Below are 72,089 nucleotides of genomic sequence, written 5' to 3'. Positions count from 1 at the left end.
ATATTCAGATAGCATGTTTTTTATTATAGTATCTCTATGTGGCCAAACTGAAAGCTGGCCAAGTTTTAAATACATAAGATCGAGCCATGTGTTAAACACAACACTAGCTGACTGTGCAGAGAGTCCAAACCGTGTGGCCAAATCTTTTAAACCAAAACCATGCCTAAGCCTACATATTGTTAAAAACAGTCCATCTTCCTGGATAAGGCTTTTTGTATCCCTTCGTCCTGGTCCATATTTGACTGGACACTCTATAGGGGCTAGAAAGGCCAATAGAGCTAAAAACCTTATGTATGTGATTCCTGTATAGTATTTAAACAAATTTTTCAATGTGTTTTCTTTATACTTCACAATTGCTACACTCAATGTTTGTTTCTTGGCAATTATTTTCTTCAGATGTTGAATTTCTTTATCTTTTGATGACACTTCAGGTTGAAGCTCTTGTATCTTTTTTGAACTATTTGACAATTTGAGCCTTAGATCCTGATTCTCAGCTGCAACTGCTAACATATTCATTGCTGATATCCCTGAAAAAAATAAGAAAAGTATTTATTTTCTTCATTTCAGACAAAGTACCTGAGGGAAACTACACAAATAACTCAGGACTGTGGTAATACATCTGTGACAAGGGCTTCTCCAGTCTGTTTACCAAATGAGTTCAAACCACTCAATGAGAACACAAAGTGCATAAATCCATGTGACACTGAGGTACAGACAAGAAATCAGGCCTTGTCGGATCACTGGTTTCATGAGAGAAAAGACAGACTTACATCATCTAATTTTGGAAAAGTAATATCAAGGAAATCTAAACCCAGTGAAAAGTTTATTAACAGTTTTTTTTCAAAAAATGACGTGAAAGCCAAAGCTCTTGAATACGGTAAAAGACATGAGAAAACTGCTAAAGAAAAGTATCTTGAATTGTATCCGTCTAGGCATTTCCATGAGTGTGGCTTTGTTGTTAATAATGACTTTTCATTTTTGGGTGCCTCGCCTGATGGGAAACTGTGTGACAATGGAGTATGTGGAATTGTGGAAATTAAATGCCCCTTCTCTGCTAGAATAATGACCATTGAAAAGGCATGCAGTGATATACCAGATTTCTATTTACAGAAGGATGAACATGTATCATTAAAGAAGACACACAGTTACTATGCACAGATTCAAGGCCAACTTATGGTTATAGGTTGTGAATTTTGTGAATTCATTGTTTACACACAGAAGGATATGTATGTGGAAAGAATTAAACCAGACATTCCATTTATGACTTCAATGTTACAAAAGTTATCTGAATTTTACAGAGATTATGCAATTCCACATCTGCAATCCTCAGAATAAAATGCTTACATGGGTTTTCAGTCTGTGTAGACACCCCTGACTCACAATTCATATATGGACTGTTCAATCTGTAAGAAATAAATAGTTATGCACAATGATGTTAGTCAACAAGTAGTTTTCATATATATATATATATATATATATATATATATATATATATATATATATATATATATATATATATATGTACCAAGGGTAAGTATGTATTTTTTAATTGATTGTGAAGTATAAGCAATATAATTGAAACACTTTTCAAAGAGTATCAGTTCATTAACTTGCTAGCTTTGCATATTTACGATTAATGTCTGAATTTATTCTGAAATTAAACTTGTTAAATTTCATATGTAAAAGATTAATAAAGCTAGACATATTCTGTGAGTTACTTGGCACTTACGTGGTCATGTTTTCTTCCAAATGCAGGCATTTGCGTTTATGTTGACTGGTTTCATTTTGTTGTGAAGAAGCTCTCTTCACTGGAAGTTTTCTTGCTGGCATAGTACGTGAACCATCAGCTTGAATGGGGTCTGGGTAATTCTCATTTGGTCCATTTCCTCCAACAAAGTGCTGAAAAATATGTATATTTACAAAACAATGCATTATACAACAATCAAAAAAGCAAATCAGATTTGACATTTTATATTAATATCAGCAAAGAAACATTTTATATCTTTATTTTAATTTAGATGTATGGACAATGTAGTCTGAAATAAAGAATTTTTATTCTTATTTATAACCTAGTCATAACATAAATATATGCTCCATTATACATGCTCTGACAATAACCCATGGTATTAATCTGTTGTTAATTCCTTCAATACAAGATAAAAATATCAAGAGGGCTGGTTTGGGATAAATGTATACTTATAATTAAAGCACTAGTATTACAGGGTGACATGGATGCCCGAGTGGTCAAAGACTATCACCTTTACTGGTTACTGCCATCTCACATACGTCCACATTGGTTCCGATTTTGGGCTTGGCCAATGTGGGTATGTAAAAAAGCTTTTTAGTAGCTTCCCGTGAGTATCCGGTTCTTCCCGGGGTTTTCTTCCACGTGATAAACCTGCCCGCCATGAATAGCATATGACGTACTGAAAAGATGTAGTTAACCCATGATAACAACAATTACATAAACCAGCTTTACGAAATGTGTATTAGATATTTTTTCTATTTAACATTACTTTCTAGAATACTACATATACTTATTTACTATAGTGAAATCTAAACTGAATTACCTTTGAGCAAACGGCCTTGTGTTGGTTTACTCTGGTGATATTAAGCTGTTCGTGCGGTCGACCACACGCTTTGATCCATCGTTTCACCTTTTCCAAATCACGTTTCGGAGTTGGAAAACGAATAAAACGGCCTCCTTCCAACCTTTCCGGATATCTCTCATCTGCATTGCATGTTCCCCATGCACATCGAAGCACCATTTTGCCAATATATCCCAAAAATCACGAAAGTCTGTAATGCAGCTGTATTCTCACCACACGGAATTACATCACAATTAATACTTCCAGTTCAGTACCCACGAATGTAGTTCTAGTCTATTTTTAGAACATTTTTTCCTCTCTCATTTTGGTGGTGATAGAAGAGTTTTATTTATGCATTTTTGGTAGGGATTTAAAGGTAACTGTTTATTCTTGATAATATGAGCTCAGGGTGTTGTTGTCTGTATGTATTTTGGCGACAGTGCACAGTGAGTAATAAGGCCTTGGTGATGATCCGGAAGTGAAATTCGTGTTCTGGTTACATGCTGTTATGTTGACAGTCAATAATCTAAAAAAAGAGCAGGTCAACCTTTGACAAGAACTTCACCGTGAAGTCATCTTTGAAGGTATTTTAGATTAACATATGATTTGCATTGATTGTCACACAGTGGAAAGGTCAGTACTGAGAAACAAATGTAGAGAACATATAGTAAAATTAATTGTGTACTATGTCCACACGTTTGTTTGTGGGTAAAACATGGCGGATGTTACCGTAGCACCGGACGCTCTTATCCGATTGGTCAATATCGGTGGATTTGATTGACAGGTCGGATCTATGCATTGGTATCGTGATACCTTTATGTTGAGCAGGAGTAAGTGCGATAGGGCCGGATTAGTCCATACAAAATGGGAGAGGGTGAGTTGGAAGAGTCGATCGATCGATCGAGAGTGAGACTTGAAGAGGCGTAAAGTAAAATCATTAATCAAAATAAAGGAATAAAATGAAACTCAAATTAGGATTCAGTGACAATATATTTGAACAGTTGCGTATCTTCTTAGTTGGTAAAGACAGAAATGAAGTTTAAATTAAATATATTGTATTTATCTGATTTGATTCGAGGACAACTATTAAGTATATGCGAGCATCTTCAACCTGGTTCATTGGTTTCCTCAACCATAAAAGACTATATCACACAAAATTCCCTAACTATCAAGATCACATTGGTTTAGAGGCTGTTGTGCTATACAGTTAAAATCTTTAAATTTTTTTTTCCAATTAAATTAAAAAGTGAACCAGACCTTCTCAGCCCTATGTATTACATTCGGTTGTCTTGATGGTGATTTCTCACTCATCTCAAGTCCGCACCATCCACCTTGTTCCATCCGTTCTGGGAGATGCTCACACCCGTAATATCGTCGTTCCGGTGCATACTATCTCCTCCAAACACCCTATCAAAGGTGATCACACTTTCAAGATTGTGATTATGTTACCAATTCATCTTTTCCTCTTCCAGATTCTGAAGCCGTCACTATAATCTGTTTATCTTGAGAAAAATAAGAAAATCATATAAAATATAAAAATTAAAACACAAAAAACAAAACCCGAACAAAAAACCGCAAAACAAAACGAAACAAAAATACCCCCTCCAAACCCCCTCCCCCCCCAAAAAAAACCCAACTAAACAGACATGAAAACATAATATGATATCATATGTATGCCCACCCTCACTCATTTGGTGTAGATGGGGTTCAGTTTATAAAGTAACGTAAATGATTAACAGTCGGACAACAACAAGGCGTACGGACTAATGGACACACGAATGGGTATGACAGACCACAATATATCCGCAAAGAGCACGTGCCTGTATAAGATTAGAGTTTCGCTTCTTTTTACTGTTCCGGTGATCACTATTTGGTCCCAGATCCATTTTGGTATATTTAGTTTAATTAAATCGTCCTTATAATCCCATTTTAAATGCAAGTTTCTAGAACAGTGTACGCAAACTTGCCGAGTCACTGCCTGTACTATAAAATGTCCCTGTGCAAATGGAGTACGCAATTACAGTACTAACACGAAAGTGCTGAATCAGTACATTCACTGTTATGTGGGTGGAACTAAATATAGTATGCGGTTCGGTCCAAAACTTAAGAACCAGGCAACCTAATTAAAACAGACCTTTGCTGCCTCACTTGATTTCAATCAGACTGCGAACAGAGTGCAAGTGTAACCAGTCCGTGTGCAAAATCTAGAACACGGTCAAAATCCGGAACTCCGCTACAGGTCTGTATGAGATTGATCAATGACGTCTATGTTAAGGAAACAGAAGCATCTAGTCGTATACTGTCTGTTAAGAGTTCACATGATAAGAGACAAAATAAACTGCGTCTAATTAGGAAACATCTATAATTTTACTGTTTTCTGTAGCTCATTGACATTCAGATCTAGCCTGACACATGATGCAAATATAATACAGCTTATCATTTTTGTGATTTTAAACATAAAAGTAATTGATACAAAATGGACTGTCAGGTAAAATATATATCGGGATACATGGTAACTTCAGATCATTCCATATTTATGCTGGAAAGTGTCTTTGAAAGCCTAATGTTAAGTATTTTGATGTTTTTAGAACAATTCATTTTTAAAATAAGTCAACACAGGCTATTATAACAAAACAAGAGGCAAAAATACATAATATTTATTTCCTTAAATATCGACAACGCATCGGTGTGATAGGTTTAGAGAACCAAACCATATATTCCCCAACCGCTCCGGTGGCCTAGTGGTTAGAGCGTCCGCCTCGAAGGCGAGAGGTCGTGGGTTCGATCCCCTACCGAGTCATACCAAAGACTTTTTAAAAAAAATGGTACTAAGAGCTGCCTCACTTGGCGCTCAGCATTAAGTGGTTTGTGTTAGGACTGGTTGGTCTGGTGTCAGGATAATGTGACTGGGTGGGACGTCATGCTACATGTCTGCGGCATGATGCCCTAGTGCCAGACATCACTATGAACAGTCACACTGCAGACATCGTAGTGATATGACTGAATTTTTTTTTAAAGCTACGTTAAAAATCCAAAACACACACACACACACACACACACACACACACACACACACTATATTCCCCAAGATTAGGGATATTTTAGATCGCAGAATTAAAGTCCGATATTGATGAGGTTACCCACTTTGGAGTACACGTTCGAACAGGTCTGTGTATATAAAAAAAGACTATCACAAATTCCGAGCGTTGATACGAAGTTTTCAAGGGCATATATCATTCAGAAACATGGCTAGTAAGAAGATAGTTGTTGTCTTTGAAGCAACCGGAGAACAGGGAGGGAACGTGTTACGAGCTCTCCAGTAGAACCCTTCATTTGCAGTTCGCGCTGTGACAAGGAATCTAGACGGAAAAGGGGCTCAAGAACTGCAAAATCTTAAAATAGACATAGTAACAGGAGATCTCGACGACATATAAAGCCTGAAGAAAGCTATGGCCGTGGCGTATGGCTGTTTTCTTGTAACTGACTATTGGGAACAGTTGGATGCACACCGTGAGCTGCAGGAAGGAAAAAACGTTGTTACTGCATGCAAAGCTGCTGGAATCAAACACCTTGTCTTCAGCGGTCTCGAAAATACAGAAGGATCGGGGGTAGAAGGTCCAGTGCCACATTTTAACGCGTAGAGTAAAATTGAAGATTATATTCAGAAAGCGGGAATTTTCGTACACTAGCACCAGACTTTTTTTCTACAGTGAAAATTTCTTGAGTTCCATCCCCAAGAAAATAGCGGAGAATAAGTATGCCGTATCAATACCAGTTGGAAATAACCCCCTGTTTGTAATAACCGTCAACGACTTGGGTCCATGTGTAGCTGAAATTTTGAAAGATCCGTCCAAGTACAATGGAAAGAGGATTGGCCTTGCCGGGGACAAAATGACCGTTGACCAAGTGTGTGCCACGTTTTCGAAGCCGAAACAGTGTGAGAGCAACAATATTTTTCTGATGAGGAGTTCGCCAAATTAGCCTTTCCGGGAGGAACGGAACTGGCTCATATGTTCCATTTCTATTAACTGAAAGAAAATTTGAGAGATGATAAACTGACCAAGAAGCTGAACCCGAAGGTCCTGTCTTTCGATGCCTGGGTTCAAGCGAACAAGGACAAGTTGAATCAAGTTATGAAATAAACTATCTTAAGAAGTAGATAAATGGAAAACTCGTAGCCATGGGAATCAAACATTTTGGCATTGCATGTATATGAGTTATAGTATGTACAACACTTTTTGATTTAACATTAAGAATTTTGCATGCTAAAGGATTCACATTTTATATAGGAAATTATAATGTCTGCAATCTAATACCCATCTGTATATTGAACTAAAGGATACAATGTTTTGTCATTTTCACCTTAACCTGCATGAAGCTTTCATTAACTCTGTACTTGAGAATTAAACGTATTGTTCTTGCTTTCATTGTACAGTATTGTATGATGGCATGGTGTGTTGTAAGCCCAAACTGATACATGAGTACCACCAAGACCATCAAGTATATCTCCGCTTATTTTCTGATATTACTGGTAGCGGAGAACAACCGGGCCGGCCTAATGGAAAATAACCTTCTATAATGGTCTAATGAGCCTTACTTACTCACAACACAATAACCTATAAAATTCACATATGAATCTCCAAAACCCTGACCCTGATCAATATATCTACCACTTCTTGTTTAGCTGAATAATAATTTGGTTAATAAGCTCATACACACAGTGTATAACGAAGCTATTTTTAGTTGTTTGCATAAATGAAAAAAATAGAACGTCAATCAGGTCAAGCAGAAATTAACTCAATTTTGGACAAGTTCAAGTCCAGTAAACAATGTTGCATTACAATAAAATGTAATTAAAAAAAAATTAAAAAATAAAACTAACAGACAAACAATTCAGTTAAATATACTTAACAATATACATTAAAGGAACATTATTCATTTTTAACACTGCTATCTTTTCTAAATATTTTTAACGAACGTTTGTATTGTTAATCCCCTCATTTTCTTTTTACTGTCCTTTTCAATTTACAAAGAACATTTACATCTCCCTGTTGATTTCGAACCCGCACATGTTTCCATCATATTGTCTTCGCTTTTTTAAACTTTTACCGCGATTTTGTAATAAACCTTTTACACGATTATTTTTCCTTATACATTTTTTTGTGGTACGTTATAGCCTTACAGTGCTGGTGCACCTTAAAATACACAAGTAATCAATCAACATTTCACTGTCAGTACAACAGTGCTTATTATGATGTACTTAATTAATATATCTTTAAGGGTTATAAGTTGGTACCTGGGGGTATATAAGGAAAGATTTAGGCGTCGTAAAACAGAAACTATAGAAACTTATGTCGAATTTGCGTGGGAAAAAGAACGAATATTTGATAGATTGTGTTCATCCCAGAAGGTTAGTAAAGATGAAGATAAATTCAAACAACCTAAATTAATTTAAAAATTCAAAATTTCCATACATAGTTGTGTCAAGACCAAACTTGATTAGCAAAGGTTGGAAACTTTGTTGCTCGTACAGATTATGATTATTCCTTGACTCACAACCTTTCATTTGTCAGTAAATCTCCCTTTCAGCAGATTTTTGGTAAAAAGACAGAAAACATCTCAGTATCATACGCATACTTCCATATCTCACTCTGGCACAACTATGAGAATCAAACTTTTGACAGGACTGATCGAAAATCCTTATCGCTTCCCACGTACACTTATTTTAATAAAAAAATGGTACGTTATTTCTGATTGCTGCAGATTAAAATATAAGTAGTAGAATAAAGATAGAGCTATTAAAAATGCTATTTTTTCAGAGAGATAAAGATAACCGTTTTAAATTGAAAGCAATATATTGGTTGAGTCAAACAAACCCCTTTGTATGTTATTTCATTAAATAAGCTCATGATAGGAGTTAAAATAATCAAAATAATAAAAATGTAAGTGAAGAAATAGCGAATGGTCAAAAGCTTTTGTTTTCTTCCCAAACATATTTTAGTAATTCACTTACATTTGCAACGTAAGTACAGACAAGTATGCAGCCAGAAAAGCCACATTAAAACTGATTAATCATGTATGGTGCATACTCGATTATTGCAAGTTCTAAATACTGGATACTGGCGAATGATTATTGGATGGCCTTTTTGACTATTTTATTACCCTATCGGACGCAAATAATCCAATCAATTTCCCATGACACCTTCTGACAACTTTACTAATCAGACATTGAAAAGGGATACTGCAGCTTGTGAAAAAAGTATATGCTTTATCGTGCAATACAAGGAGTAAAACTACCGGTACAGTTGCAACGGGATCTGGACATCGTTACAACGATATCAAATTAAAACTGCAATGGTAAATATTGTTGATACACCGTTAATTTTTGCCGTGTAACTATACAATTTACAATTGCAGCCGCACATTATGTATTTTGCAACAGTATTCCTGCACAGTATTCACTGATGTTGCATCGGTATATGAATATCAATGCAGGGACACCAGTGTTAAAAAAACATGGCAATGGTAACGTTTTTTGTTTGTCTTTGATGTTTTATGACCTCACTGTCCTCTACGGCGTTGTTACACGACATTAATGCTAGCACAATCGCTGTTTGACCACAGCCTAGCCTCGTTTTGATTTGCCATTATCATCTTGTTTCCGGTTATTTCTTTACCACAAGTTTGCCACATTACCAAAATTTCAAGATATTAAATATGCTTCAAGATGGTAAAATATTGATACGTTTTGAAACTATTTCTTCAAATACCTCGAAGACTGAAAAGATCAAATCTGTTTGAGAAGCGCGAGAGTGCAACTGGAAAGGTATTTCGTCCTGTGCCAGAGTTTAGCATCCACCCCAGGTCTTATGTTGCTACTGGTGTAATCCAAGTTTCCTCTTACCCTTCCCCACTCCATTTTGTCGATATTTGGACATTTATTTGCCTATCAAAAAGTTTAAAGTCGCTGAGACCGTGCGGTGTCGACATAGGGTAGCCGCTTTCTAGTCTACTTAGCAAATTTAAATGATCTTATTTGGATCCATATTTGCATGAAATCGATAAAAAGAAGATTTATTTTCTCAGAAATTGCGAGTATAACGTTCGTTACGTCTTAAATTCGTTCACAGACTAGACGAAACTGCAGCGTTGATGAGATTTGTGCTGCAATTCGTCATTTGCATTGTTATTCATTTGACTAGTCATGTCTAGCAACCTACATAGCCATAATATCAAGATGTCCAATAGTCCCGTGATATCAGCAATAAACTAATTTCCAATGTTTGTTGCACAAAAAATTCGAAAATATTAAATGAAAGTAAGGTAACTTTTGTTTACAAAATGAATGCACACATAATTGTCAATATATATTTTCCGAGAACATCGACCACAAACGTTTCGCCATTGCAGCAACCTGAAGAAAGTCAGATGCTTCAAGTACTGACCACTTGTCAGCGACGTTTCTGTTGGTATCACGTGACTACCGCATTGACATGTGCTCTCTGCTTCGTGAATCTAGCTTTCTCCAGGTTTTTGCGACTGTGACAAGTTTCTTGTCTTGTTCTGGGACTAAATATGTTGAGAAGTTAGCGTTTTTTCGTTTTTATATAATATTACACAACTTTCATTTGCATGTTCAATTTGTTTTCCTACAACATTAGAAATGGAATACTGTTGACGTCACGTGACCATGGCCGACAAAAGGGGGGAGGGGGCAACCGGGGATATATCCCTGAGGCCCGGACCCGTAAGGGGGCTCCTCGCCGAACAACAGTTTTTAATTTTATAAAAGAATTTTTTTGTTTAAACAAGAACTAGGAGAGGCCCGGGTGTTTCTTACCCAGGGTCCGTGATCTCTTTCTACGGCCCTGTACGTGACTATTGGATCTAGATTGTCATCGACATGTAGGTCGAAAGATTTGGTCCCTAATATTACTATTAATAATTACTATGGATTACTACTGATCCAGGCATGACAGGTGGAGGCGCGGTGGCTCAGTAGTTATCCTTGCTGTACTCGCGATCAAATTGGTGCCGGGGAGGGGGGATCTTATTTGTGCCCACGACTCAGCCAACAAAAGGATATTATATTAATGGCCGTTCTTAACATAATAGCGGGAATAGGAATTATTAAAGTAAAAACTATATATTCGTTATTTTTATTTATTTTGTATTTGTTAGATTTTTCTCAACGATTATATGTTATATATAATTTATTTTGGACTTGACCTTGTCCAAAATCAAGTTCATTGTCTACTTGACCAGAAATTTTTATTTTGGAAAACTATTAATGCATATCTAATACTTTTATACGAGCGTCGGTTAAATATTAGGATCATTATCTTGGTCTGAGTCAAAGACATTATGTTTACCATGCTCTTTATTATAATTTTAGCAACAGATTGTGTTTTGCAAACAACCCAGAATGTTCAAGAATGGACATTTCCACTAAACTTACATATAATGTTATAAAAATGCTAATTGTGACATACGTCATGTAGAGGGGTTTATAATTTTGCTGACTTGATAATTTACTCATTTTTGTTTTGATATAATGTGGCAGAATAATATTTATTCTTTTGTTGAGTTTTTATTTGGAATTATTTATTCAGTTTATATCCACTGGAAATACAAAGTGCTCTTTAATAATATTGTAACTGTAAAGGTCTCGTAGACTACCTTAGTTTGGGGTGGGGTGCTCCCAGTATTATCTTTAATTATTACAGAAGACCCACCCTGGCTCGTTTTTGTTAGAAATGGAAGTAGTGATAGAGATGCAAATCTCCGAACCTAATTCGCAATATTGTAAATTCCATTTAAATTTTCACTTTGCATTCCAGGGAAATTATTTGTTGATTTTACAAAACTTGTGGTTTTTTTTTTTTTTTTTTTTTTTTTTTTTGCTTTTGTCTATTACTTCGTTTAAGACCGAAACAATATAAAATTGGCTACGTCCAGGATACTAATTTCTCTACATTTTTCAGAAAACTTCGTTTTTTAAATTTCAAATCACTTTATTTTGGATTTCAAGAAAAACTCCTATGTAATATTTTGCGTATTTGAGAAATCGATATTGAAACCATCGAACTTTCACAATGTCATCTAAATTGGAGAAATTTGTTTTAAATCCTACCCAAATAAGGCTGTAGTCCTTGAAAAAGGATGAATTACCCCAGCTTGCCAGACAATGATTCACTCCACATTGCGAGACAATATGATCTTTCTGAGGCGAAGGCTTTTTTAACGAAGCAATAAGAAACAAATATTTGGGTCCAGTATTTGGAAGAAAAGAAACTTCGAGATAAAAGTGCTTTGGATTTGATTAATAATTCTGCATCAGGCTCTGACCGCTCCGGTGGCCTAGTGGTTAGAGCGTCCGCCTTGGATGCGGAAGGTCCTGATTTAAATTTAGATTAAAAGAATTAGAACTAACACGTGGAAAGCACGCTCCGACTTTTTGTACAACAATTCAGGTTTTGATGTTACTAGAAATATTAGGTTAGTATATTCTTTTAGGGAAAAAAAATAGATAATAACTTTTCTCATGTTGAACAAAAATTGTGAAAATTTGAAATGGCCAAGAAAGCGTTGTACTTTATTATTATAAAGTGTACTTGTTGGCAAAGCTAGAGAAGTTTACAATTACATGTCCGTACAGCAAAGTGTTGATTATGATATAGTATAGGAATTTATCTTGAAGGGTTATAAGTTGTTACCGAGGCATACCGACAGAGGTTTAGGAACTCAGAAAAAAGAAACTGGACAGGCCCATGTCGAATTTGCAAGAGAAAAAGAGCAATTATTTGATAGGTGGTGCTCAGCCAAAAAGGTTAATAAAGACTACGGTAACATCAGATAGCTCATATTAATAGAGTAGTTCAAGAACTGCGTCCAATGTGACTTTAAGACTCATGTTAGGTCGAAACTTAAGAAAATGGTGCTCGTACAGCTGACGAGTTTTTCTTAGCTCATAAAGTTTATTTTGTCAGTAGGTCTTCCACCCAGCAGTCTTCGGGTAAAAACTATTTCAGTCTAATGCGAGTACATCCAATCCTCAAACTGTTGGAAATCAAGTTTCTGATAAGATTGATCAGAAGTCCTTATCTCGTCTTACATGTACTTATATCAAGGAAAAGGGCACGTTATTTTTCTGATTGCTACCCATTGAAAATTAAGCAACAGAATCAAGACAGGCATATTCCAAATGCCCTTATTTATAAGAGGTCAATGGCACGGTCATGTACTGAAAGCAATACATTTGTTGGGTCAAACAAACCCGATTCTGATTTTATTATTGAGAATTATGAACCATTCATTTCGACAGTTCTGTGTTACATAATATTGATTCTGCCGATCCTATCCCTATTACAATTTTTAAGAGTCTTGTGAGCTTATCGAAGTCTTTTATTATCAGGTACTTTGCCTTTTCAGAGTAGTCTCCTAATGAAAGTGTTCTTATTCAGGGAGTAGAATGCGGCTTTTTAATGCCCGTCTCCATTGTGTACGTCATCAGACTTAGTTTTAGGACCCGTAACAGTCGGATAGTGACGTGTTTACCCATTGATGGTATACATGCATTACTAGGCAATAACCCAGCTGGAGATAAGGTACTGGTCAATCCACGTTTAACTGACTAGCCTTGTTGGGATCAGAAAGTCAATCCTATTGAAAAATAAACCCTTGATTTATACACAGCCGGTGCGGTTGCTAGAGCTATGGCAAAGAAAGCTCTTGAGAATGATAATGATAAGGAAACTATTCCTATAGCTGACGCACGCATTGGTCAGGCTTTTAATTAGGTCACTTTTGCACCCCTATACAGAACAATGGAAAGGTTTTATCACAGTGATAATGTTTTTAGTACTTTATTCTAATCTGGGTGACAAATCACTTCCCGTCGAACAGGAACAAGATCCTGAGATCGCTTGTTTGTTTTAAAGGGTTATTAGCAAAACTGAAGCCACACAAGTGCCTGGTTTTGTTTTTGTTTTGTTTTTTGTGTTGTTTTTTAAATGTGGTCCTTATGAGAAAATGTAGCCAACCTGTCGTACCCGCTGATGACGAACGGTCAGTGAACAATGAAGTTGTTGCTTCGAAGTTGCATATACTGGAAAATCTTAGTCTATCCCGTGAAACTCCTTTGGCTGTTCTTTTAGTGGTCTTTGAGACTTATCACAAGATTTTGGGACATTTTATTGGCCAAAAACCTAAAAGTGATCTTTGTAAATACTGCAGATCTTGTCACACTTATCAAATGGTAGGAAAACAGTCAGAAGATACCTAAGACTCATCTGCAACCTGTTCCTGCATTTGAAGAACCATTTAGCAGAATTAAATTAGATTGTATCGGTCCCTTACCTAACACGAAGGGAGACAAACAAAACATGCTGACCATTATGTGCGAGTCCACATGATTCCCACAGTCAGTTCCTTTGAGGAACATTAAAACTAAAACCATTGCTAAAGGTTTGTTTGATAAAGTCTTCTTTTTCCTACAATTTGTCTGTCATAAAGTGACTTAAAAATTATTCACTTGTTTTACTTTACATTAAATATTTTAGATTTTCAACATAAAAAAGACCAGATAATATATTATCTGAAGTTGACTGTGGAAAACAACGCATTATCTGAAGCTGACTGTAGAATACCGACTCACGTAATCTTTTGATTGTATTTCATATATTCAAGTATGCAACGTTGAATATACTATGCTAATATGGTGTGATCTACTTGTATACATCAGTGGCAACATAACTATTTTGTATTTTCGTTGTCTTGCATTTGTAAAATGTTAGGATTGTTTTCATTTATTGTAGAAAGAAATAATAAGATAACTATAAACGTGACATAAAGAGAAAGTTTGCAAAAAACAGAGCACGAAGGCACCATATGTAGCACGAAGGCACCATATACATCATGAAGGCACCGTATGTAGCAGTGTGTCAGTGTAATGAACAAGTTAACTTTACACTATGATTCTAAATGACTTTCATTTTGTAACCGCTTCCAACCCTGAAGAATTAAGGCTGGGCTGAAACTGCAAAGAGGAGATTGTGTTAGCTAGGGAATCTAGCCCCAAGAGCAGACACACCCGGGACGTCCAAAGAACGTAGGAACATGGGAACCACAGTCACAAGAAGCGCCATAAAATTCATTACAGTGGAGGACCGCTCCGGTGGCCTAGTGGTTAGAGCGTACGCCTCGGAAGCGGGAGGTTGTGGGTTAGAACCTCGGCCGAGTCATACCAAGGACTTACAAAAATTATAATGACAGCTTCCTCGCTTGGCGCTCAGCATTAAGAGGTTAGTGTTAGGACTGGTCGGCCTGGTGTCCAGATAATGTGACTCGGTGGGACATCATGCTACATGTCTGCGGCATGATGCCCAAGTACTCGACATCTCTATAAAATGCCATACTACAGACATGGTAGCGATATGACTGAAAACGTGTTAACGCTCTTAACAACTTTAAGAATAGACAATAATATTTAGAACTGTTTAACTTCAGTTATGTTTTCTTTTTACTATTGTGCAATATTTCTTTTAATTCATCTTAATCATCTAATTAATCTTAATTTTTGTGCGTGTTGTGTTTATGTTCTCAGTAAGTAGCGTTCCAGGCAGCCATTCGTCCATTACTGGACCGTGTCCTTCCCAAATCTGTCCAGTCCGATCGGGGTGAACGTTTATGTATGGAATTTTCCAGCAAGTTGTGCGTGAATTAGGCATCCTAAATTTTAACTGTGCCTATCATCCTGAAAGCCAAGGGCTTTAGCAAGATTTCATCAGACTTTTTGAAAATAGGATTCGGTCATATTGTTGTGCTACAGGAAAACATCGTGACGTAGGTGTTCATTGCATTTGTTTTCGGTTGAGGAATCAGTTCAGAAATCTTTTGGAGCTAATTTTTGGACATACAGTCTGAGGACTATTGAAGTTATTAAACGAATTTTTTTTTATCTCAAATGAAGAAATTTTCTTGACTGTTTCTAAGTTTTAAAAGGGAGGGACACGAAAGAGATTTGACTCCATAGGAAGGTACGAGTCTCGGATAAAGCACAAGGTTAGTCCCAATTGCATACAATCTGTATTGATGTCATACATCAATTTTAATACAGTTCAGAAGTTAATTGCTGCCATGGATTTTGTCCTGAATGTTATGACTCATTTATTATATGAATGCGTTCGAATTTGGTTGTTTTGTATGTGATAGAAAACGTGTATCATAAAGATATGCTTTGTAAAAGGTGTGCTGAGAAATGAGTTTCATTTCTGGAAATGTATGTCAATGAATCGTTAATTAGCAAAGTAACGTAATTAGGAGCAAGAGTGAAGTCCATTAATAGGTGTGTAAATAATAAATTCCCTTCCACCGAGAATCGAGGAGTGTATGTCGACAGGCATAGTGCAGTCACTAATTTATAGCCACAGAGGTGTGCACTGATTTATCTAAGAGGGCTAATTATGTCGTGCTCCAATTAGGAATGCGATTAGCCGCTAGACAATACATAAATTCACATTAATAGGACTGTCTCCATATTAGGTTGCGAAATGAGCATTGCTTAGTTCTGTTGAATTTCGATAGATGATATGAGAAGTTAGTTTGATCACAGGAGAACAAAAAATCTGACACGCATTTAGGTTTAGTACTATATTTTGATTTGAAGGAAAATAGCCCATTATGAACCATTCAGGTAGAATAGTTATATGTCACTCATGGGTGAGTCGGCCAAACACATCCCTATTCAACTTTTAAGAGAAAATGGAGCTTATCAGTCTTTTATTATCATGTACTTTGTTGTGTTTTTTCTTAGACGTATCCATCTATCGAGCGTTCTTATTCAGGTAGCAGAGGGAGACTATGTTAGTTTTTATCTCCATTGTGCAAATTTGTCATCAGACTTAGTCTCAGGACCCGTTACAGTCGGAACAGTATTTTCTTTACCCATCGAGGGTATTCATTTCTTACTAGGCAATGACGTGGCTGGAAAAGAGATTGTGGTTAATCTTCTTGTAACTGACAAGCCTTGCTTTGATATGAAATTCGATTCTATTAAAAAAGATATGTATGATTTATACCCAGCTTGTGCGGCTACTAGAGTTCTAGCAAATAAAGCTCTTGGGAACGATATTGATACTGAAAGTATTCGTTTAGCTGACACATGTATTGGTCAGGTTTTTTATGAGGTAACGTTTCCTCCTCGTTTTGATCAAAGGGTATTGATCACAGTGATCATCTTTTAACTATTAGTTCTTTTTATTCTAATCATGGTGGGTGACAAACGACAATCACTTGTCGTCGAACAGGAATAAGATCCCGAGATCACCTATTTGTTTTAAAGGGCTTTTAGTGAAACTGAAGCCACATAACTAACTGTTTGTTCTTTTGTTAAAAATGGGGTCGTTGTGAGAAAACGGAGACCACCTGAGGTACCTGCTGGTAACACGTGGTTGGTGAATTATCACATTGTAGTTCCTAAGACGTATAGACAGATAATTCTTAGTCTAGCCCATGACATTCATTTGGCTGGTCCTTTATTTGGCTGGTCCTTTAGGGATCAATAAGATTCGTGACATAACTTAAATCACTTCTACTGGACAAAAATTAAGAGTGATGTTGTTAAATACTGCAGATCTTGTCGCACTTCTCATATGGTAGGAAATCCTAACCATAAAATACGCCAGGTTCATCTACAACCTATTCCTGCATTTGACGAAACATTTAGCAGAATAATGGTTGATTGTGTCGGTCATGTACCCAAGACCAAGGCAGGCAACCAATATATGTTGACCATTGTGTGCGTCCAGAAGATTCGCAGAGGCAATTCCTTTAAGGAATATTAAAACAAAAATAATAGTAAAAGCTTTGTGAAAATGTTTTTTTAAAAATATTTTTTATTCTCAATTTGGCCTTTCCAAGTCTGATCAAGAGTAAACTTTTATGTCTGGAATTTTCCAGCAAGTTATGTATGAATTAGGTATCCAACAATTCAAGTCAAAAATGAAATTAAGGTACGACAGAACTACAGTGGAGAGAACGTTTCAGTCTGGTCATAGAGTTTTATCTTTTTTGCTCTTCACAATTTTCTTCAGATGATGTATTACGATCCTTACAAAGGTAGAAAGAGAATGAGTTAGTTAAAGTACAACACTAGTATTCCTGGGATGTAAATATATTAAAGGATTACTGTATGTTGCTAGAGATAACTAGGTTATTCATATAATCAGTTTAGTTGTACCTGTCCAACGCAGTGAGGATTTAAGCAATGGAATGCAGTTGGACTCTAGTTACTTTGGTGTGACCAATCTTCTGAATTCAGAAATTATGAATAATATGGACTAGAAACTTTCACATTTGCATCAACAAGAAAAGAATTAATTAAAACAATTATTACTTGAATATGAACACTTGTTTCCACGTGTTGCTACACGAACAAATAATATCTACCATGACGTTGAAACTGTAGATTCTACATCTGTGAAACAGCATTCAAACAAGATGAACTCTCACAAACAGAAATATATGAAAAAAAGAAATTCAGTATTTGCTGGAGAACGATTTCATAGAACCAAGTAAAAGTGACTGTAGTTCTCCATGTATACATGTATCGAAGGCAGATAACACTTTCCGCATGTGCACAGACTATACAAAAGTCAATACTGTGACCAAAACTGATTTATTTCCACTGACAATAATCGATGACTGTATTGATAAAATTGGAAATGCAAACTATATCACCAGATTTGACATTTCGAAAAGTTTTTGGGAATCTCCACTGACATTAAAGGAAAAGACAATTTCGACATTCGTGTCTCCAGATGGACTTTATCAATGTAACGTGATGCCGTTTGGAAAGGTTACCCTTATACTTTTCAACGTTTAATGAACATGATTACATCTGGTCTAGATAATTGCTATGTTTACATCGATGATGTAACCATGTTCAACAACACCTGGAAAGATCTCTTCGAGACAATTTGGAAATTCTTTGATAGTCTAAGTTTTGCAAATTTGACAATTAATTTAACAAAAGTGAGTTTAGCCATGCTTGTTTTACAATTCTAGGATATATCATGGGATATGGACAAATTCAACCTATGGAAGCTAAGGTCAAAGCTATCTCCGAATTCCCTGTGCCTATCGGTAAAACGAAACTTGAGCGAGTTTTTTGGGAACGGCTGGATATTTTATCGGAAATTTTTGTGAACTTTGTCCATAATTGCTGAACCACTGACAAATTTGTTGATCAAAAAGACCGATTTGTATTGGTCTGAAAAATGCCAGTAAGCTTTTGATAAATTAAAGGACGTAGTTAAGAGTGCATCAGTTCTTACAGTTCCAATTTTTCAGTCAGTCATTTTAAGTGGCTGTTGATGCAAATGATGTTGGCATTAGTGCTGTATTGATTCAAGAAGACAAAAACTGTGTGGATCTTCCAGTGTTGTTTTTTTTAAAGAATTTAAATAAAGAGAGAAATTATTCCGCATTCGAGATGGAATGTTTGGCCTTGATATTGATATTGCAACGCTTTGAAGTGTATATTAGTTCAGCGTCTCCGATAATTGTATTTAGTGGTCACAATCTTCTTACTTTCTTTGGCAAAATGAAAAACAAAAATCAGAGATTATATATTAAGGTGAATAATGACTTTGATGGAATGCAAGATTTACATCAGGCATATCAAGAGAAAAGACAACCTAATAGCAGATGCACTTTCACTTGTATAGAAATATTACATTGTTTCAGGTAAATTCCTTTTTTTCATATACATATTTACTTTGTATTCTAGAGAAATAAATTATATGTTGAATTTTGTAAGACTTGTTGCTTTTCACTCTTTTCTATTACTTATTTTAAGGCTTATTTTAGTAAGCTTGATCATTTAAAGTCACAATGCCGCCTTTCATCATAGATTTCAACCTTCTTCCAGTGGAAGGAAGGAATTGATTTGTTAGAAAAGCTGACATAAACCGTTCTTTGAAATAATCAAGATGTTAATTTTAAATGACGTTCAAATATGACGGCAAGCCATTGCATCCAATGAAAAAACAATGTTCAAATTTGAACACTGTTCCTACAGGATCGAGGCAAGGGGAGCACCCTATTTGAATGGACGCATAAATAAGCAATTTTCCTCTGCCATCCGTGTATATACAAATACCTTTCACTCGAATACACCTGGTATGTAGTCACACTTTCGATGTCAACCTTACAAAGTACCCTTTTTTGAAGTCAATTGCCTCCACCATTTTCTGCCGATGTGCAATGGATCGCTGCTACATGGTATTGATTAGCTGGCATAACTTACCAAGGGAGGCAACTCGTGAAATCCAATAGATGTCGCTAGGACAAAAAGCAATACAAAAAATCTGCTCGATACGACAAGGTGTGAATAGGATTATTATCGGAACCTTGGCTTGCGAAGATGTAGCTCACCCTACGATTACTTTAGCTCACCCTACGATCTCTCCAAGCGTATCCTAAAATTATTCCAGCTCACCCAACTATCACTTCAGCTACCCTACGGTCTCTCCTGAATGCCCTCGCCAGCTCACACTTTAGATAGATTTAGCAGATCATTGGAGACGAAGCGAGTGAGAATAGTTGATGTTGAGCAGGTCGGAGTGACCTAGAATCCATGCTGAATTGGAGAAGGCGAGCTGGAATAAGCGAGTGCGAATGCGAGAGGGCAAGAAAGAATTTTGCCAGTAGCTTCTCGTGGGTCGGTGGTTCTTTCCTGGGTTTTCCAGGGTTCTTCCTCCACCAGTTATACTGGCCGCCATATATGGCCTATCTTGTGCTGAAAAATGGCGTTAAACCCTAAAACAACAACAACAACAACAACAAGAAAGAATTTGAAAGGAAACTTCAAGAGGAGTAACTCAATCATTGATTTAGAAATCAATTGAAGGCATTAAACGAAATAAAGTAATAAAGTAACACTCAAGATACGGTTTTATGACAATAAATATTAAACAGATGTGCAACATTTAAGTTGGTAAAGATATATATGAATTTCAAATTAAATACACTGGCAATGTTTAATATAATTTGATTCAATGACAACAATCATGTATGCATGAGCATACACGGTTGGATTCTTCTGTTTCCTCAACCATAAAAGACTATCACACTAAATTTAGCAATCAAGAACAAAGTGGTGTAAAGACTGTTGTGTTGTACAGGTAAAAAAGTAAAAAGATATTTTAACATTTGTATTAAATCAAATTAAAAAGCGAACCAGAGCTTCTCAGACCCATCTCAGCCAACCACTCATGACAATATACATGTCGGTTAAGGGAAGTAGAATATCTCAAAAACGGATCGGATGACAACCATTTTTAATTGTATCAAGCTGTGTAGTACACAATGTTATTCATAAGTATGAAATATGTAATGGGCTTGTGTGTCCAATGAGAGCTCCTCTTGGAGTCAAAATGATCTTTGGACGTGAAAAATGCATATACAAGTTTGGATTTCAGGTACATGAACTTCTTTGGCTAAGAACTGCTATTGACTTCTCAGATGATGTGAATAGTATCCCTCGTACATTGTTTTAATACATCTATCCAATATATATAGACCTTTCTGACCACACTTCTGTATTTTTTGTAGTGTTTCATTTTTAATATTAGGCAAGTGGATGGGGCCTCCAATTCGTACATAAAAATGTCCATTGGACCCTTAATATGATAAAAAGTTAATATATGCTTAAATTGTTGAGGTAATACAGTCGTGAACTGTCTATATTCAAAATATTAAACACTGTCACAGTCGAGTGCTATCCTACCCGTATTTATGCGACAATCAATGAGGTATATGATGCGTAAATGAGACGTAGCAAGCCGTATATTAACATTTAATAGAGCACTCATGATAAGAGACAAAACAACTCGTGTCAAGTTAAGAAGCGTCTTTAATGTTACTATTTTCTGTAGATCATTGATATTCAGGTTCATCCTGACACATGTTGCAAGCATATTACAGTATATAAGTTTCATTATTTTTTAACAGAAACATAATTTATGCACTTTGGACTGTCTGGTAAAATATTTATCGGGATATATGGTCAAGTACAAATCATTCAGTACTATACTGGCACGTAACCTTGTAACCCGAATGTTTAATAGTTTTCACTGTTAGGACTAAAACGCTATAGGAATAATTCATTTCTACAATAGGTAAACACAAACCTTTTAATAAACCAAAGAGACAAAAAGACAATTTATTCAGTGCAGTAAATATCGATTACTCATCAATGTAATTCGATTGTGGAATTAAAACGTATATCTCCAGAACATAAGATAGTTTAGATTGCAGAGTCCGATGCAGATGAGGTTGCCCACTCCCACGCATTCGAATGGACCCGTTTTATATAAAAGGACTACCATAAACAAATCTGACCTTTTGATCGGGAGTTTTCAAGGGTATACAGTATTCACAAACATGGCTAGTAAGAGGATAGTTGTTGTCTTTGGGGCAACAGGAGCCCAGGGAGGGAGCGTGGTACGAGTCCTCCAACAGAACCCATCATTTGCAGTTCGCGCGGTGACAAGGAACCCAGATGGGAAAGTGGCTCAAGAACTGAAGAAACTTAAAATAGACGTAGTAAAAGGAGATCTTGACGACATAGAAAGCCTGAAAAAAGCTGTGGCTGGGGCATTTGGCTGTTTTCTTGTGACTGACTACTGGGAACATTTGGATGTAAACCGTGAGCTACAGCAAGGGAAAAACGGGGTTGACGCATGCAAAGCTGCTGGAATCAAACACCTTGTCTTTAGCGGTATCGAAAATACAGAAGGATCAGGGGTAGGTCCAGTGCCACATTTTGATGGGAAGGGAAAGATCGAAGCTTATATTCAGAAATCTGGAATATCGTACACTAGCACCAGAGTTTCGTTCTACAGTGAAAATTTCCTGAGTTACTTCCCACCCAAGAAAATAGCTGAAAACAAGTACGCCGTATCAATACCAATGGCAAATAAACCCTTGTTTGTAATATCCGTCAACGATGTGGGTCCATGTGTAGCTGAAATTTTCAAAGATCCGTCAAAGTACAATGGAAAAATGCTTGGCCTTGCTGGGGACAAACTGACCGTTGACCAAATGTGTGCCACGTTTTCGAAGCATCTGAAACCGAAACAGTTTGAGAACACGAAAATTTCTCATGAGGAATTCGCGAAACTGACCTTTCCTGGAGCAGCGGACCTGGCTCGCATGTTCCATTTCTATCAGCTGAAAGACAATTTGAGGGATGTTGAACTGACCAAGAAGCTGAACCCGAAGGTCCTGTCTTTCGATGCCTGGGTTCAAGCGAACAAGGACAAATTGAATGATGTTATGAAATAAACGATCTTAAGAAATGGATTTGTGGGAAACCTTAACGAGGGGAATCAAGTATTTTGTTAGTTTATTTACAGGAGTAATAGTATGCACTATACATTTTTATGTAACATTCGAATTTTGCATTGATAATGGACTCAAATTTTCTATAGTAAATTATTATGACTGCAATGTAATACAATATATAATATGACTGCAATCTAATATACATCAAACTAAAGGATACAACGGTTAGTCATTTTCACTTTTACCTGATATGCTTTCATTAACTATATGCTTGAGAATTAAATGTATTGTACTTGCTTTTATTCTAAAGTGTTGTATGGTGGCACGGTGTGCTGTAAGCCTAAACTGGTAATCATTTCTACCATGCAATCAAAATAAGGGCAACAACGCAGGTTATTTATTATTGAATCTGTATGCAAGCAAGTGGAAATTGGCACAAGCAAATCGCATGTAGGATGGAACCCCTGACAGAGGCTCAGTTGACAAAAACAGTCATAAAGCGTTTCCTTTGCATAATTTTAACCATCTAACTGTACAAAAAAGAAACAAAATTACTTTTGGAAACGTTCAGATTAGTTTGCGCTCAAAAGTTTCGTTGCTAATGTTTTAGCGGCTAAAATTAGTTGACACTTAAGGTGACACTCCATAGTTTCGTATTATGCATAGCGTTAAAGTTTTAAGGAAAAGAAATTATCATGGATTTACTTACTGGTTATACTGGCTATTTAATATTGGTATTGTTAAAACAAAACGTTTAATGCACTTTATTTTGGTGTATGATCGATGGGTATAATTTGTATTATTTGGCCTTACTTCAGATATGCACCAATCAAAACGGTGCAAGCTCCGCTTGGTCATTTTCACTTCCTGGACTGCAGAAGTAAATTGGAAAAAAGAGCCGATTTTTTTTCTTTTTATATATCTGGTAATTCATTCGTTGCGCTTTTCATTAGCTGGTGTTGTCTAGTCTGGCTAAATTCCTTTTCCTATTTTAATAACGGCTAAAGAGAGTATACTTTAGACTAATTCAGGCTGATTTTTCGAGCAACCATTTGGTTGGCTGTGTGCTTGGATCATGTAGAATTGTCTTAACATTCTCTACATTGTGCAATTTGCAAATGCAAACAACTTTACCTTACACCCTTTTGCTCTCTCTGAGGTACATATTAACTGTACAGCATCCCCTAAAGGCGTACTACTATATAATTTTTTTATATATAAATTTTACTTCTAATTTGTGTTTTCTGTTTGTGTTCAATATAAAAAGATTTAAAATCAAATTTTAAGACGGCCTAATTTCCACTTAAGGTAGGTATTTCCAAATCTAAAAATAGAATTAGTCACGTGACGAATCAAATGACGATCTTGAGCACACATGGCAGTGAGAGACATCTCGATAGCTTACACTAACAATTTCGCAATAATATTTTGTAATAATAAAAGACTATCTTCTGTTATTCATCCCAATATGCATAGACAATGCAAGTTTTGTGTAAATCTTTTGATATGTAGGAATTGCAGCCCCGACACGAAGGATGAATAAACTTTTAAACAATTTTAATATTCCTGGAAATCAGTTCACATCATACTAGCACTGGTAAGCAAAACACATCCATGCTCCAGTCCAAGTTTGATGGCAATAGGTGAAAATGTATTGCAATTGGAGCCCAAACACTTTTTGAAACCCTCGGTTTGGTTTTCAGTAATTCCTTAAAAGTAGGTCACAGTGATCCGGGTTTGGCATACAATACATGTTCATCGCAAGTTCACTTGTAGCGCAAGTTTACAGTTAATAATTGAAGCAGAACAGAAGATACAGCATGAAAACAAGGACGACATCGAAGATGGACATGGACAAAATAAACCTCATATACCACCCGCTTGTTGAGATGAAGTATAAAAGAGGTCACAGCTCCTGGTTTGATTTTATTCAAGAGTGGTCTCCTATTCTAAAAAAGTAGTGATCTGTATAAGGGTTATTGAAACATACTTTAAAAAAAAAAACAAGTACAAGAGCCCAAATAGCAAGGACTTAAGTCTCTAGGCTGGCATTTAGCTAAAATGTAAAAACATTTAAAACATTCTACAGGTTAAAGTTTAAACATTAAATGATGTGGTTTTGGTGATAATATCAGAATTATGTTTTTCATCTGGTTATCATCGAGACAAGTTTTGCTTGCAGATCATTTTTGGACAATTTTTTTTCCAGTCCTTTGATCAAACGTTTACCAGCGAATTTTAATTAGCTCGGAAAACAATGTTTTTCTACCTGGTAACTATGGAAAACATGAAAACCAAAACCTGACCAAGAATACATATGGAAAGTTGACCAAATATGGAAGCTTTTCTTTGATTTCAAAATATTTTTTGATCTGCTTTGTACGGGAACTTAGGTTATGTAACTCACTAGCTTCGTACAGGACAGAAGATAAATGAATAATTTATGAAACTGTTTGTGTTATGTCTTACCTTTTATGAAGTTCCTGGCAGTTGGAACGCTCATATTCTTAGCCTATCTGATAATTATGTTGACCTGAGTAGTACCAAAGTTTATGTACACTTAATGGAAACTTATTTTTAAATAGAAATCTTCAGAAGAGAAGCATGTCTGCACGCCTTTCCATTTTATTAATTATTAACACACCCCATATCGATATAGCCGCATGCGCGGAGATGTAACAACAAAGGAGCTCAGATTCATATGCACAAAACACACAAATTTCGCTTCATCAGCATGTATGTCGATTGTAAACGCAAGGATAATACCCAGGGACGTCATGGGGGGGGGGGGGGCAAATGCCCCTACCCTTAATTTGCATGTGGTGTAAAATTGCTGTAGTCTATATACGAAAATTAACAAGCCCGTCAAGTTTTGCCCCCATCCCATCAAATTTTGCTCCACCCACCCACCCACCCCCCAACGAAAAAGTTAAAATAACATCCCTGATAATACCTTCTAAAAATCTTTAGTTTAGATCTTGAAGACGGCACGAAAACAATGAGATATGACACTAACACTTGGGCTTTAAGTAAAAAGAGAACCACCAGCGACTTTCACATTTGAACTAGAAATCTGTCCGCTGCATGCCTGGTAAGGTGTGTATTTGGGTAAAATTTCATCAAACTCTCTGAAGCGCTTAATATGTGAGATCCTTTCCAAGGAAACAGGCCGCTGATTTCCCTTTGATCTTACCCTTGAGTCAGAGGGTGTGACTGGTCACACGAGATATTGTCAAGTCCAGACAGATAACAGGCTAAACTTTTCAAATGTTATATCTGTACATGGGCATAAATCACTTAATTATATTTTTAAAGCCGTGGTCTTTAACCTTCAGACCAAAGTTGTGGCTTAGGTGTTTGTTTGACACGCTCTCTCTTTCTCTCTGGGGCCCCTAGTGGCCGAGTGGTCTAAAGCGCTCTCCGTTACGGACCACTGCCATCTCACCTCTATCTGCGTGGGTTGGAGTTTCGGATTCGGCTAATGTGGGTATGTGAGAAAGCCTGCCAGTAGCTTCTCGTGGGTCGATGGTTCCTTCCGGGGTTTTCCCATGTTCTTCCTTCACCATTAGTACTGGCCGCCATGCATAGCCTAACGCGTGCTGAAAAATGGCGTTAAAGCCTACAACAACAACTACAACAACTCTCTCTCTCTCTCTCTCTCTCTCTCTCTCTCTCTCTCTCTCTCTCTCTCTCTCTATATATATATATATATATATATATATATATATATATATATATATATATATACACGAGTTAAGATGGGTATAATAAAAGGCATTAATATTCATATCATAATTTAATACTACATTCAATGGCTTTAAAGTTATGGTCAAGACCTTCCAAGTAAATGACTTTTAAGCTGATTGTGACCATAACTTTGGAGATATTTTGTCAACTTTAAAACAGTTTCTAAACAGCAGCCCAACCATGAAATACGTCATTGTCATTGAAAATTTGATCAAAATAGCCGACCTCCCAAAAATCGGTATCCGATTATAAGCGTGAAAGAGAAAAATATGTAATTAGGATTAAGTTCCTGTTTCATGCAATATACCATTCTCCTCTTTTTCTTAATAACCAATTTTATTTTCGTATATTTTTTATTTTTGTATATTTGCTCCCCCCCCCCCCTTCACAGGACGGGCAAGTAGCTGTTATCACACAGGTTGTATGCCTTGATCTTTAGCGACAATACTTTATGCTAGCGTTTTCCTCACAAGAATTCCTTTCTTCAATGGTATTCAGGACCGCTCCAGTGGCCTACGTGGTTGAGCGCTTGCCTCGAATGCGGGAGGTCACAGGTTCGAACCGAGTCATACCAAAGACTTACAAAAATGGTACTAACAGCTGCCTCGCTTGGCTCTCAGCATTAAGAGGTTAGTGTTAGGACTGGTCGGCCTGATGTCAGGATAATGTGACTGGGTGGGACATCATGCTACATGTCTGTGGCATGATGCCCCAGTGCTATGCATCACTATAAACTGCCACAATGCTGACATCGTAATGAAATGACTGAAAAATTGTTAAAGCTACGTTAAAAATCTAAATCCCCCACACACAATGGTATTCAGAATTCCTTCAAACAATTTTGTTTCTTCTCATGAACCTGCATTGTTTCTTTTAGTTTTCCAATAAGGCTGCACATTAATTCACGATATGTCTTGAATGCAGGAAAACAGAACTGAGATCATTTTTTCTTTACCGAAATGCAAATTGGTATAGACCTTTGTAATGATTAAAAAACAAACAAAGCAAACGAAACGAAACAAATAAGCACACATAAATCCAAGACACATTTTGACGTTTAAAGAAAGAATGTAATCTATCTTCATTTATTCAAAATAGCAAACCAGTCTGAGTAGTTTTGAAAAAGTTGTTTCTCCGATTCGTGACAAAATTTGATCATGGTAATTTACAACTACTAAGAAATATTAAGTCCGTACACTACGCCCAATATATACTTTACTTGGAATGATGTCATATAAATCACACTGTCCTCGTTTTCATGTCCATGCGTACGTTTATATTATTAGGTTACTTTTAATTAGTTGGGGTCATCGGGACATGACCTTTTTTTTATAATCATTGTATTTTGATAAATAATCTATGAAACTACTTCTTTTATTAAAATCGTATTCCTTCTTCAATACTCATATCCATTATTGTTCCCAAAGTCAAAAATGAAGAAAAAAAATTGTTTGCAGATTTTCTTTCTCTTTTCTTTGAAAATTTGTTATGAACAATATCATTGGAATGATCAAAGAAACTTTGATGTCTATTGCATTCCGTACACGTACACCAAATTCAACTTATTTAAGCTACAAAGTAAGCCCGTTTCTTACTTTTGCGATATAACAAGGGATCCGATTCATTTTTTATTTTTGTATATTTGCTGTTCTCTCTCTCTCTCTCTCTCTCACACACACACACACACACACACACACACACATATATATATATGAAATAACGGAATCTGTTTACCGCACGAGTTGTATCCTCTTACATTTCATGTGAATAAGTCTTGCCTGCGGTGACCTGATGCGTGTTCCTCGCTTTCAATTACTATTCCTGTTGCTGTCACTAATTTTCTTCTCATGAACCTGCAATCGGTACAATAACTGTAAATGGTACAATTACCTGCAAATGTTATAATCACCTACTGTCTTTACTCGCTTATAAGTCGAGCCAAAACCACAAACAGCAAGATCCTGATCTGCCATAGCATAATGCGCCAACAGATCAGTGTCTGTTTTGTTTGCTCTACTGATTAAACCTAACAAACTGATATGACCCAGATTATGCGGCAGCAGATCTGGTCTGTTCAGTTTGCAGTTGGATTCGTCTTATCTTTCAGTACAATACGGTATATTTGCTCCGAATATGAATCGCCACTGGTTCTTATTCATCCATTCACATCCTTTTGTATTTATGATAATACGCATTGTTTCCATTAATTTTCCAATTAAGCAACAAATAATTTCACTATAATTTTTTAAATTAGTAAAAACTTATTGGAAGCAGTATCTGGACATTATCTGAGGTCATTAGAAGTCTCGGTACAGATATTTCTGAGAGGAAATCATATACACATGTGAGGAGGATTATTTATATTTATTGGAAAATTATGAAATATTCCAATAGGAAGTTGTTAGGAATCGTTATTTATTGAAAAATAACGGGTTATTCCGGTAAGAATTTCTCAGGAACAGTAAAATATTTTAACCTTCTTTCGTTATTTTTTGTTTCTTTTCCTTCTTATGGAAATAACTTTTATTTTTATTTTTATCCTTTGTTATATGTTCCGGATGAGTTTCAATTACGAAGACAAGTACGAACACGTACACCACTTCCAATACCTTTATTGTTTTTGGAACACATCCATATAAACCTCACAGGCTTCTTTTTCACGCGCATGCATATGTTTTATATCATAATGTGGTTTTTAATTACTTGGAGTCTTCAGGAATGTCGTTTATTTTTTATAATATGTTTCTATTTAGCTGAGTAATACGCTGTAATCCACGAAACAATTTTTTAATCAAAATTCTTTTTCCCAACTTTTGTCCATAATGGTTCGCAAAAGAAAGACTAAGCTTTATGTAATTTGTTTGATTCCTCATATTCTTTTTCTGTTTCTACGACTCCACTGGACATAAATCAAAATTGTATACTCAAATATTAAAGACTCGTGGGTCGTAGTAATAGGCGTTTTACAGCAATACAACAAGCAGGTTATTTTGTACCAAGGCAATTGGAGTAGAGTGTTTTGCCCAAATCACAGTGGCAGCTGACCCAGGCTGATGTAATGGTTAGATTTGACCCCGCACCCTTTTGGTCACGACGCCGGCACGCTAACCACTGAACCACAGCGGTTCCTACCTCCACGACTCTGTTCTGACGAGATGCAGGAGATCGTCTCCAGTCCACTTCCCAGGGATCATAAGAAAAACAGATGCAGTCTAATCACGTTTATCGTAAATTAATATAAAAAACAACAGATATATTACTTGTTTCATACTTACTAAGGAACAGGACTGAATTTGCTTATTCCTGCGTGATTAACCACATTATGTTATGTTCTATAAAAAAGGAACCTTTTTGGAACAAGCTTTTTAAGACATCTTTCTTCAAATTACTAATAAATGCTTTAACGAGGCCATTTTTTTATAGTGTTTTTTTTTTGGGGGGGGGAGGGGGATTGCTTTAAAATGATTCAGTTACTCTGTTTTGCTGAATCTACAACGTTTCAGGTTGTAGCTTTCTCATCTAATGGAAAATGTTTGGATTTGATGTCGTTTGTTCTTCTTAATTTTAACATGCGTACACAAAACACACGCTTAGATGCCCACGTGGTTGAAAGCAAACGTGCCAGAGAAATGGTTTACCTTCTATATATCAGTGTCATTGTGAATATTTATGACGCAATGACTGATTCTTTACATAGTATTCATAGGAGTAGGCACGATAGATACAATTTTCTTCCTTCCACTGATCTCTGTTAGGGCCATTTTGCTCTGCATATTCTTCTTCCATTAAATAATAATAATAATAATAATAATAATAATAATAATAACGATGAAGGAAGATGAAGAAGAAGATGAAGATGAAGAAGATGAAGAAGAAGATGAAGAAGAATGACTTGTTAACTGGAAATAATACTGATGCTTGACAGGGTATATGGGCATATAAAGACTCGATGAACAAATATGAAACAGCATTGTGTGGGTTGCACGATTCAGGGCAATATAGTTGTGATATAGAAATAAAATGAGACTCACTGTCCCTCTTTGGTGTTGGTGATTCTGCTCATTCACCGAGGAAGCATGAAGCTGTGTACCAAACAGTAGTACAAGTAAGCCAGTATGGCTTGGTAGGCCGTACCGATAAGACATGTATTGCCGGTCAGAGGTGAGGGTGTGTTCGCTAATGAAACCGGTAAGAGGTAAAATGAACTTGCACCACTGGTACCAAACCAGCAACTGGTCGTGATCTATCTCAAACTTCATGGACGAGAAAATTGTAAAATTGACTATCTCTGGTCTAGACGGTAAGAATTCTTAGCGATATGAAATATATTCCTTGGTCTAGACGGTAAGAAATCTGGGCGCTATGAATTTAATTTCGTTAGTGACTGTGTGATGCAAGCGCTGTTAAATCAGATAAATCATTAGCTGAGCCGGCTACAATTTTCATACTGACCCTATCATGATTTGACTAATCATCGACAGTTACCATCGGTGTCATTGTCTCCACATTGGTCCACGTGTATCGCATATCGCACCCGTTTCACGACATCCATCAAATTATAGTGAGACAGAGAGATTAATACGTATTTTAGTACTCAAAGTAAAGAGTACATATTCTAAGCTGAAAATACCATTTGCAACTTATTTGAAAATAGCTATTACAGTATGCTTCAAAGAAATGAATCGTTTGACTGACTGTACTCGAGCCAAATGTAAACTGAACACCACTCAAATGTTCACTGTACAAAATTTACACGTATATGTGTATACACTCATATTCAGATGAATTATAAACAAAGAGAACTGGCTTGTAAGAAGTTGATCACGGCAACTTTGATTGCATTGTTTATCCTAATATGCTCTCTCTCCCCCCCCCCCCCCCGTAAAACTTCCATTCAAAACCTTACAGTTTGCCTCAGGAAGGATCATAAACGGTAAAACGAGAGGCCCCAAAAAACTGAATTCAGATTTATGAACCTAATTTTTAAGAGACAGAGAGAGACAGAGACAGAGACAGACAGACATACAAGCATCAGACAGACAGAGATTATATACATGATTAACCACACAATATATGTCCATTAAAATTAAATTGGGGCAATAATTATAAAGAGAGTTGGTTATGTTGGTATGCGTACACACACACACACACACACACACACACACACACGCACGCACGCACGCACGCACGCATACATACATACATGTTAAATGTTTGGTGGTTAGTTGAAATTAATCCTGATTGGCTAAGCTAAACGATGTGAGTGTGTATTCCCAGACGAAATTCAAGGTTTTAACTAATTTCCCTAGCGAAATTAGTCAGCCTAAGTTTATGTGGGAATCCAGAATTTGATTCCGGGATATAGCACATATCTCTTGTTAAAGGGACATGGGTCTGGTAGAATTTGAGAGACCCGGAACCAGAGAGAGATTCAGTTGCAGAGAAAGAACAAGTCTCGAAAAGGCACAAATGTATTGTTTAAATTGCATACAATATGTTCATTGATTGAGTCACAGTAATATAATTCCAGGTTTTAATTCACAATAATTTCCAGTGAATTTTATCAGAGCACTTTTGCATTTCCAGAGAAAATAATCACTTGAATTCAATAATTTAAAAAAATAAATTTCCAGCCCAAAAATCCAATACTGGACACCCCCTTTAATACAACTTGAAAGTGCTAGATCTTAAAGCACGACATAAAAATCATCTCAGTACCAAGATTATATAATTCACTATTTGACCTCAGGTCACAATTAGCATGATTTTTTTTTTAAAAGACGTTACCTAAGGGAAAATAAGCTTCTAGAATGATCCTGATGTTTACAATATAAAAACCAGAACCTGGATTATGTAAAATACTCTAAGGAAATTCCCAAACCTAGACCTAGACCCTACAAAACATAAGTACTTCTATTAATAATAATACTGATTTAAACCCATACATATATAGAATAATTTAGCTATGTATTCGGTGTTTACAGACAAAATCAATTCAGGTCAAGCAGAAATGAACTCAAGTTTGGACAAAGGTCAAGTCCAACATACAATGTTACATTATAATATAATGTAAAAAATTAAAATAAAACTAATTAACAAACAAAGCAAATTAAATATAGATGGCAATTTGAGTTCGATCATTCGCTCGATTCTATGACGAAAATCGTTTTATCGGTATAACAGAACGGCAAATTGCATTTTGCATAAATTGTGAAATTCTATTCAAAGTGTACCATTCAAATGTCATGTTCAATTTCATTTTTGTTTATGTAATTGATTAAATTGTTATATTTTACATACAATGGCTCGTGTCGTTCTATTCTACATATTTGCTCAGATCTTTGTTATTCTCTCCATCAATTTCATATTTTATTTTATTGTCTGCTCGATCCTGGTTCTAACGCCGCAACCAATCATATCCAAGATAAGGATAACCAAAGCACCATAACAGGTGGAGTATCTTATCACTACCCCTCAAAATGGCATTTCAGTACAATAAAGCCCCCACTACTTACTCCACGAAGTAACAGTATAGCGCAGGCCCCACTACATACTCCATGGCACTGCAGTATAATAATTGACCCACTACACAATCCATGGCATTTCAGTACAATAAAGTCCCCACTACTTACTCCTCGGAGTAACAGTATAGTGCAGGCCCCACAACGTACTCCATGGCATTCCAGTGCAGTACAGACCCCACTACGTATTCCGCTGCGTAACAGTACAAGTAAAAAATGTTTTTAGGTTAACGCGGATCAGTTTAACATGTTGTAAATGTACTTTGTCTTTGATCGTACAAAATGGGTAATACCCTTTATTTCAGACTGTATATGTGTGCGTGCGTGTGTGTTTACGTGTGTGTATGTGTGAGTGAGAGGGGGGATGTACCACAGTACAGCAGTCAAAGCATCGATAAAAACATACTCGCTTCTGTACTCTATCCTAGTTATTCTCAACTCGATTGTCGCCTTTCTTCACTTGATACTCGCTACTAGAATAATGAAAACAAGGTAGAATTAAAAATTTAGAAATGATAAACAACAGATGAAAAAATAGTTTTTTCATTTTTGTTCTTCCTCCAAACTTTTACAAAGATTAGTCATTACATGTAGAGTGATTGTATGAAAGATCACTTTCGTACAAGGGGTTAATTCAGTTCATTTTAATTTGAATTGTTGTAAGGGGTGGGTGGCGCTATCAGTTCATTTTAATTTGAATTGTTGTAAGGGGTGGGTGGCGCTATCAAAAACTTGGGGAGAGGGAGTGAGGGAATGGCACTTTAAGTGAGAATATTTTCTTTTCTTAAAGGGTCGATCTCTTAGGTCACTGTCTCTACTCAGTAGTCCTTTTTGTTCTCAATACTCGCGTTTTTGCACTCAATACTCGATCTGTTGACTCGGTACTTGCTTTGTTCTGCTCAATACTCGCGTTTTTGCACTCAGTACTCGATCTTGTTGACTCGGCACTTGCTTTGTTCTGCTCAATACTCGCTTGATACTCCCTCTACTTCACTAGGTACTCACGTTCCTCAGGTCGCAAGTAGAATGAAAGTAAACCTACTCCTTGATATAGTTTGTTTACATTTTTTGTTCATGCCAATTCTAAAACGTTGCGGAGTTAAGTGCAATAATATTCCCTGCATGAGTGTCTGGGATGAGATTGTTTGCTTTTAAAAAAGAAATCTTGGAATATTTAAGATACTTTGAGTCGTGTATAAACGGTAATTTTATTTTGCATTGCTGTTTTAAATTTACCAACTGAATACTGCTAAGTTGAATGTCCTCAAGGTTGAAGTGGAACTTTACCTTGCTGACCTCAGAAGACCTTTGTGACCGGAAGTAAATAGCTGCGCAACAAAAGGTACACTCGTGGAAACATTTCCTTTCATAAACCTGTTTGGGAATGAGACGTCAAGGTCAGTTCATAAGAGTTCTGCCGCACTCCACAGTCCAGGCCAGAACTGTCAGAAATCGCCGTTAACACGTGTCAGCTACATGCGCTATTAATACAGCAGCGTATAGACTGCGATGATTTATCGAAAAGTTTAATTAAACACGAAAACACAGAACAGTTTCCACTGTCCACTGATTATTTTTAATTCCAATTTGACACCCACTAACATTAAACTACGTGTAAACAATTTATATTTATTAATGTCGAGATAGACGTTAGAAGTTACAATGTGTACGGCCAGAGCTGATTTGAAACAAAAATTACTTTTACAAGAGTTTCCTTATCTGAGGAATTATATTCTAATGAGAATATTATTTTCTAAACTGTACATTGTACAAATTGTACATTTGAGGGAATTCCAATAATATTCAAAATTGATTAAATTGTTTGGGGTTTTATTTTGGTGGGTATTTTAAAATTAGAAAATATGTAATTTCAATGATGACAGGAATACTCAATAGTCAGAATTGTATCCTTAAATCTATGTGGACATATAATATTTGTTTTAATTCTTGCATTATTGATAGATGGAACACATTATTTCAGAGAAGCATTCATGAGCTGTATATATATATATTTATACATAAAACAGCTGTACTTTTCAAACATAAACTACAGATGACATTATATATATATATATATATATATATATATATATATATATATATATGTGTGTGTGTGTGTGTGTGTGTGTGTGTGTGTGTGCGTGCGTGCGTGTGTGGACTTTGGATATGAACCATGAAGTATGAAATAAAGGATATTCATCTTACTTTTCTTATATCAATGAAAACTGTTAAAATATGTTTCAATATCAAATGAAGCCAACATATAACAATTACGCCTCTAACAATCTCAGGAAAAGATTTACATTATTACAATTAGGCCTCTACAAATATTAGGGATCTAATAAAAAATATAACAATTAAGCCTCTACAAATATTAGGGATCTAATAAAAAATATAACAATTAAGCCTCTACAAATATTAGGGATCTAATAAAAAATATAACAATTAAGCCTCTACAAATCTCAGGAATGTGATTAAAATATAATACCTAGGTCTCTACAAATTTCATCGATCTTATTAAATATATAACAATTAGGCCTCAACAAATCAGTCTCATTAAGACGTTACATTACACTTACTCATGTAATAGTTACATACAAAACAGTACGCTAATACTTGATTCCCCTATGGGACACATGTATTATATTTCGTTGTATAGAAATACTCGGGAGATCTAAGATACTAGTAAGTAACTCGAATGACTAAGAAACCCATCACAAGCAAGCCTCTCAATCTGGCATCTACTAATTTCAAATTCGGACAAGTCTTATCTGGATTACGCGCGCGCGTGTGTGAGCGTGAGCGTGTGTGTGTCTGTGTGTGTGTGTGTGTGGTGTGATGGAGGTCAGCTGAACTGAGCTTGCCGAAGTCATTTACAGCAGACGTTGCAAGCAAACATCGGGGAAAATCTCCGTGCATGCGTTGTAGAATCATTCACCGTATGCGTGTTGAGCACGATACGGTCAAGGATATTGCATTTCCAGTATGATGCATTCACGCTGAAATTCTTAAACTAAAAACATTGCCTTGACTCAATGATGACTATCTATTTTCTTTAAAATAGCTACTATTAGTACCTAGTCTGTGAAGGCGTGGGGTAGTGGGGCAGTGGGTGATGTTTAAGTTGCTGCTTCCTCTACCACTAACAATGCTACTACTAATATTACTACCGTTACTACTGCCACTACTATAACTTATTATTACTGTTAGTAGTAGTAGTAGTAGTAGTATCGTCATCAGCATGTGTAAAATTTCTTTTCTTTTCTCCATTCTCTTTATTTTGATATATCTTATAATTTTAAATTGAATGAAGGAAATATCTCAAATAAATAAATAAAAAATATATGCATAAATGGCGGGAATAATTCAAGGCTCAACTGAACCAGTATCAAAGTAATCATCAGAATACCTCATCAGCTATTAACACTGTGAGAGAAGAGCATGTATAATGCATAAGTTTATTTTTTGCCTCGTGGCTATCGGTGGCCTTTCTTCCTTCAAGGGCAAGTCATATCATAGAGAAGTTTGGTTACGGTATATGGTCCAGAACTAAAGCTGCTGTGTTGAAAGTAATTTACATATCGGGACGCTCACCAGTTATTATGTACTTTTGAGAGAGTGACGTATGTAAGGTGAAGTTCTTTGCATTTAAAACATGCACAAAGGGGAGAATGTTGGCATATCTCTATGCTTCAATAATGTAATGTGGATGATATGTCTTTGAATATTGTACTTTTGGAAATTGCATACGATCTAAGCACACTGCTGACTAAAATGACTGCTCCCTTGTGATAAAAAAAAAAATCAGCCGGAATTAGACTAAAGTACACTATTCGTAGCAGCTATTAAAATAGGGAAAATGAACTTTTGCTAGACTAGACAATACAAGCTTCTGAAACTGTAATGAATGAATTTCCAAGTATATAATATGTAAAAAAGAGTATCGGCTCTTTTTTTTATATACAATTTACCTCTGAAGTTCAGGAAGTGAAAATGACCAAGTGCAGCTAGCAGTTTTTGGAACGGGGCACATCTAGAGCAAGGTCAAGCCGTATACTATATAACCCATATTACACCCATCAATCATACACCAAAATATAGGGAATTAAAGGTTCTTTGAACTCTAAGAGATGTAAGGTCTTTTTTAATTAGATAGTATAACCAGTGAGGAAAGCCGGGGAAATTCTTTTTCTTTAAAATTTTAACCCCTATGCAAGATACGAAACTGTAGAGCGCCACCTGTATGCTAGGATGGTTAGGTTAGGGTGGGTGGAGATTATATGGCATCTCCAATTTAAACCAATAATAGAAATATACGAAATCTTACAGTCCCTCCCATCTTACTCATACTTCCAACCCTCTCTCTCTCTCTCTCTCTCTCTCCATATATATATATATATATATATATATATATATATATATATATATATATATATATATATATATATATATATATACACATACATACATACATACATATATATATATATATATATATATATATATATATATATATATATATATATATATATATATATGTATGTATGTATGTGTGTATATATATATATATATATATATATATATATGTATGTATGTGTGTGTATTTATGTATGTGTGTCTGTGCGTGTGTGTGTGCATATATATAATATAATATAATATAATGTAATATAATATAATATAATATAATATAATATAATATAATATAATATAATGTAATATAATATAATGTAATATAATATAATATATTATAACATATTAAATTTGAACTTTAAAAAATCTGATTACTAATCTTGATTATATATTTTATAGTGATTCCAGTAATCCAGCACTGCTCTTCGTTTTTCTTTTAAACAAATTTTGACAGTTTTAGAAGTTAAAACTTTAATTAAAAAAATTAAAACCATATGTTTTGCTACGGATAGTGACATAAAAATCTGACATTCTTGACAACGTGAAATATAACAAATATTTGTTTGATACTAAAGGTGCCGTCAAAAAGAATAATTTTATGCTGTAATGGAAGATATTGCAAGTTAAATATAATACGTACGAAATCAAACAGTACTATGGGTTCCATGGTGACTCGTTTTAACGAGCCTCCCCCACCCCCACCCCGTTTATCACGCACAGTTTAAGTTTTGTCAACAGGTTATACCTTTTTCATGCAGGATCATTTTGCTCTTTGCTGAGCTAAATCGTATAGAGATGTAGTTGCCTTATCTCGTATATTTGTCTACTTTTCCTTCGTTTCGTTGACGGATTGTTCTTTGTACCATTATGTACATAATCCCCCCTCCCCTTATAACAAAGAGCTTGCCTAGCTCGAAATGTTGTGTTAAATTCACACCTGCGCCGTTACCAATGTTTTCACAATATGCTATATATGGCATAGCCTTGATTGTGCTGATATATATATATATATATATATATATATATATATATATATATATATATATATATATATATATATATATATATATATAACCATGTGATACCTTGTGTGCTTTCCTGCTATGAGTGAAACTAACAAAAATGTCACCGTAAATGAAATTTTTGTAAACTTGACATTTCATCTTTAAAGTGCAGTAGTGGAGGGATTCAATAATACCATCCCTCTTGAAGATGATTTCCACGTACGCACGATACCTACTACCTTTCGTGAATTTATGCTTCCACTTTTAAACTTTTTCTCAGGAAATTTTCAATAAAGAAAAGCTCTCACTATTACAATCAGGCCATTACAATCTAGGTATCTTCCGATAATGTTTTATAATAAGAATTGTCACTTATATGAAATTCTATTTAACAAATTACTTTTCTTAATAATATAAATAAAAGCAAAAAAAAAAAAGTTGAAAAAGTAGAACCTATTCAACATTTACGTTGACGTTTTTAAAGCCTTTAAATAAAACCTTTTATGTATATTATGCAGAAGTTACTTTCTTCCGAAAATTGATTTTGATAAAATGTCTTGAAAATTAAGCAGTATTATAACATTTTTGCAAGTCTACAGCAAACACTGATAGCTGGCAACATTTCTTTCAACACCCCGATTAAACTAATATCGGATGTAATGGTCATCTTTTATGCAAAATTCAGATTTTTCGTAATAATTATACAACAAAAGAGCGAGAACAATTACTGCATATCTGTAGCAAACTCTTTTATAGCAAAGAAAGTGTTAGCAAAATACAAACTTCTGAGGTGTACGTGTGTGTGTGTGTGGAAACATCTGTAAAACATCAGTCAAGATTTCGTCCTCAAAAAGCAAAAGTTAAGTCAGATGATGAAAATTAACCCTTATTGCGTATTGACAACAAAGACTGATCTAGCCTATTTATTAATCGGAACAATTCTAACATTTATCTTTAGATCAACCCAACTTCAATATTTTTTTTCTTCTGGAGATTGATGGAAAAGGTCGAGCGTATTTTGATGTGCCTGTTAAGTTGTAATAGTATAAGAAGACAAGTGATAAAAATCGGTGTGCAAGGACAGTTAGACGGACGAACGGATGGACGGACGGACCAAGGTACAGGGTCTTTCACAATACACCCTCTCGCCATTTATGCATGGAAAGAATAAAAAAGTAAATTAAAAGAAAAAATACATTGATGACTTGACTTTCTACACTCGTGCTAGAAAAGTTTCAGGGCCATACAAGAGTACAAATGTACTTTTCCTAAGGCTATAACATATAGCATTTAAAAATAGAGCAAGGTTAGAGGCAATATGATAGCTATGAACAATTCTAGCGTCGGTCACTAACCTCGTAACCAGCGCTTGGGTATATAAGGGAATGCCCGGAAGACCTAAGCGCAGAGCGAGAGTATCCGAGTATTCGCAAATATGTCTACCAACACAGCTACCAACATAACTGCCAACATGGCTAGTACTGGTGGTAAGAAGATAATAGTCGTCTTTGGAGCGACTGGAACCCAAGGTGGGTCTGTTGTCCGAGCTCTTCTGCAAAACCCAATTTTTGCAGTGCGTGCTGTAACGAGGCATCCAGATGGAGCTGCAGCTCAGGAACTGAAGAAACTTAAAGCTGAAGTGGTCAAGGGAGATATGGATGATGAACAAGGCCTGAAAAAAATTTTGGCCGGGGCTTATGGATGTTTCCTTGTGACCAACTATTACGAACATATGGACATGAACCGGGAGACACGTCAAGGGAAAAACGTCATCGACGCATGCAAGACTACTGGTATTAAGCATATCATCTACAGCGGTCTTGAACGTACGGAAGGATCAGGGGTCGATGGACCAGTATATACTTTTGATGGAAAAGCGGCAGTTGAAGATTACTTGGAGGCATCAGGACTTTCGTGGACAAGCACAAGAATCGCCTTCTACTGTGAAAATTTCTTTTCATATTTTCTACCACGGAAGACGGCCGAGAATAAGTATACTGTTACCGTACCGATGGGCAAGAAACCTATTTATCTGATGGCTGCATGCGACATTGGCCATTGCGTTACTGAAATTTTCAAAGATCCCATCAAATACAAGGGAAAGAAGCTTAACCTTGCTGGGGACAAGCTGACCATAGACCAGGTGTGTGCCACGTTTACAAAGCATCTGATGCCAAAACAGTTTCAGTATTCCGCGATTACAGTCGAAGAGTACGCCAAGATGACCTTCCCGGGTGCAGAGGAAATGGCCAACATGTTCCATTACTTCCAGCTGAAATCCGATGATCTTATGGATGTTCCAATGACCAGGAAGCTCTGGACGAAGTGCCAGACATTTGATTCATGGGTTCAATTGAGCAAGGACAGGTTTCTTCAATCCATTAAATAGACTCTTTGAACATTATGCTAAAAAGAACGATTATTGTAGTATATTCTTGGAAGAACAATGCGATCCTCTTCTGAAAATGAATTAGAGATAAGCAGACAGATTAACGTGTTTATTATTCGTATTATTATTATATATGGCATGACCCTTTAGCGTTAACATCTTAACAGAAGGAAAATAAACTCATTGTGTTTATTTTCATCAAAGTATGTAAAACTGTTAATACTATAAAAATCTATAAATCTGACTTATTTGATATTTCCATAATTTTTGCATTTTGCTTTATTGCCATCACCATCCTCTCTAATGCCAGGGTCATACTTTAGATCTACAAAAAATGGTATAAATACAAAAGAAATCGCGGCTTTAAAATAAAACATTTACTATATCATATGTACATTAAGTTCGATGTTTTTATGTCTTAAAGCAGTGTTATTAGCATGATTGCTTGATTGATATTAGATATCTTACAAGCTTCAACTAGTAAGTTTAAAACACCCATATCCTGGAGAGATGTAAATAGCAAGTTTTTTTTTTATTTCCATAAACTTTTATGCCTTAAGCAAATCTAGTTGAAAGTTTCTCGCAATCGATTCATCTGTGTATTCAGTTGTGTCCAATTGCAAACAACACAAAAACAAACTGCGTTAAATCCAGACGAATCGTATAAGAATTCGTCAAAACGTCAATTTGTCGCTGACATTGTATGTTATTATTATTATGTATTAAGAATTAATCTTTGTCACTGTAGCTAAAGGCAGTGATTTTATATCTTTTATGTGGATAGACAAGATATAATTCTTATACTTTTAGATTTTAAATTCTTTTCAATGTCATGATTTTTAGAAATAAACTTCATCTGCTACCTTACTGTCAAAATATTTTTCTTTTCTTGAAATGCTTTAGCTCTACTGATCATAGACCAGTGGGCATTATTTAACTGGTCATAAACGAAAAGAGCGTACGAGTTGGCCTGTCGTCCGTGTTCGGGCGTCTGTCCGTCCATTTACATTAGTTTGCTATCGCGTCTTCGCCTAAACCACTAAGAGGATCTACACTAGACTTAACACATATGTGCATTCACCCCAAGGTCTAACTGGTCCTGAACGACTATGGTGTCGCTCAGACATTGATTATGGCCGTTGCAACAGCCATCTTGTAAATATTGATATCGCGACTCATATTGAATGAATAGTCATATCAGCACAACGTTGTCGCTAAGTGATTTCTAATGATGTTAACTTAGTCAAAATGAATATGGTGGCGATCTAGCGTCCAAATGGCTGCTTAGGCAACCATATTAAATATTAACATCGCGGCCTGTAATACTTTGTTTGTTGATTTAATCAGATATTATTTCTGCCTTATGGCATGCAATTCATCTTCATATATTTTTATGAATGTACGATACAGTTGTACAGATTACAGAGCCATCAAAGAGAGGTGTATTGTATTTTTACATACACCAATCCTTTCTCTGTTCGTATCATTCAAAACAGGGGAACACTATCTAGCTGATCGAACATCCATTCATGTTTTTGTCGGGATACGGGATCGATCATGGGTGGTGCACACAGGTGGAAAACGAGCATGTAACCGCTGTTATATTGATTTTCGAGTCTATTTACAATATCATCGGTATGAAAGGTTTGTGGTCCTTCATTCTTGTTCCTTTTCATTTAGCCTGGAAATCAAAGGCGTGACAAAGGTATCGGGTTTCCAAGGGCGCTTTTTCGTCTACTTGAAATTGTACATTTAGCATCATTTTTCTGAAACTTGATTGGTACATATATGTGGAAAAGTAACCACTTGCTACAGCCAAATTAGTGCCTGTAGAGACATGAAACTTGATTGGTGCACACATCTGGCAAAGTAGCCATTTACTCTAATCAAAGAAAAAAAAGATCAAATACTTTACATCGTGGTCCAGCAATTAAATGAAGTCTGCATTTTGTATTTGACTACATTTCTCTGAAATGTTCCATTTAGAATGAAGACACTTGAAGGATGCATTCATGATAAATGGTTTTACGCATCGAATGCAAAATGAGGTCACAGTTTCACAATATTCAGGCACCGGATATTACATAATGATAAGATATGCAAATACATCATAATTATTTATTGTAACAAGTTAATAGTATGGATAGCGCTGTGGTCACAAACTAGCCCTTTGTCTCCTTGGCCCCAATTTCGAACCCTGGTTCCGGCACGTGCGAGGGTAATGTGATTCGAAGTCTAATGCGGGTGTTTCTTCTATGTGTTATCAGGTTTCCTCCAAACTATACACCTGACAATGTCACCATCTGTTCCGTCCACATTGTCCAGTGTATGAACATGTATAATTAACGTGCGATACCTTTAAACTAAACGAGTTGCATTTATAATATGGTGAGTGTAGATGACAATTTCAAAATGAGTGGAGAGAACTTGAAATTTGATTCGTTAGATCACACGGCCGTCGGGTGAATTCTTTGTAAGGCACGGCCATCGTTCGATCTGAGTTAGTCGACAGTTGATATTTTAAACTTCTCATAAATGACAGAATCAGTTTTGACCGAATGTGGCACAAAGCATATTGACAGACAAGGCTTTCAAACCGCTAAATCTGTTTCCCATCCGCCATCAAACATTTCAAATGTCAAACTTTCGAAACTCATTAGATATATTAAAATACCTTTAAAACGACTTTTTAGGACACATAGAAAGAACATATTTTTATGACATGTAACAGAAACTATTTTGGCAGAAAGTGCGTTGAAAGTTTTATATAATGATTCTGATCAAATACTGCTGCCGTTGCTTAAATCAAAAGACTGCCGTTAGTAATGTATAGGCCTATTTCATCTCCAAATCAACTTTAAGCAAATTTGACAGAAAGTGTCCTGACATGAAGACCTTCTAAATTTGAACAAATGATATAAGTCCATCATCAAACATGGCCACTGTTTAGAAAGAAAACACTGAAATAACATTTTCTTCAAAACCAATACAAGCATTCAGGCACGGAGACATCAAGTTTATACAAACGGTGCCCTGATCCCACCATGGCAGTCGTTACTAAACAGGAAATTCATTATAGGGCTCATTTTCCTAAACGACTGAATACAATTTCAATAACTGCTGAGGAAAAACATTGGGACAAAAATACACTTGAAAATTTTACAAAATGATGCTGATCCGCTCTTTAATATGATCAACGTTATCACAATTAGAAAAGAAAATTAAAATTAAACTTTTTTTCCAAAATCGATAAATTTAATTTGACCAAACTTGGAAGAAGGCATCCTGTCACGAATTTTTTTTTATAAAAATGCAAAATAGATCCATCAACCATCAAATGTGGCTGCCATTGTTAAAAAGTAAGCATTGAAACAACATCTTTACAAAAAGGCGTTTAATAGAATCAGACCAAATTATAAAGAAAGCATGCTAGTGGTAAACGCTTTAAATTTTACAAGGCACTCCCCACCCCATCTCAGGAAAAAGATAAACAAGGAAATAAGAAAATAAAAAATAATGCCAATTAGTCATCACATAAAACCACCGATGCTAAATATAGATATACAAGCATTTTAAAAATTATCCTCTGCAGAAATAAGAACTTTAGAGAAAAATTGTTGTTGTAAAGAGACTGTAAACTTAGACACATAATCCCAATCCATCTGCAAACTCTGACCGGTAGATATTTATTAAACAAACATAAATGAAGAACTTCTTCGATACCGTTGTATCTAGTTCAAACAATCGTTTTAAAGAGCATCCAGCAATGAAATTTTTAAAAAAAGCTTTTATTAATTTTGTCAATTTCAACACTTGAGAATGTGATCAATGTCGATTGAAAAGTTACATAACTGATGCTAATCCAACATCAAATATGGTCTCTGTTACTACAATTACAGAAAATACATACTTAAAACCGATACATATAACTGGACTAAACCTGGAAATGTTACACTGTCCTGAACAAATTTAAGATTTGTAGAAATAAACCTCCAGCCATAAAATGTGACCGCGGTTATTAAAGGTAGAAAAACGTTGAAAACACTTCTTCAGAATTTGACTAAACTTTGCAGCAAGGGTTTAAAAGCATTTGAACTTTATACAAGCTATACGCCCATTCAAATATGGCTGCCGTTAATATTAATAGAATAAAGGTATACTACTCAAAATCTGCTCAATGGAAATCGACTATATTGAAAAAGGGCTCCAATAATAAATCTTTTCAGATGTATACAAAGGATACAAATTTTCCTTCAGATGTAACCATCGTTATCTAAATAGAAAACCATTCAGAGGACTTCCTGACACAGAGGACTTTCGATTTTAAACAAACGATGTTAATCAAACATCTGATTCAGTAGGTCGAGGATTCGAACCTCGGCCGAGTCATACAATAGACTTATACTTCTGGTACTTGCAGCTGCCTCGCTTGGCGCTCAGCATTAGGATGTTAATGTTAGGACTGGTGGCTGATGCCCCCGTACTGAACTGCCACACTGCAGACATCGTATGGATAAGAATACAACTGTTTAAAGTTAAGTTAAAAATAACACACACAGACACAGACACAGACACACAGACACACACACACACACGGAAAAGCTTACAATTACATTTTAATATAGATCAATATAATTTAATCAACCTTTACAGAAGATACCCTGACATATAATGCTTAGGTTTCGCTCAATAGTTTCATACTTTGCACATGATTTCATTTGTACAGATTTTTTTTTTCGCACGTTTTCGTAAATGGTTATCCTGGTTATTTAAAAAGACATCGTGTATCTTAGGTATTGTTAAAATAACTTTTAATTCCCTTCATTTTACTGCGTGATTCAAGGTGGAAATTTAATTTGTAGTGAATACAATTTGTTATTTCTATTATTTCTTCATACGTACATATCTTTGAAGATTACTAGCTCTTCTTTGCCATTTTAACTTCCTGGACTTAAGACGAAAATTAGAGATAAGATATATAATTTACAAAAGTATATTCAAAATTTAGAAATGTCTACTCTGTCAAAATAAATTGGATAAATGGTGCTGATGTGCCATCACAAATTTGGACTAAGATAAAAAGGGAAACTTGAAAGTTATTTTAGTGTGTAATCAATAATACTGAACTAAATTTCAACAGATAGCACTTTACTGACCCGTAATTTTTAAGGGAAAACATTTCACTCAGAATACTTGATGGATAATGTGCCAAAGAACGTACAACTGCCACCTGTGTTGCAGGCTGGCTACATCTTTCCTTCTGTTAGCTCCTTACGTACAAACATAAATATAACTATCACGCAGGAGCCTCTGAATACTGGAGAAGATTGTCAGCTTCTACATCTATATATATATATATATATATATATATATATATATATATATATATATAGAGAGAGAGAGAGAGAGAGAGAGAGAGAGAGAGAAAGAGAGAGAAATAGATAGATAGATAGATAGATATAAACAAAATTGATAACGGCGCAAATTCAAAACGGTTTCCTAAGATTTGTAGTTAAACAAGCTCTTCGAGAGGGGAATACTTATATATATATATATATATATATATATATATATATATATATATATATATATACAACAAATCACTTAATACAAAATCTATGAACAATTATGTACTCCTGCATGTTAGAATAATTTAACAATTCAAAGTTGTGCAAAAATAATAGACCAATTTGTGTCAATCACATAGAGGAACTAGTATGTTTCACCTATTTCTACGGTGTGAATAAATAACGGAAACACAGCGTTGCGAGAGATTAGCGCCATCTACCAGATTTGGTAAAGAAAATATGTCCAGGTATAGCTATCCAATGAGGTTCTGAAAGAAATATGTTAGATAATTGTGTTTAGGCATAATGGACAAAACTGATGAATGGCTGTAATTTTTGGGCAGGTTGCATCGGGCAGGTCACATTTTTTCAATGATGCCAAGCTTCCCATGAATTTTCAGTTGTATCGTTCCTTACGTGTGCATTCAATGTCTGTCCACACAAAGTTATTTTCAGTCGGTAATATCTCCAGGGACTCAATGTTCATTAGAGTTGTAGTGTTTGGCGACTTTCGTGTCGAGTTTGTTGTGAATGTGGCTTTTGTAATTATTCATTCGTTTTCTGAAATCCGTGATTTCGCTAACATGTCAGAAGATAGACTGTACTAATGGGTCGACATCCTAACTTCTGGGCTGCTCCTGTGATTTAAATGGTTAGAGCGTCCACCTCGTCAATCATACCAAAGACTTACAAAAATGGTACTAGCAGTTGCCTCGCTTGACGTTCAGCATTAAGAGGTTAGTGTGAGGACTGGTCGGCCTGATGTCAGGATAATGTGACTGGGTGGGACATCATGCTCTGTCTGCGGCATGATGCCCCAGTGCTAGACATCACTATAAACTGCAGACATCGTAGCGATGTAAATGAAATATTTTTAAGCTACGTTAAAAATCCGAATCACACACACACAAGCACGCACGCACGCGCCCGCGCGCTCACACACACACACACCTAACTTATGACTGACCGTGTAGTTAAGTCCTTTTGTCGAACTTCTGAAAGATTAGGCCTCTTGCATATCTTTGCTAAAGAATCTGTGGTATTGTTTGAATTTACACTGGCACGTACCAGACGGTCCTTGAGAAATTTAGGTATACGGTATGCAAACCATAGGAACGTTTTGAAATATACCCTTGAATCGTTCGAACTATTCAATATAGCGCCAATGCTTGCCTCTGATCTCTCGTAAGTTTGGTGCATAGGGCTAGAAAATTATCACAAAGAGGACACTATTTTTGGTTTTCTTTGCTTTATATTTCAGACGAATTGCTTTGTTGAGAAGAACAGTTTTGTTAATAGCCGCCTCAAGGTAGCTCCTTCTATATCCTCTCCTTCTAATGTACCCCTTGAGCTTTTAGAGGCTCGCTTCAAAGGTGGCAGGATTAGAGTATATGCGTTTTTATTAGGTGCTGGGGGTGACAGTTGGTCCAGAGTAGATACTGGTGAGAATCATTAGGCTTAGAGAACATTATGCATAGTTAAGTATTGTTGGCCTTGCGCACGTATAATTAGGCATTTTGGAATATTGTTGATGTTGATAATTTACTATATAGAGAATTTGGGATATGCGTGTATGCATCAGAAGTCGTGATATTATTGATGTTGTTATAGCCTTTATTATAGCACAAGCGTATGTGGAATATTTAGATGTGAGTGTATGAGTTGACCTAATGATTTAATTGTCATTATGCTGATGAAAGATCTGTGAGATGTATTATTTCTCCTGTGTTTCAACAAGGAGTCAACATTGTACGTCCCTTCCAATCCAGAGGAAGCTTTCCGGGTGGGACAGGGGGCCACCCGAATATTAGAGAGGAGAAGACGTGGATCGCATGTGGAGGCAGCTTGGCGAGGAAGCAGGGCCAGGAGAACGGAAACAAGGGTACCGGAAGTACCGAAAAGCAGGGCCGAAAGAACGGAACAAGGGTACTGGAAGTACCGACATGGAGGGCCTGGAGAACAGAAACAAAGGTCCCGGAAGTAACGGAATACAAGGCGGAAGTTACAGAAGAGTAACAGATAAGGGACACGGGAAGGAAACAATCTCACCTTTAATTTCGCGTGATGAAATAACTGGCAATTTGAATAGTTTTTGTATGGATTCGAAGCAATTGCTTTGAAAGATTGTCTCATACTTATTGAATACCGTGATATAATTTATTAAATTGTTATACCTTTCACCTAAGTATTTTTATATTTTATACACCTAGACCGTCGTCCTTGCTGACTGGGGGCTCGGAGCTATTTAAATTGTGTTTGTCCAGGTAAATGAACAGCAGCCCTTGCAATGTAAGAGAGCTATCTTACGACACAAAAACTACCTGAGAATGACATCTATTTTACTTATCAAATTTATAAGATGGCAAACGATCTAGTTCCCTGCAGAGAACAGAATTTGTTGATGTATATGAAAATATTTTAGATGAACTAAGCTAAAGAAACCCAATTCATTCCCAAGATCTGTGACATTAGTGAAATAAGAATGTACATGAATAAAGTCACAATGAAACACGAAGGTATTTTTAAAAGTAAAATAAGAACGTGTACATAATCAATTATAAATCAATTAGCTAAATTGCTAGGTTCAATAGGCAGCGAACTACACAAATATCTCCCGAATCAGACAAACTTTACAGGGTTTTAAAACCCCAAAATGTTTTGCATTTTCCATGATTTGCCAGTTTGAAATATTTTCTGCGGTGGGTTTGTTTCATAAAATGTGTTTGGATATTAAAAGCAACTAAAAGGGTATAAACAACATGTTGAATAGCAGCATCAAAGATGAAGATGTGGATATAATAGAAGTTGACATGTAAAGGAAGAGAGCGTTGATCATGTAAAGGACTGCTGGAAAAATATCAAGAAGAGATCACAGTGAGTTACTTTTAAAAACGAAAAAAAAAAAACCAAACAAACAACCTGATGACTCAATGCTGAATTAGGTCAAACAAATGAATAGTGGTCCGTATAGGAGATCATCCGGTATAAAACATTAATGCCTCTGAAAACATTTTGTTTTTACAAAAGCCATATGAGACTCAATAAAATATGCGGAGTAAACATGCTAACAATAAATTATCGGATATTGGTCCGAGTAGTACTATAAAAGGTGACAAAATCTCAGACCTGCAAAATATACTGATCCGGAAACTGCATTACACAGCAATAGGGATGATTTTCCTTACGTTAGACAGTATATCCAATCGACAGATCAGGCGATAAACACCAAAATAGAAACTCAGAGAGTGGAAAGGGGAAAATGAATACCAGAAAACACTGAAAAACATGAAGTCGTAATTAACGTTACAGACATATTTCAATATAAAAGTCCATCAGACCCACACATAATTTTTTTTAATTAAGGATTTTGGCATGAAAAAATACTGACCTGAATAACAAGAGAACAGGTACTACCAATAAATTGTCAGAGTTGCAAAATAAGAGAATGATTTAAAAGAGATAACGAAAAAGATAAGGGGCAGTAAAACGAAATATGGCTCTCAAATACTTAATATATTAAAACAACTTACGGTTTATCTCTTTCAGAGCGATGAAAGAAATTATTTTCTTCTAATTTTGCAACAAAGTACATGCAATATTTTGAATAAATCCTTGCTATATACATAGAATTTCTTAAAACTGTACATTAAAAAAAGACTCTTACACTAAGTGGTATCACTGCTTCAAAATGAAACTGAAATAAAGTTGGGGATAAATGGTTACTGCATTAAGCATTAGTAAACAAATGTGTTATGAGAAAATGAAACCGATATCGGAATATATATTGCTTTATGATTTTCGTCTTGGGCAGAGCTAAGAAAATCCCCAATGCATGGAATTATTTGCATATCAAAAAGGAGGAAATACAAATCCATGAAACACTTCTGACATGAACTAGCCAGGTTCATGTTATAAATGAATATACAAGAGACTTATTAGGTATTCGTAAAGCTAAACCATACTATGGCCATTAGTAAACAGTTAAGACAATTTCAGCATTCTTTATAATTTTTTATTGCACCTTTTATGTAATTAAATGGTAAAAAAATCCCATCATGTATATCATTTTTTTTAAATGCTGGATTGGAAGTAATCAATCAACGTGCTAGAAACAGTGTGAATTGTGTAAGATGTTATTGCATAACTGAGTGAATGTTTCCGCGGTCAGTGTGACAAAAAATAAAATAAATTGACTAATGGGCTAGAGACCGTATTATATCGTTAAACTGCAATGTTTAACATCCCTGGCTTGAATCGTGATTGATTTTTAATTGGAATAAAGGTCAGACAGATAGAGAGGAAGATGAGTTTGGGTTTAAATGGCGGAAAAAACGGCAAGGTAGAGACAATCCAACCATTTGAAGTAGGTATCATACAGTGAAATTTTCCAGGAACAGGTTTCGTTAATAGATGAGGAATAGAAAATTATTCTAACCTCAGTGGGAGTGTGCTAATATTCGGTTGTTAGATTAATTTAATCCTTATTGGCAAAACTAATTAAGGGATATGTGTTTCACAGATGAAATTCAATGACTTAATTATTAGTTATTCCAAGGGGACGTTCTTGACACCGAAGGATAACTCCCATTATAAATCTTCCAAGGGACGGATGTCTGGAAGTTTGAACGACACGGAAAGTAAAGATAAAGAGAGATTCTGCTACGCAGAAGCAAGCGAGCCTCTGAAAGCACGAGCGTTGACTCACTCTCGTGCAATTTTAGTGACATGAGTTTGTAATTATTCATTTGAATTTATTTGTTTTAAATTCATACATCAGTTTTCCTATGTTGAATTCGGAAGACAACTCTTTTCATTCATTCGTCTTGTATATCATATATCTCGTTTATTCTGGTAATTTCATGCATTACTTCTGATACGAATTTAAGAAAATTGTGTTAATTTATCTGTCTTGGATGGTATGAATCATGTAGACTAAGAATTTATATTACTATGTCTGGAAATGTTAAACCAATGAATTGTTAGTTAGCATATTGTAGTTAAGACACGAACTTCGTGAATTTATTTGTATAATTCAGATTTGAATTCTGTTAACAGGTATCATTGCTATTAGCATTAAGAGAGTCGCCGGCTGACATTTAGTCCAGCTAGAGATTTATAGTCCACAGGAGGGAATGGTATGAATATTTGATTAAGAGGTCTAGTTTATGTCATAGATCAATTAGGGATACCGAGTGGCCGCCAGGGAGAGACATTAATCTTCCTGTACTAGGGCTTGTGGATCAGCTGTTATGCTGCGAACGGACCCATATTAGCCTTAGCATCAGTTGAATTATGATAAGACGATATCTGACGTAACGAGAGAGGGGCTAGTATTCGACCCCAGAAGGAAACGAAACCTAGCAAATATTTTGGTTGTTTACTATATATTTTATCAAGGGGAGATAGTTCCATATATTTACCCATACACAGGCATAGAGAGGAGAAAATTGACGGTTGATGGCCCGAAAGGATGCGAGAGAGGGAGAGAGAGAGAGAGAGAGAGAGAGAGAGAGAGAGAAATTAATATATCAACTCTAACCGGTCAACAACGTTGAATTTTGAAAGGGCAGGCAAGTTTATGCAGGCATGCTGGGCAATCTGAGTTCGCTCGATTTCGTGATGACATTTGTCTTACATATATTAACAGAACGGCTAGTTGCATTTTTTAAAATAATATTTTAATTTATTTCTAATGAGAAAGTTAATCATTCAAATGTCATATTAAATTTCATTTTCTTTATATTATGAATTAAATTGTTATATTTTAAATCCTTTGGCTCGTGCTGTTCTATTCGTTATCTTTTCTGAGATCTCTGTTATTCTAGCCATTAATCTCATTTAACGTTTACTCGATCTGGGCAATAACACTGTAGACGATCATCCTTTGGATAACGATAACCACATACCATCACTATAAGAATATTATTGCAGTGAATGTACAACAGTAAATAGTATATTATTATCGTTGAAAAGAATAAAGGAAATACTATCTTGGTAAACACAAGTGTGTGTGTGTGTGTGTGTGTGGTTTATAACAAATATATCTGAGCAAAGAATGAGTGGCAGCTTACAAAACATGAGATCAGGATCTGGTAACGCACAAAACAGTGGTAATCAGTCTATATAGTTTGTGGTATACGGAAACCACTGGACATTTAATATACTTACATAACATTAAACTTGTACAGCAAATAGATGATAGCTGAATCAAAGACTAGAAATTATTCGTTTCCAGTAAGATTCGACATCATCCTAGTCAGATGCGGATTAATGAGAAAGAACAGAACGTGCTTTCCTTGACGACTACTTTATGAGCAGGGCCGTAGAGAGCGATCACGGGCCCTGGGATAAGAAACACCCGGGCCTCTCCAAGCTCTGGTTCAAACAAAATTTTCTTTTATAAAATTAAGTGTTGTTCGGCTCGGGCCCCCTTACGGTCCCGGGCCCCAGAGATATATCAACGGTTGCCCCCCCCCCCCCTTGTTGGTCCTGCTTACTAGAGAAAATGGCTAATATTGTAGGCAGTAAAGCTTTATTGAATCATACGCTAGATTCTTCAAGAAGTCGTTTGCTGGGATGGAAAATATATATATATATATATATATATATATATATATATATATATATATATATATATATATATATATATATACACACACACATATAACGATCAGATCTCGTTATTTTATATGCTGTGCATTTGTGCTTACATGATGTGCAAACTTCATTATATGCTGTGCATTTGTACTTATATGATGTGCAAGCTTCATTATATGCTGTGCATTTGTACTTATATGATGTGCAAACTTCTTTATATGCTGTGCTTTTGTACTTATATGATGTGCAAACTTCATTATATGCTGTGCATTTGTACTTATATGATGTGCAAACTTCTTTATATGCTGTGCTTTTGTACTTATATGATGTGCAAACTTCATTATATGCTGTGCATTTGTACTTATATGATGTGCAAACTTCTTTATATGCTGTGCTTTTGTACTTATATGATGTGCAAACTTCATTATATGCTGTGCATTTGTACTTATATGATGTGCAAACTTCATTATATGATGTGCAGACTTCATTATATGCTGTGCTTTTGTACTTATATGATGTGCAAACTTCTTTATATGCTGTGCTTTTGTACTTATATGATGTGCAAACTTCATTATATGCTGTGCTTTTGTACTTATATGATGTGCAAACTTCATTATATGCTGTGCATTTGTACTTATATGATGTGCAAACTTCTTTATATGCTGTGCTTTTGTACTTATATGATGTGCAAACTTCATTATATGCTGTGCTTTTGTACTTATATGATGTGCAAACTTCATTATATGCTGTACATTTGTACTTATATGATATGCAAACTTCATTATATGCTGTGTATTTGTACTTATATGATGTGCAAACTTCATTATATACTGTGCAAACTGTCATTATATGCTGTGCTTTTGTACTTATATGCTGTGCAAACTTCATTATATGCTGTGCTTTTGTACTTATATGTTGTGCAAACTTCATTATATGCTGTGCATTTGTACTTATATGCTGTGCAAACTTCATTAAATGCTGCGCATTTGTACTTATATGATGTGCAAACTTCATTATATGCTGTGCATTTGTACTTACATGATGTGCAAACTTCATTATATGCTGTGCTTTTGTACTTATATGATGTGCAAACTTCATTATATGCTGTGCTTTTGTACTTATATGATGTGCAAACTTCATTATATGCTGTGCTTTTGTACTTATATGATGTGCAAACTTCTTTATAGGAAACTTCATTATAATGAGATGGCCGATAGCTGCCGCCAGAATACAACATCAAAGTAACATGAATCTGTCATCAACTTGTTATTAGCATGTGTGAATTTCATTCATGTCAAAATTAATTGCTTTTAGACTCCCAGCTAACTGTCCAGCTAGAATGCCCCTATTTCAGTTCCCTGTGTTTGAAAGCTAGCTTTAAATATGGGGGTTCTATATTGTATTATGCATAATAGATTATAGGTGATATTTTGTACCAAAATAAGATTAGCTGACTGTTATTGTGATGTGTTTGATTGACAGGCACTCCAAATACATTGTCTGAATAGTGCTGTGATTTTTTTATTACAAGAATACTTAGCTTTATCTTGAAATATAATCAAGAATTCCAAGAGGAAGAAATGATAAGAATTCTATATTATTTGTATTCAGTATTTTGTAATATCACATATTCAGTGTATCACATACCTACACATACTAATGTCAGCCTCAGTTATATATATATATATATATATATATATATATATATATATATATATATATATATAGCTATAGCTTTATACCACAGTAAAATAATTATGTTTATAGTATCAGTTAAGTTTAAGTTCAATAACAGTTCAATAGCAATAAGTTCAATAACAATGCTCTCTTCAAAATCAGTTTTGACAATTTGTTTTATTTACATATCATCAATAGGAAAATAAATATCAAGTTCGTCAATTGGATGGGGAGGTAACATTTAATATCACCGTGGTATATGATGTTACACATTTGTATTAGGGACTATAGTTCGTGAATCAGGCAGCCAGTCACATCATGGTTATTGGTGTGGACGTTTTTTGTGGATTTATCACAAGTTGTCAGCACACAATAGGCTATACATGGCGGCTAGTATGGCAATCGTTTTAGACCACTAGGTCTCTCGTGTTCCCTGGTTTCGATGTCCCAGCCTTAAGTACTGGATGCTTGTAAATTTTTACTGGTATAATCATTTAAAGTTTCTTTATTGTCAACATATAAGTACAATGTTTCTTGGTATTTGTGATATCCAGGGAGTGATATGAATAGGTAAGAATTTTAGAGTTTAGAATATAATTGTTTTGCCTTATTGAGTGAAGAGAGATGTGTTAAGATATAGGCAAGTCCACAAATATAATATTTGTATAATCATAAATGGGGTAAGAGCGAGAGGGAATTCTATCAAACCGGAAATACTACTAATGTACAGCATATTTATTTTTATTTGCATTACAGAGGGAAATAATGTTTCAAACAAAATTTATTTCGACAGCATACTTTTTTTTTACTTGTCATGCCTACACACAAATCATTATATATCACACACACACACACACACACACACACACACACAGAGGACCGGATTATCCATATTGCAAAATGGGCAACATGGCCAGGGCCCCCAGGGGCCCTTTATAGTATCGTCTGATTTCACAGGCAGTATAGTTAATAGTACTGTAACCATGTATATGGACAAGGCAGGATAGCTATGGGCCCCTATGTTGGTTGTGCACAGGGTCCCCAAAGGCCTTAATCCGGTCCAGTATATATAAATTACAATACAAAATAACATATACTGATTACGCACCCATGTATATTGCAGTAGCATAAAATAGTTATTACATGGTTGGTAGAGTGCTATACTTTATATTTCAACCTGTTCTCATTTCTTAGGCATTTTTGAAAACTTGGCTGAGAACACTGACAGGGGTCTCCTTTCTCTTCTATTCACCTGCTGGTCATCATTATTTTAGCTTGAATTTTAAATAAAGCAATGATTGTTTACACATCTGAAACAGAATATTACGTCTGCTCACTTGGAAATAAAAATCAGAAAATACATTTTAAGAAGTCTCATCATTTCAAATTATTTGATTCATGAAGTTCATTTGAAATCAGCAACATACATGCTTAGAATTGGAAACAAATTTCTTTGTAGCCATAAGGACTAGTAGAGTGAGAAATTTACTTGTTCTGCTGATCTTTCAATACTTCACTAGTCTTTCACACAACATACTGTCAGACAGGTATCAAGAGAACTAGCCATTGAACTAATGAAATTATGTAAACTGCTAGTCGGACAGAAAATGTACTAGTCTTAGACTGGACGACTACCAGTAATTTTGACGCCTGTGAATATATATATATATATATATATATATATATATATATATATATATATATATATATATATATATATATATATATATATATATATATCATGTGTAATGTCATCTTGTTGCTGAACTGTAATCAAACTAGTAAATGAATACTACTTATGCATATTTTCAAAACCTTTAATTGACAGCAATGATTTTTTTTGTCTTCAAAAGGTTTATTATATGTGCATAATTTCTTTTCTTATCTTTAAGTTATTATAAAAAAGATGAGCTTTTGGGATGGCATGTTGTCTGTCCATTAGTATATTTCTTATCACCACTTATCGTAATCTAATTTGGAGGATTATCATGACACTTTATGCACACATGTTCATTATATGGTCTACTCGGTTGTAAACGAAAATGGTGTTACTCCGACATTTAATATGGCTACCACAGCAGGCATCTTGAAATCTTGTTATTACTGCTAATTAATGGAATTGAATGAATGATAAAAAAATTAAAGCCGCCTATGCATCGGGTGCTTTTGCGACTGGTTAAGTCTCGAATGTCGAGATTCTGAACTGTATGAATGGTACCACTACAGTTCCGTGTTTATGTTTGAGTGTCACACTTCTTAATTGATCTGTCTGGACAAGGCAAAAGTGGAAAGAAATTTAGGATAGACCGTCAACACCAAACAAACAATTTCCAATCTGCCAACTAAAAAGAGCGTTTTATTAAATTCAATTAGCATTTCCAATAATAGTTAACACCAAATACTCCCAGCTAAAAGAATTAAGTTATTGTGAATTCAGCCCTCAGTTACATTTATTCAATCTTGGTTGCATATTACAAGTTAAATTTCTACAAGAGTATTAAACTACCAATCAAATTTGAGTTAATATATCGAACCTTGCAAGTTGCAAATCCAGCCAAAGAATTCAACCTCCAATCAGATGCAGCCTTACATAGTTAGTATGTTTGAGTTAGCTCAAGGTCTCACTGGATGGTTTCGTATTTTGGCCCCCCCCCCCCCGCAATTTTTAAGGTAGAAAGCATGAACCTAATTATCACAAGCCTAGCATTTATAAATTCCGACATAAGCAAAATCTATAATGTGGTTTAGATTTACTTTGAGTTAGGCTTGAAAACAGGTTGGCATGTTGTGACTACCTGTCACAGATGAGCATTGGAGATCAAATGCGTAACTTGGGCTGCAAATGAGCTGCCGAATTGGCTTACGTATTTATGTTACCTCCCCATCCAATTAACGAACTTGATATTTATTTTCCTATTGATGATATGTAAATAAAACAAATTGTCAAAATTGATTTTGAAGAGAGCATTGTTATTGAACTTATTGCTATTGAACTGTTATTGAACTTAAACTTAACTGATACTATAAACATAATTTTTTTACTCTGGTATAAAGCTATGTAATATATATATATATATATATATATATATATATATATATATATATATATATATATATATATATATAAAACTGAGGCTGACATTAGTATGTGTAGGTATGTGATACACTGAATATGTGATATTACAAAATACTGAATACAAATAATATAGAATTCTTATCATTTCTTCCTCTTGGAATTCTTGATTATATTACATACTCCGTGTATTCAAGATAAAGCTAAGTATTCTTGTAAAACAAAATAAATCACAACACTATTCAGACAATGTATTTGGAGTGCATGTCAATCAAACACATCACAATAACAGTCAGCTAATCTTATTTTGGTACAAAATATCACCTACAATCTATTATGCACAATACAATATAAAAATAACTTAACATACAAGAGAAGAACAGATTTTGAAAATTCTACTATCGAATCAATATGGATCGAGTTAAGTTTCCTCAGTAGCAAATCACTCTATATCTGCTGAACATACCGACCCCGAAACTCCCTCTCCTCATGGACTGACCAATTTGAACACGAGTTAGAGGCTGCTTTATCTTCCAACAATGAAGTAATTATCATGGGAGACTTTAATATTGACCTCATCTCTGATACTAACACTAAATGGCTACATATGATACAACTGCACGACCTTACACAGGTAATATACGCTCCAACAAGAGTAACAGCCTGTACTTCTAGTCTGATCGACCACATCTATACTACCCATCCAACCAATATCTACGAGATAAACGTACCATGTTTCCCTATTAGTGATCACTATCCTATATGTGCAACTCATAAGCAACAGAGCGCAAAGAAAAACAACTTACACTCCTACATGCAGTACAGATGTTTCAAAAACTTTTCTGAAAATGAATTTCTCTCCGAACTATCACAAAACATCAACGCAATATATTTCCCTAACATAGACCCAGATTATGACTTGTCTAACTGGAATCACTGTTTCCTTACTATCCTAAATAAACATGCCCCCACACGATCAAAACAACCAGAATGGTATACTAATGAAATCGCAGAGGCACAACGCAAACGAAACTACTACCATAAACATAAAGACTTCACAAACTATCATTTATGGCGAAACAAAGTCAAATCAATCATTGTAAAACACAAACGCTCCTTTTTCAAAGAAGCCATCACATCAAAGTCTGATAACAGATCCATCTGGAATCACTTACGAAATCTAACTTCAACGAAACCTGCGTCTCTAGCTCCATGTGAAATTATAGTTGATTGCACTAAATATACTGAAGAGCTCGATATTGCAAACCAGCTGAACCATTTTTTTTTACTATTATCTCCCAAACGCTTGAAAGGTCTAAGAATACAGAGCCTAATTTAGACAAACTTACTAAATTCGTGAATGAAAGGGTACCCGATCATGTTTGTTTCAACATTCCCTTAATAACAATAAATGACACTTTTGATATTTTAAATAAACTTGACACAAACAAATCAGCTGGTCTAGATGGAATTCACCCCAAAACTCTGAAAATGTCGGCTTTATCAATCTCAGAGTCGTTGAAAGAAATAGTTAACTGTAGTATCACTTCCAATAAATTTCCGCAGTCATTGAAGTTAGCAAACGTATTCGCAACTTATAAGGGAAATGAAAAGAATGACCCATCCAACTATCGACCCATATCTGTTTTATCCGTACTTTCAAACAATATGGAAAAACATGTCAGCAAGCATATTTTCAGATATCTTGACAAGTATCAACTCTTCCATAGATCACAATCAAAATGATTCATGTCAAACTGCAGTGACAAAACTTATAGACCAATGGCTACTAGCAGTAGAATCAGGTGAACTTACTGGTGCAATCTTCATTGGTTTTAAAAAAGCATTCGATTTGGTTGACCATTCGGTGCTCATTAAAAAACTTTCAGCCTACAAGTTTTCTCCAAACTCAGTTACCTGGTTCACGTCGTATCTCACAAACAGACACTAGATTGTTTGCACGGGTAAACATATATCCGAACCAAGTCATATCTTAAGCGGTGTTCCTCAAGGATCTATATTAATATTAAGGCCTCTTCGTTTTCTACTATTTATCAATGACTTAGCCTTGTATCCAGAGCACGCTAACACAGATCTTTTCGCTGACGATTCGACATTGCATTTATCTGATAAATCGCTAGACTCCATTAAAAATAAACTTCAAACCGACCTCAACAATATATCAGTTTGGTGTCATCAAAACAAAATGCATATTAACATCTCTAAAACGAAATGTATGACAATTGGAACAAGGCAACGTCTATCTACTAACATGGATTTACTTCTAACTCAAAATGGCTTAGACGTATCTATTGTCAAAAATCAAAAACTTCTTGGTATCTACATTGATCAACACCTCAGCTGGAATGCGCATATCGATCACTTATGTGCAATGGTAGTCAAAAGAATAACTCTATTAAAATTGCTTTCAAAATTTCTACCTCCACAATCACTTGAAATTTATTTTTCGGGTTATATACTACCACTGATAGATTACGGCTGTACCATATGGGGAAACACATCAAATTATAATCTGTCCAGAATTGTTAGACTCCAGAAAAGGGCAGCCCGCATGATACTGAAACTTCCTGTTATGACTCCCTCAAATGTTTTGTTTTCACGTCTGAAATGGCTACCTATACAAAAACGTATTCTTTATTTTAAAGGAATCATGATATACAAGTCTTTAAACGGTCTTTCTCCAGATTATATCTCTAACATAATTGAACTAAGATCATGAAATACTGAGCGTAATCTCCGATCGACGACAAACAACGATCTCCAGATTCCTTGGTCGAAAGCCAATCATTACAAACGCTCATTTTCTGTATCAGCACCTACTGTATGGAATTCCTTACCAATGAGGATACGTAATTCAACATCCCTTGCTTCATTTAAATTATCATTAAAGAAATTCTTTCTAGACCAGCTGGAATGATATATTAAAAGCTCTGAACAGAAAACTTTAAAATCGTATCCATAATTGATATATATTTGTATGTTTCCCAGTATAGTCACACATAGTCATTCATGTCAGATATGTACGAATGAGTGTGCGACGATACATGGTTATGTGCATGAACTTCTATTTTTATTATTTTATTACAAAAACTGAGGACCACATGGCAGATGGGTCAGCCATGACCAAATGTGTTATCCTCGTTAAAGATAGTTTATTATTATTATTATTATTATTATTAAATCCCATATTTAAAGCTAGCTTTCAAACACAGGGAACTGAAATAGGGGCATTCTAGCTGGACAGTTAGCTGGGAGTCTAAAAGCAATTAATTTTGACATGAATGAAATTCACACTTGCTAATAACAAGTTGATAACAGATTCGTGTTACTTTGATGTTGTATTCTGGCGGCAGCTATCGGCCATCTCATTATAATGAAGTTTCGTATAAAGAAGTTTGCACATCATATAAGGAAGAAAGCACAGCATATAATGAAGTTTGCACATCATATAAGTACAAAAGCACAGCATATAATGAAGTTTGCACAGCATATAAAGAAGTTTGCACATCATGTAAGTACAAAAATGCACAGCATATAATGAAGTTTGCGCATCATATAAGTACAAAAGCACAGCATTGCATATAATGAAGTTCGCACAGCATATAAGTACAAATACACAGCATATAATGAAGTTTGCACATCATATAAGTACAAAAGCACAGCATATAATGAAGTTTGCACAGCATATAAAGAAGTTTGCACATCATATAAGTACAAAAGCACAGCATATAATGAAGTTTGCGCATCATATAAGTACAAAAGCACAACATTGCATATAATGAAGTTTGCACAGCATATAAGTACAAATGCACAGCATATAATGAAGTTTGCACATCATATAAGTACAAAAGCACAGCATATAATGAAGTTTGCACAGCATATAAAGAAGTTTGCACATCATATAAGTACAAAAGCACAGCATATAATGAAGTTTGCGCATCATATAAGTACAAAAGCACAACATTGCATATAATGAAGTTTGCACAGCATATAAGTACAAATGCACAGCATATAATGAAGTTTGCACATCATATAAGTACAAAAGCACAGCATATAATGAAGTTTCCACATCATGTAAGTACAAATGCACAGCATATGGTATCACGGTACCAATTGTTTTTCCATATACCTTAATGCTAATGTTTTGTGAAATAAATATACTTTCTGTCCTACTTGGGCATGCATGTCACACACTGTCATATAGAACAATGCTAGATTGTCAATTTGACAATGACATAACCAGGTACTCCATTGCATTTAAGAGAGATAACTCTACTGGAACTAGACAGGGGTAAGAGTTATCTAGTCACAACAAGCACATTTTCAGCCATGTGTACCATATTTTAAAAAAATCATAAAAAATACAAAATATGATCTAGATAGAAATTAACACAAACTCACATGTTGCCAAGAGGCTCAACATTTTTTTAAGCCAAACAGAAAGTACAACTCTTACATAATGCACCAATCACAGCTAGTGTTGTTCTTTAATTCTGAATACAATGTTCCATACACCTTAAGCTCCGCCCACCTGGACTTGTGCAATTGGTACCGTTATACCATATAATGAAGTTTCCACATCATATAAGTATAAATGCACAGCATATAATGAAGTTTGCACATCATATAAGTACAAAAGCACAGCATATAAAGAAGTTTGCACATCATATAAGTACAAAAGCACAGCATATAATAAATATTCTCATCTTAAGACAGCTCTGGCGTTCCATATATATGGGTTTCAGCCAGATCTTGGAGGAGTGAAATAATGAACGAACTCCACACATTTTTAAGAGCTGATTTTTCATCTCATTCCCCGAGCTTGAAGTTTTGATCTAGGTGTGTTCGAACTTAGAATATGGACTTATATCATCAAAATCTCTGGCAATTTTGATAATGAACCAGATAGATGTATATGATACGATATTATATTATATTATATTATCTCTAGTTACGTTACATTATATTATATTATATTATATTATATTATATTATATTATATTATGTTACCTGATTTTGGTTTGCACAAAAGACATTCTGCGTGGACAGTTTTGAGAGTAATATTTGTACTTTTGAGAGATGGACAGGAGTATGACGCTTTGAATTAATCACTATACAAAACACATTAGTGTATTATACCATTTTGTTTTCTTTTCTTCCTGAAACAGTGCATTATAGAGAAGTTTATTCTGAAAGCTGATGTTTATCTTGCTGTTTGAGTCACAGTGATTTGGCCCATACGAAACCCATACAATGCAATTGTGGTATGTAGATATTGTGGTTCTTAAGCAAGAAATGATCATTTCATTAGCTGATATAATTTCTTTTTGTCTTTAGGTTGATCGATTCTCTTGCGTAACGGATTATGTGATAATCTTTACATAACCACGTTTTTCTTCGTGTGTCTGACCAGTAGCTTCCAGTGGGTCCATGGTTCTTCGGAGGTTTCCTGTGTTCTTTTGAACACATGATAGGCTTATATATGGTGGCTAGTAAATTTATTGGAAGAAAAACCCTGGAAAATCCCGGGAAGGTAATCGACCAATGTGAAACTTCCAACAGAGATCCGTAAAGTGAGCGCCTTAGACTACTGGGACACCCATTCCCTCCATTTACAATAAGGACAATAAAGCTCAGATTAACGGCAGTATCGCAGTCAGTATACAAAATGAATACAAATATAACATAATTGCATATATCTCTACTCGCTAAAATAATCGAATACTGATCTAATTAATGAAAACAACAAATTCACCTGTGGTAAAAGTCATAACTTTTATGTATTTGCATGCACATACAAACGTCCATACATCAATGTAAAAGTCTGAAAACTTTCAGTATAGTTGCATCTGTGAATCTTGGGTCATCAGTAACCATTCTACGCGGGTCGTTGTTCCTGTTTGATAGTTATTATATCGGTCAGTGGTCAGGGACTTTTTCAGGTTGCTACGACACACTAAACTCAGTGATCAAGTGTCCTGTTAGGTCAGTGACACATCACTCAACATAAAAAAGTCACCGTTCCACAAATATCAATTAGAGATTCAAGCCATCACAAGTATCAAGAACTTGTTGTTTGTTCTTTGTTTTCTTCTTTCACTTCCAAAGCTCCACTTTAATCATTCCCCGCCGAGGCACATCTAGAATATGAAGTCTTCGTTGTCATCTACTTGTCCTCTAACATCATTCCAAATGTATTCAACCTCTCTCATCTGGCGTACACAGACTTCATACTGCAAGTAAAATTCCATGTCAGATACAGATGACATTTGAAACCTTACTCCCAATCCCCCATTGTAGATTTATCTATATCCGCCATTAAACGTGGCCGTCATTACAACCGACAAATTTATGGAGATCGTACCGATCCATCTTCAAATCTGTCCCCTGTTACTGAAAATATTCTTTTTCTAAAAACAACCCCACCCCACCCCACCCCACCCCGCGAAATAAACGGTTTCGAAACCGTTCAATACAATTCAAACGGTCTTGATAGAAAGCATCCAGCTTTGACACCTTTTCAAGTTTGCACACGTTTGGTCAATTCCACCATCAAATACTGCCCTTGTAGCATAACCTGGAATAAAAAAACTTCAAAAGATCCCTTCTCGTCATCCACGAAACAGAATTCGACAAATGTCGATATAAATCACGGTATTAATGTGACCTTTCAAATGATGCCCATTGACCGTCAAATATGGTTGTTGTTTCTAAATTCAAATTGATAAATATAAATTGACTAAACAATAACACGATAGATAATTGAATTTCACATCAATTTTGTAACTTTATTTTTAAGAGAAAGTGAATTAGTCAAATATCGTATTCAATTTCATGTTATTTATGTAATTGATCCATTTCTTGTATTTTACATACGGGGCTCGTGTTGTTCCATTCTATATATGTGTTCAGATCTCTGTTATTCCATCCTTTAATGTCATGTTTTATTTTATTGCTTACTCGATCCGGGCAATAACACCGTGATCAATCAGCTCCTAGAATAACGATAACAATAGCACCAAAAGGATTGTGAGATCTCACATCATCCCACATTCTGACATATATAATTTTATCAAACGTTGCATGGAGAATCCGGGCATAAAGCGATTTTACTTTTATAAAAAATAATGTCAATAATCAAATATGCGCAAATATGGCTGCCGTTACTAAAAACATTTAAAAAAATTAGACTCCATCACCGAATCTTCTCAGCAGAATCAACTACATTTGATAAACTATACCGGTAATAACATCATTCAGAGTTATACAAATAATGCCAGTTCGCCATCAAATGTGACCACCATTATTACAGATTGAAAAACACATAGAGGACTTTTTCATATACATTTTTCCGTTACCCCTGACGAAAACAAAAAGCTTTGTAAATTTTAACAAATAATGTATTTCCCTAGAAAACAAATTGAAAAATGAGAAAATAAAGAACTTACGGTTTTACGAACTAAATCCAAAAATAATCCAAGAATTTAAAAACACAAGTTCTATCAATGAAAAGTTCTAAGTGAATTAGAGTTAAAATTCCGATGAAAATCCAAGATGGATGGCGATGACATATGTAATAGTCAGCGTTGTACTGATGTGTTAACAGTCTCTTGTTGAATCACAGAAAATATTACTCCAGTTTTGGAATTCTGTATATATTTTTGTTCAAGAATTAATTTAGAACACTTTTTTGTTTCCAGGGAAAACACTTGAATTAAATAATTTGAAGAAAAATATTCAGCCCTGAACTGGACACAACATAAAACATTCTGACGTCTCATGATTTAAGGCACGACTGATAGTAGTCTTATCATACCATCAGTTATAAGAGTAACTAAAACTCAAAACCGGTTCCTTATTGAATTATTTCTTGTATTTTATTGCAAACATTTCCTATGATTCCATATGTGGAAACTTTTTTCTGTTTGTTTTACATTAAGTTTGGATGGATGGATGGATGGACATACATACATACATACATACATACAAATAGACAGACAGACAGATATATACTACGTCGTAACCTCAACTTGATTTGTTGTGGTCGAGGCTACGAACTGATCCCATATCATGTAATGGAGCAACAACAACAAAAATGCATCACTAAAGTAAGAAAAACAGTGTAGAAATCTACTACATAAGTATAATCGTGTTGTGAAATAAGTTTGGCTTATTTTGAATTTATTAAGCCCTTATACGATAAATAAATTGGCTTGGATACACTAACCTTACCTCGTCCGCCATGACAGATAATGCGAGACTCTCGCCGTGACCCCTTTTCTACGTAATATTTGCCAGACGATATTTGGATAGTCTACGCTCTGTTTTTATCAATCAAGTGGCGAATAATCGCTTCTTGGTGGAATTTGAAGGTTGCCGATAAACCGTATTTACTTTTAATGCACAGAATTTCTGACTCAAACAGCGCCAAATTTTTACTGTGATTTGTTTACGTTTCCAAATAAGGCCTCAATGTCCTTATATGGCACACACACAAACGAGGCTGAGAACGGAAGTAATCATTATTTGAACTGATATGGCAAATGATCTCAACGAAAATATCGGATAGAAAAGGTAAACGAGATTTTACAACTATTTCTACAATGATTTTCAATACTTCCGTATTAAAAAGAGGACTACTCAATTTATTGGATTATATTCAAGGAATATGTTCAAATTGTTGTTATTATGCTAAAAGAGCCCCAGGTGTGAATCACACCCGGCTTGTTCCATTGACACGTATATGCTCATGTTAGTACCCTGTCCATGAGGTAGGGGTAAGGGTACTAATATTAGTACTAACAAATCAGGCTTTCTGTTAGTAGCTAAAATTGAAATTTTTAAGTTTTATTTTGTCTCGGTGTTCCTTGTTCAAAATGGTCAATTTTGGGGGTTACATATAGGAGAAACTGCCACGTTGGTCATCCTTCTATGATGCGTACATGTACAAATTCATGTTACTTTGATGTTGCATTCTAGCGGCCATCGTATCTTTCAGGTACGTTTGTCAGAATAATGTCTGCTTAGTGATCTTATCGGGAAACATCTCTATCCAACAGGATGTACATTCCTAACAGCACCTTCCTCGTACTAGTAATTGTCGAATTCCTAGATTAAAGGAAATGTCGAATTACTAGATTAAAGGATACGTCGAATTACTAGATTAAAGGATACGTCGAATTACTAGATTAAAGGATACGTCGAATTCCTAGATTAAAGGAAATGTTGAATTCCTAGATTAAAGGATATGTCGAAATCCTAGATTAAAGGATATGTCGAATTCCTAGATTAAAGGATATGTCGAATTCCTAGATTAAAAGATATGTCGAATTCCTAGATTAAAAGAAACATATGACTAACAGTTTTTTTTCGAGGTTTCCCCTTTCATTTTTTTTCCGCCATATTACTTTCGCATTCATTACTATGTAATTGCTTTGTACGCTTAAGTAAATTTAATGTTCAAAGTCAGTTTTAAAGCAAGCTAGATCTTTTGTCGGATTTGCTGAGTTTGTTGCCACTCCATATGCAGATATTACATTTCTTATTGGAGGCCCCGAGTGGCCGAGTGGTCTAAAGCGCTCACCGTTACGGGTCACTGCCATCTCACCTCTGTGTGCGTGGGTTCGAGTCTCGGGTTCGGCCAATGTGGATATGTGAGAAAGCTTGCCGGTAGCTTCTCGTGGGTTGGTGGTGTTTTCCGGGGTTTTTCCGGTTTCTTACTCCACCATTAATACTGGCCGCCATGCATAGCCATGCATGTAAAACCTACAACAACAACAACATTTCTTACTGACTTACGATTAAACTTGGTTAACAGGTCTAAATCATCAAGATCAGCGAGATTCTCGTTTGTTATTAGACTAGAAACAATGGCAAACATAAATGTGATATAAAGTTCCGGTCATAGTTTACAGACGTTGAATTCTTACAATTCATCAGCTTGTAAAACAAATCTTGTATTTATAGGTTACCGCATTTGTATAGGAAAATATGAACGAGATTTTTCGGATGTAAATGCTGCACATCCTTGGGAGTGCAGTATATTCATCCGACAAAACGATTTCATATTTTCCCATACAAATGCAGGAACCGTTTTATTATATGCTAATTTATTTTCAATTGCTTAATTATATTAACAAAATACACAACAAGAAACAAAATAACTGAATGTATGCCTTTTTCCAAAATAAATACACAAGCTCAGATTCGTCATTACATAATAACAACATTATTAATGCGCACATAACTCCGCCCAGATAAATTTGAACGTAGTCGCGCGCTCAACATAACTTTCGAAAGAAAATGGCGCGTTTAATTAAAATTGAAATTTGGATTCATATTGTGAATAAATGCGCATTGCAACAACTTTTCCATTTGATCTGGAATGAATAGATTTTGGCATTTTTTTTTATATACTTCTTCTGGATTCTACGAAATTTCGTGATTATGGACTGGATTTATATGTGACAGTTCCACATGAAATATATCGGATTGAAGAAGCGAGGGTGAAGCGTGTTGACATCTGCATATGTGTTTCTGTTTCTGTCAATGAATGTTTGAAATCATGATGTGGGAAAAAATATGAAGTCTTTCAATTGTAATTATCAAAAAGAAGCTATGGAATTTATTGCTTATTTCATTTTGAGTGGAGTAAGGAGGATTTAATTGCACTTATATTCGAAATTACACTACAATTTCGAAATGTGTAATCAAGATTGAGAACCTATGACATGGCTAATGTAAATCGGATTTGCAGAACTAAGAAAGTACATTTTGAGGAAATTCAGGAGTGTATTTTTTTGCCATTCTTATCACCAGCTAAAGGAGACAGTTTATGTCTTAACACTTGTATGTTATTTGTAAGGACCCTTTCTTACGTCTATTGTATAGCTAGCCTAAATCCGAAACATTGTATCAAAAAGTTAACGCGGAATGTACCAAAGCACCTGGTATGTGGCAGTCCACGAAACAGTTGCTTTACTTTATCCAGAAACAAATTTAAACAACCACAACGTAAGACGCCTACTACGCGAGTGTATATGATTTGTTTACAAATCAAAAGTGCTGGCGTCTGCGTCCGTTGTTTGTTTACAATAGAAAGTAGTTCCTTTATGCACGTGAATGGAATATGAAGGTGTGCAATATCGTAAAATACTGAACGATTCTGACAATGTAAAATTAACAGAGAAAATACATATAATAATTACACTTTATGGTCAATAAGACATTCCGTATTGACGCCGTATAGTGCAGTATTATGTTTTTATTATATATACATAGCAGTATGATATTTACTGTTAATCACTAAATACAACACGTTTGTGTATACCGTTGTTTTAAGTGTTTTTTCTTTCTCTTAAATCAGTATATTACGGAACAATTTCTTCTATAAACTGTCTTTCTTTTTGCTTGCGTCAGTATTATTTAATACATAAACAAGACAAATATCAGAGCTTTAGTATACAGATAATGTAATCTTATCAAATATGGTACGTTTTGGAAGTTGTTAAGTTCACGGAATGGCGCTTGTACTTTTTACCTCTGTGAAGCGTAACACGCGGTAATATCAGTTTCTAAAAATAGCCATTCAGACAAGACGAACCGGCGTGATCATGGCGTTCAGTCTTCTTTTCTGTGTGATTGTTCTTATCATTGTTCTTACTGAAAACCGTGTACCAGGCATTACATTTGTTCATCTGAATATGGATGTGCATTCCAATATTTAGTTACAGTGGTGCTTAAGCCTGCAGACTGTATAAAATATATAATCAAATTTGATGGATCTTTCTAGAACAGTATGATATACAAAAACTGCTTGCATTTCATCACCGATAGATATACCCTGAATATTTTGAGATGAAAATTCCAAGAGAACTGCCAGCCACCCACCCCCAATTAAATAATATCGACGAGGTATTCTTATAAGTGATTAATGTTCTAAGAAATAAACAGAGATGGATGTATGTAGGAAAGTGACTATTTCTTATATTTTGTTTAGCACACAAAATAACACTGCTTAGTTGATGTGATACTACGCGTGTAGCAGAGGCGTAGCTGGGGGGGGGGGGGGGGGGGCAGGGGGGTACATATGTCCCCGGGCGCCAAGGTACAGGGGCGCCACAGTGAGGCTTACAACGTTACATTATAATAAGTAAACAAGGGTAATATTCAAGAATGTGATTAAACGGGGAGGGGGCTGGGGCGCCAATTTTATAGTTCGTCCCCGGGCGCAAAATATCATAGCTACGCCTCTGGCGTGTAGAATCTATAATTGTTGCATATATATTCCATAAGTTTAAAAACAATGTATTAATGTTTGTTTTGATTTTTTTTATTATTATTATTTTGTATTATGCATTAATGATTATATCGAATTTAGTGAATTTAGTGAATCTTTTCTGATTCTGATGTGTTAATAGGTAACAAAGTTAAGATGAGAGAAAAATTTTATGTTTATTTCAATGTCTGTTTTGAAAACAAATCATAATTTTGAATGACAGTTTAGAACATATAGAATACAATGTGTTCACTAGAGTTATGGTGTTAAAAAGGACATCACTGGTTGATTATATTTATACTACGTGGATAAAACATTTCTTTAATTAAAAGATATATACAATTACATTTTGTCGAGAGGTACAATTGTATGCATATATTGATGGAAACAGCAATACAAAAACATCTGTCCTTAATGACGACAGCCACCATTAAAATGACACACATTTTACACAAAAAAACTAACTGAAAGGAAACAAAGTTGATATAAATGAATATTACTGGTTTCAACACAATCATTTATTTTTGCCTATATGTCATGAATTACCACTTGTTACTAAGCGTATCTCGGTACATTGTCCGCAAACAATATGGCGGCAGCCTGGCACAATGATGTCATGGTCTATTTTTAGCAAAATGTATGATTCACTACAAGCGCCATTGTTCAAAAAAAAAAAAAAAAGAAAAAAAAGATCTTTTAATTAACTCATGTAGCAGTTATTTTTCTTTCTTTTACTTTTACCTTTTTCTCCATTTGTCTGTGACATTAAGCTGCAATAATATTGTTGGTAGTTCGTCGGACTCCTAATCCCAGGTTGGCATGTTCGATAACCGCACAGGCCAACCCGGATCGGCTACCTTTTTATGTTCTTGGGAAAGACACTTCGCTCCCACTTATTAAACATGATATAGCCAACAATGTGTTAAAAGTACTATATATAAAAAAATTAAAAAAATCCCCACGAAGAAACAAAAGAAATGCATCGCGACAAATCATCAATCTTTATGTTTTTTTCCAATTTTTTTCACACTTTTAAAGGGAATTGGGAATAGTGGTGGTGGTGGTCCTTTGGATTACGCTACTTGCTATTTGGGTACCTATATGAGGGTTGCTAACAAATGAGTCACACTTACTGAGCTCGTGAGGCCGCAGCTTATTCAAGGTATGATATCGCCGTAATTTCCCCATTTATGTTCTGAACATATTCTTCTGTTGGTTATATTGTTGAGTAGAGCGACTGACATGATTTTGTTTCGGATTTTCACACCAATTAAATGTAACAAAAGTAACTGTGAAAGCAAGAAATCGAGGAAAATACTGATATTACTTTTAGTACGGTAATGTTGATAGTAAGGAACTCGTAAGCGTGGAAGACATACTGTCGCAGCAGATGCACGTGAGGTCAAATGCTGATCAAACAGAACAGATATAATATTGTATATCGAATATGTTACGCATGGTGCGATTAAAGTTTGTGCGTTAACATCAGCCATGGAGGATAAAATGGCTTGATAGCAAAGATAATGTAACTCCACTTAATAGCAACATCCCAATCAATACCGAAAACGAATAAAACTTCGAAATACTTTAGTGCGCATAGATCTCTACCACCCCCTCCCACTCCAACTTGAAAACTGTTATAATTGTTAAGTAAAGATAAATAACGATTCACAAAAAAAAAAATCATCTGAAGTAAACTCTTAACGTTACAACGAAGAACACACACACACACACACTTCACACACACACACACACACACAAACACTTCACACACACACACACACACACACACACATTTCATCATCGCTTTCATAAAAATTGTATGAATCCTCATTTCTCTTCTAATGTTTCAATATTTACATTTAAATA

At 35.3% G+C, this 72,089-nt stretch overlaps 2 protein-coding genes and 2 pseudogenes across 2 annotated transcripts in view; 3 read left to right on the top strand and 1 right to left on the bottom strand.

Annotated features, from left to right (window-relative positions):
- LOC149798817 (uncharacterized) overlaps positions 1-702 on the top strand; it is a 3,155-nt gene extending 2,453 nt beyond the window's left edge. Inside the window, exon 3 of the mRNA XM_089957716.1 lies at positions 568-702. Coding sequence (XP_089813842.1) covers positions 568-614 — 47 coding nt within the window. The 3' untranslated portion in view covers positions 615-702. The remainder of the gene's footprint in view (positions 1-567) is intronic.
- Positions 1-2,821, bottom strand: part of LOC149798816 (uncharacterized) — a 3,536-nt gene extending 715 nt beyond the window's left edge. The window contains exons 1-4 of the mRNA XM_089957715.1: positions 2,571-2,821; positions 1,730-1,899; positions 1,345-1,403; positions 1-527 (exon numbers count right to left, since the gene is read on the bottom strand). The exon at positions 1-527 is cut by the window's left edge and continues 715 nt beyond it. Of these exons, the coding sequence (XP_089813841.1) occupies positions 1-527; positions 1,345-1,403; positions 1,730-1,899; positions 2,571-2,768 (954 nt within the window). The 5' untranslated portion in view covers positions 2,769-2,821. The remainder of the gene's footprint in view (positions 528-1,344; positions 1,404-1,729; positions 1,900-2,570) is intronic.
- Positions 2,822-22,034: 19,213 nt separating this feature from the next.
- Positions 22,035-22,937, top strand: LOC149798815 (nmrA-like family domain-containing protein 1 pseudogene; annotated as a pseudogene).
- Positions 22,938-40,054: 17,117 nt separating this feature from the next.
- LOC149798814 (nmrA-like family domain-containing protein 1 pseudogene) lies at positions 40,055-41,008 on the top strand (annotated as a pseudogene).
- The last annotated feature ends 31,081 nt before the right edge of the window (positions 41,009-72,089 follow it).

The sequence above is a fragment of the Sinohyriopsis cumingii genome, chromosome 5 (assembly GCF_028554795.1).
Source record: "Sinohyriopsis cumingii isolate HCF-2022 chromosome 5, ASM2855479v2, whole genome shotgun sequence".
In the NCBI taxonomy this organism is placed as follows: domain Eukaryota; kingdom Metazoa; phylum Mollusca; class Bivalvia; order Unionida; family Unionidae; genus Sinohyriopsis; species Sinohyriopsis cumingii.
The sequence above is the reverse complement of the archived record's forward strand: the minus strand, read 5'-3'. Positions and strand labels throughout refer to the sequence as shown.